The sequence below is a fragment of the Nelumbo lutea genome, chromosome 4 (assembly GCF_056320005.1).
Source record: "Nelumbo lutea isolate HS-2025 chromosome 4, American lotus-T2T, whole genome shotgun sequence".
Lineage (NCBI taxonomy): Eukaryota > Viridiplantae > Streptophyta > Magnoliopsida > Proteales > Nelumbonaceae > Nelumbo > Nelumbo lutea.
This window is the reverse complement of record NC_142687.1, coordinates 37,599,539-37,667,275: the sequence shown is the minus strand read 5'-3', so window position 1 is coordinate 37,667,275 and position 67,737 is coordinate 37,599,539. Positions and strand designations below refer to the sequence as shown.

General features: G+C 39.1%; 2 protein-coding genes and 1 pseudogene across 7 annotated transcripts; 1 reads left to right on the top strand and 2 right to left on the bottom strand.

Annotated features, from left to right (window-relative positions):
- Nucleotides 1–14,273: 14,273 nt before the first annotated feature.
- On the bottom strand, nt 14,274–55,187 carry LOC148855255 (two-component response regulator ORR21-like). 5 transcript variants are annotated; one of them, XR_016113054.1, is made up of 8 exons: nt 53,834–55,187; nt 43,141–43,293; nt 42,657–43,058; nt 42,330–42,406; nt 36,701–37,903; nt 25,112–25,260; nt 14,928–17,193; nt 14,274–14,610 (listed from the first exon to the last, which is right to left on the bottom strand). XR_016113054.1 is itself a non-coding variant. In XM_088985264.1 (6 exons), exons 1-5 carry the CDS (start codon nt 54,015–54,017, stop codon nt 36,701–36,703), a joined length of 2,019 nt encoding a protein of 672 aa, XP_088841390.1. In that variant the 5' UTR covers nt 54,018–55,187; the 3' UTR covers nt 24,830–25,260. The 5 variants fall into 5 exon arrangements, 1 of the variants encoding a protein (XP_088841390.1); XR_016113053.1 differs by lacking the exon at nt 14,928–17,193; XR_016113056.1 differs by lacking the exons at nt 14,274–14,610; nt 14,928–17,193 and adding an exon at nt 23,778–24,504.
- Nucleotides 30,718–31,700, bottom strand: LOC148855256 (uncharacterized). Its single transcript, XM_088984896.1, has 2 exons — nt 31,070–31,700; nt 30,718–30,917 (listed from the first exon to the last, which is right to left on the bottom strand). The coding sequence occupies exons 1-2, from the start codon at nt 31,698–31,700 to the stop codon at nt 30,718–30,720; spliced, it is 831 nt and encodes a 276-aa protein (XP_088841022.1).
- LOC148855254 (putative serine/threonine-protein kinase-like protein CCR3 pseudogene) lies at nt 54,890–56,308 on the top strand (annotated as a pseudogene). Its single transcript, XR_016112983.1, has one exon. The product of XR_016112983.1 is annotated as a putative serine/threonine-protein kinase-like protein CCR3 pseudogene (transcript).
- The last annotated feature ends 11,429 nt before the right edge of the window (nt 56,309–67,737 follow it).

The window sequence follows — 67,737 nt, the reverse complement described above, 5'->3', positions numbered from 1 at the left end:
GGTGTTTTGAACTCATCGGATATCCTAAAGGTTGGGATAAGGGTCGATCAACCAAGAATTCCAAGAATGGATCCAAGAATGGAAAATCAGCCCATGCAGCTTGTGTGAAAGGTGAATCATCTAGATCTCAAGAAGTAGCACCTGTATCCCTCACCATAGACTAGTATAATCAATTGCTAAGGCTACTAATAATGATAGTCAGGGTCCACTTGCTACTTCAACCATGACTGTTAAGGATCCTTTCACTCCTTCAATAAATTCAAGCATTTGGATTTTGGACAGTAGGACTTCAAATCATATGACCCCTGACAGAACCTTGTTCACCCACTGTGAAGCTTTAATAAACCCTTTCTCTGTTAGGTTGCCGAATAATGATCTCTTATGTGCCACTCATATGGGAATGGTCACACTGAGGCCTGACCTTGTAATTCAAAATGTACTATATGTGCCTAAGTTTAAGTATAATCTCTTGTCTATAAGAAGACTCACAACACAGTTAAACTGTGTTGCTCTCTTTTCTTCGGCATCCTGTGTGTTACAGGACCAACACTTGAAGATGATTGGTAAGGGACATCTGTTTGATGGAGTCTACTGCTTAGACCCTGGTGCTCTAGTAGCGGCTTGCACATCACATGCAAACAAAGGTGGATATACCTCATGGCATAATAGGCTCGGGCATGCTCTTACTCGTCAAATATCTCTAATACTAAATAGGCATATCACAGATAACAGTAATGGAGTTTGTGATGCCTGTGAAAGAGCAATAGATACTAGAGTTTCATTACCAATAAGGCCATCATGAGCAAGTTCAGCCTTTGCATTGATACATGTTGACATATGAGGTTCTTATCACGTTCCTTCCCATTCAGGCACTTGACCATTGTAGATGATTACAACAGATGTACTTGGTTGTATCTGATGAAGTTTAAATCATAAACTTTTCATTACTTGTCTCATTTTGTAACATGGTAAGAGCTCAATTCAAATGTAATGCTCAACAAATCAGATATGATAATGGCAAAGAATTCCTTTCTGATCTCATTCGGTTATTATTTGCTCAAATTTGCTCAAAATGGGATTATGCATCAAAGGACCTGTGTCAACTCCTTGCAACAAAATGAGTGAACTAAGAGAAAACATAGGCACTTGTTAGAGGTTGCCCGCGCTTTGTGGTTTCAAGATTCACTACCAATCAGATTTTGGGGTGAGTGTGTGTTCACTACAGCATACATAATTAATCATCAACCAGCCATTCCTCTTCAAGGTAAGTCCCCAGTTGAGTTACTTTTGGAAGGCCTCCCACCTTCAATCACTTGCACACATTTGGATGCTTGTGCTATGACCAAGAGCAACCATTAGACACAGATAAATTTGCATCTCGGGCAACCCGGTGTATATTTGTTGGCTATCTATACAGACAGAAAGGGTACCGAGTATATAGCCTCGAGACTCATTGAATCTTCACCTCAAGGGATGTAACCTTCTATGAAGATACTTTTCCATATGCCAATGATTCGTCTAGCCAAAACCAGAATCAAAACATTGAATTTTCGCTCCCTCAAACTAAACAATAGATGGAACCCACTATGCTTAACCATTCAAACTAGTCCACTAAGTCTGTGACACCCCTAGATAATATCGAGACAGACCTGCATCCACCTTGCCAGCACGTTGAACTGTCTCAGCCTCAACGTGCTAGAAGACCACCTGCCCACCTCAAGGACTTCATTTATAACCTACCACATACCACATTCACCTCAGCCCTAACCTCATCTGAACCCGTTGAGCCCAAATCATATGCTCAGGCAGCCCATGATCTAAATTGGAAACAAGCCATGAATGAAGAAATACAAATGCTTAAGAGAAATCAAACATGGTCCATAGTCGACCTTCCTCTGGGAAAGAAACCCATTGGAGCAAAGTGGGTGTACAAACTAAAATAATGTGTTGATGGCATGATAGAGCGCTACAAAGCCCGCCTAGTAGCAAAGGAAAATAATCAGGTTAAGGGATATGATTATCACAATACATATGCTCTTGTGGATAAGCTAGTCACACTTCGATGGTTATTGGCTATAGCAGCATCAAAGGGTTGGGAACTCCACCAGTTGAATGTGAACAATGCTTTCTTGAATGGGGATTTGGTAGGAGATGTGTACATGAGTATACCTCCTGGCTTTCCCAAGCAACCACAGAATAAATTTTGCAAGTTACACAAGTCCTTATATGGGCTTAAACAGACCTCATGGTGCTGGTATGAGAATTTTGCAAATGCATTGGATTCAATTAGTCCACAACAGATTACTCCATCTTCACATCAAAGAAAAATGAGCCATTCACTATGGTTTTGGTGTATATTGATGACCTGATCATAACCGGAAATGATCCATCCCACATAAATGATCTCAAGAAACATCTCCATGAATGCTTCTCCTTGAAAGACCTAGGCCCACTCAAATACTTCTTGGGCTTAGAAATTATGCGTAGCAGTTCTGGAATTTTCGTATGTCAAAATAAATATGCTTTGGACATCATTTCTGATACAAGGATGGAGGATTGTAAGCCTGCATCACATCCTATGGTGCAACAAAGGCACTTTGTTGATGACAATAGCCCTCTGTAAAATGATCCAAGTAGTATAGGTGCTTAATGGGTTGGCTAGTTTACTTGACAGTCACCAAGCCAGAACCCTATATTCTAGTGCACATACTAACAAAATTCTTAAGCAAGTCGTGCACAAAACATATGGAAGCTGCTAAAAGAGTGGTCAGATTCATCAAAGCCAATCCCAATCATGAAATATTCTTTCTGTCAAACAATGAGATGCTACTCTGAATCTATTGTGATTCTGATTGGGCCTCTTGTCCATTAACTCAGAGGTCCACTACAAGTTATGTTGCATTACTTGGAAACTCTATCATTTCATGGAAAACTAAGAACCAAACAACTGTGTCATGCTCGTATGTGGAAGCTGAATATCAAGCCATGGTTGTTACCACCAACGAGCTATTATGGCTTAAGTGTTTACTCCAAGACTTAAACATTCCCATTTCTGATCCCATAAAACTTTTTTGTGACAATCAATCAGCCATACACATCACTACAAATCCTGTCTTCCACAAACACACAAAATATATCGATATTGATTGCCACTTTGTGTGTGAGCATGTTCAGAACAAGACCATACAACTCCAACATATCTCTACAAAGTCTCAGCCAACCGATCTTTTCATTAACTAACAACTAAAAAATAGCTAGTTTTTTGGGTATTTTGGATAATTAAATTATTTTCAATTCCTATAAATAGCCTTATCCTCCACCATTCTCATCACAGCAATTCTCATGCTCTCTTAGTCTCTTTGCCTCTTACATCATACACTCACATATACTCTCATACACTCTCTACTCTCCAATTCTCAACTTGATTCAAGTTTCAACAAGAACAAGGCTTGCTCAAGTATCTCAAGTTAGCAATTTGGGAGACTTGGAGGCTTCAACCATTGAAATCAAGTTGAAATTCTAAATCGGCAATCTAGGTAAGTGTAATTAAATTAATTTTTATTTTTTATAATTAAAAATGGTTGTCTCCTCCTCTCGCTCTCGACACCAATTCCCCAACATAGTCAATGTCAACGATGTCGATGTTCAGCCACAATGCGATAGTGTTAGTGTTGATACGGATGCTACTACTGTTATTACCGATGTTCCCACCCCTAGTACTGCTACTAGAGGTAGGAGAAAGAAAAGTGTGAACACTAGATTGATTAGCCCGATTTGGACAATATTTAAAATAAAGGAGGTTAAGGGGAAGGGAAAGAGAGTCTTTTGTCAAAAATGTAGCAGTGACTTTAGCTATAGTTGTAGTAGTGGTACTGGCTACTTGGGCAAACATTTGAAACGTCATTTGATGAAAGAATAAGGGAAAGAAACATCAAAAGCACAAATAGGAAGTGAGATTTTTGATACTTTTAAATATTTCCAAGAAAAAATGAGGCAAGAATTAGCAAAATATATTGTGCATGTTGAACATCCATTTTTATTAGCTAAAGATACTAAACTTGAAAATTTTTTATGTAGATCTGTAAATCCACAATTTAAAAAAGTTTTTAGAAATACTATTAGAATAGATGGTTTAAAAATTTTTTATTCATATAAACAAAATTTAATTTCTATGTTATCAAATCTTAATTCTAAAATTGCAATTACTTCTAATATTTGGACATCTAGATTTAACATAAGTTATATTTTTGTTACTAGTCATTTTATTGATGAAAAATGGATTTTACATAAAAGAATTTTAAGTTTTACTAGGCTTGAATGGCCACATACTAGCCCAATTATTATTGCAAGTATTTTAAATACTTTACATATTTACGGAATTGAAAATAAGTTTTTCTATTAGTTTTAATAGTGCTAGTAATAATGATTCAGTAAATATTTTAAAATATCAATTAAAACAATTTTTAGATGGTAAATTATTTCATGTTAGATGTGCATGTCAAATTTTAAATCGATGTATTCAAGATGCTTTAAATATTATTTCTCATCATATTTCTAAAATTAAAAATTGTATAATATATGTTAAAAGTGCTAGAGCAAGAAAACTAGAATTTAAATATTTATGTCAAAATTATGGTTTAAAATATCAACATTTTGTATTAGATGTTCAACATAGATGAAATTCTACCTATTCTATGTTAGAAAATTGTATTGCTTACAAACAAATTCTTAGTGGTTTTTATAATGTAAAAATGCCACACGATCCTATACTTGAGGAAGATTGGAAAATGACAATTTGTATAAAAGATTTTTTATAATTTTTTTATGATGCAACTAATGAATTTTTAGGTGTTCATTACTGAACTAGTTGTCTTTTAGTTAATAAATTATTTATAAATAGTGAATGTTTTGTATAGGAAAAATCCATAACTTCAAAGTACTATTAAAATAATGGAAAATAAATTTAAAAAATATTGAGAGAAAATTTCTCCCCTTTATTGCTTAGTTGTAATATTAGATCCTAAGATTAGAAAAGATGGTTTAGACATTTTACTTGAATCATATTGTGAAAATATGAATATTGAAGTTAAAAATAAAATAGAAGAAGTTAATAATTTATTATTTTTAAGTGTATAGTTTATATGAATCTCAAGTGGGTGGGCATAAGAAATCTTGTATAGGTGCAAGTTCCACTTCTGAAACAGCTAGTTGAGGTAGAAATCTATTACTAGTTTATCAGCAAGTTCATTTATTGAACTTAATTTTTATTTACAAACAAGTGTTTCTACTTTAATTAATTCATGCAACAACAAGATATGGGATAATTTTGATATTTTAGCCTAATGGAATGGACATGAAAATCCAGTCCTTGCCACCATGTCATGTGATCTACTAACCCCTCCGATGTCTATAGTTCCATTGGAGTCTTGTTTTAGTGTAGGTACTAGCCCGCACTTTGCATGGGTCGCATGTAAGCTGTGTTGTTCAAACCTAGCACAACCCAATTTACACCTCTACCAAATGGCTTGGTCCAAAACAACAGTGCTGTAGAGGTGGTTCCCCTGCTGTTACAATATAGCTAACTATATAGCTAGGTTGCTTTAGGGGGTGTTCTGTAACATGGATTAAAAATTGGTGAATGTGGAATGGTCCACACCACATTATTTTTACACATGTTTTGAACTGTGAACAAAACTATGTGAACAGAAACTGTCTATACCCATAGGGGTGTTCTGCAAGTGTAGTGTGAATTTGTCCACACCATACTTATTGATTCCATACATCTCATGTACAACTTATTAGATAATTTACACAATCAATCATCTAGGGATGCAAATGGATCGAATCGTATTCAAATGAAGGTATATATGAATCTAATCCAATCTAGTTTGAAGATCTAATTGGATCTCACAAATGGTGTTTCAAATTCAAATCCGTTGAGGATGTCAAATATTTGAATCTAATCCGCTTCGATTTGAATTATGAAAAAGCTTAACAAATTATTAAAAGAAAAAACAAAAAAGTTTATATAAAAAACAAAAAATATAAGTATTTTTTCAACTATTTTCATCATATATATTAATATATACATGTCTTTGTATATAAAAATTTACAAAATTTCAATATAAACATATTTATAGATAAATATTTTAATATATATATATATTTATTTATTTATTTATTTATTTATTTATTTATAAGTAAATATGTTTTTGTTAAACACTATATGTCCTTAGCTCCAATTAGATTGATATACATTATGTCATTTATAGTAAATGAATAAAGTGCATAATTGATTCATATTATTATGGTGTGTTTCTATGTAATACCCTTAAACTGGACACTTATAAGACTCGTGTTAGTTTAGAATCTTCACAACTATTGGATAGATCTAAGGAGATTTATCTTGCCAAGACTGACACTGATGTGCCGCCAAGTTGGTTGGGGTGGCTAGTCTCAGCTGCTAGGGTGAAACCTGAGGCACATGCAGTGTGGGTTTTTTTGAAACCCTGAACTGGATCAAATTCCAGTATTGCCCTGGACCTTGGAGATAGATGGGCAAAATTGGAATGTTACACCTGACCCCTAGACTCGATTATCGTACTGCACTAGGTGTCGGATTGGGCTGTGTTTGATATGTCAATCAGTGAGATCCTTAGCGGAGGTCAAAATCGGGGTATGTTGAAACAATCCGAGAATTCACTTGAGTGGATGATCACAGTAACAGGATCAGCCCCTTTGTCGGACAAAGTGAATGGTCGGGGAAATTCATTATCTCCGATGGAAACCTAAACTACTAGTAGTGGATTTCAAATGTGTTTGAAATTTGGTTTTGCAAAATATGTTTATATAAAGATATACATACATACATATATAACCTGATGCGCTAAGATGGTTGGATCCAATGACTAGATCCAATGACCATTTAGTGTAAATGTTGGGCCCATTAAGAGCCCATGGTGATGGACTCAGGGTTTCACTGTGTCCTATAGTGAATTCGGCCAAGCCTTGTAACTAAGGCTAGGCTGAATCCATATGGCTGATATGTAAATCAATGATAGGGTCCCACGCCATACAAAGAGAGCCAAACTAGCCAGCATTAAAAGGAAGTGAGCCTGAAATCTTAATGGGCCTAAAGCCCATTTCAAACTAGGTTAATTGGATTAATTAATTAGGGGCAAATCCGGGTATGGATCAGCAAATGAGGATAAGAGGATGCCTCTTATCCACTTAAAGAGTCCAGATCCAAATAGAGATTTGGATCAGGGAACTTCTAATTTGATTAGGATTAGTTGATCTTGATCTGCTAATAAGATAAGGGATTATCCTTGTCACTTAGAGAGTTCAAATCCAAATAAAGATTTTGATCAAGAAACTATTAATCAGATTACGAGATTACCTCTTTAAGGGTTATACATAAAGAGCAAGGTGGACTTGAAAAGGGTTACATAGTTTGACTATTTCTGCCTCCAGTTTTCTCACTCTGCTCTTGCCGCCCTAACCTGTTAGATCTCCATTTCTTGGGACTGATCAAGATTTGATCTTGATATTGTTTTTTACTAGGAGAAACAATTCTAAAACTATGCTTACTACCCTATTCGATTCTTACTAAAGAATTAGAGGTTCTTGGTGAAGAACTAACTACCTGTTGATCCTGTCTCATCCTAAGTTGTGTCATCTTCAATGGAGTGAGGATTTGGTGCTCTCTTTGTGCATGAATACCTGCGTTGGGAGGAGCTTTTTTTGCATGGATTTCATATCAGGTATACATCTCCCTAATCTTGGTTTCAAATTTGGTCCAATTTGGTTATAAGAACGAACATTGAAAACATAGTTTTCTAAATTGGGAATACGATTCATGGATGGGAGTAAAGAAATTTTTGAAATTTCACCCAACTTTCCTACAAGGTTCGACCATATATATATAACACCAATACGTAATTACTAATAAATATATTTATCACTATAACATTATGTTCAATAATAAACAATTTAAAAATAACTTTAATATATATTTAAAAATATTGAAAGATTAAATAGGATAGTTAGACCATTGTTAATGCACCTACATTATACAGAATCCCTCCCACAAATTGTCCACACCATAGTGTGGCCTATCCACAAGAAAATATTGTGGATGATAAATTGGGGTGTGGCCCATCCCTATCCATGTTATTTTGTGGATGGGGATCGTCCACACAAAACAAAGCACCACATTTTATCGTGGATATGATAGAAATAGTTTCCACAATATTTTCACACTACCAAACACCCTCTTAGTAGTTGGGCATCAAATTGGTTAGCTAACATGTTGATCATGACCGTATATGTAGGTGACACCATGCTTGCATATCGCAGCATAGATCGTCGGGGCATTGAATTTAGGGAGACAGATATTGGTCCCACCCATAGCTACCATGCCCCATGGATAGCTCCAGTTGGCGAGGAACATTGGTAAGGTCTACTAGTAGATGGGCTGTTTGGGAAAAGGAGAGAGTGAGAGAGAGAGACTTGAGGTTGGGTTCAAAGAGGAATGTTAGACCAGGGAGGTTTTGGAAATTTTGAACTTGTCTCAAACATCGGAGACCAGAGCTTCAGAGTTAAGAAGAAAATTTACAAGCCACCGTTTGAGTGAGTGTGAGCTGAAGTCGTCTTTCAAATCCATCGTAAACATTTTCATAGCTGGATTCCCTCAAACTCTTCAAAAGCAAAATACTAACTTGAAAAGCCACACGGGTTGCACCCAGACTTGAAAGTGAAATTTTCATCAAATGGGTTTTAGTTTGAAAATTTAAATAATAGAAAGTAAATTTAACTTTTCGTTTTTTTTTTTTTGTGTTTAATGACGATGATACTTAGGGTGGTTTAAGATAATATGTAAACAACAGAAATAGAGTTAGATACTTAAAGAAATTTGCTCTCAAAAGATAAGAAATAGAGGTATTGTTTTGCTTTCGTTCAAGTGGCACAGGGTTTTCTTGAAAAATGCCAAAAAAAAATGAAACGAAATTAAAAAAAAAAGAACAATATGTAGCAAAAGATTGCAACGGACCTTCTTCTAGGTTGCAGCACCTTTAACTACTTTGGGTGTGCATGTTATCTCCTATTACGACCATACAATACTAATAAATTTGCTTATCATTCTCATCGTTGCATTTTTGTGGGTTATAGTTACATGCACAAGAGGTACCGATGCTATGTGTTGTCCACAGGTCATATAATTATCTCTCGTCAAATTTTCAGCTTAGGCCCAACGGTCGATTCAGCCTCTAGCTTCTACTACGGGTGCAACTTGGGCGGGCTTAACCCAATTCCGGTCTGGCCTAATCTGATTTTTTTCACGGGTTGGGTTAGATTTTCTGGGCCTTGGGTTGGGTCGGGATTTGAAAAGGCGGGTTTTTATTTTGAGATTTTAGGTAACCTGAGCCTGGCTCGATGTATTGTACATGTAGTATATAGTTGAATCAATGAATCGTATGTTAATATGTTATTATGTTGGCTTAATGATAGTTGTTTAATTAGTAAATTACTAATTTAATATTAGGCGACATGTGTCAATTGTCAATGCCATTACTAAAAGTCATTAATTAGTTTCTTAAATTTCTTTTTCTAAATACGATTTCCCTCTTTCACTCTTTGTATGTCTATGAGACTGATGTTTCAAATTATTTTAATTCAAATGACAATATGACAACTTAGCAACATTAATTAAGGAAACTCCACGGCCAAACCGCCAAAAGTCCAAAAGTCTAGTGATTTGAATTTTAATCTAGGGCTTTAGCCTTTGGGATAATTAACCAATTCAAGTTTGGCTCGGGTCAGGGCCCAACCCGAGTGCCTAAGGTTTTAGTGCGGCTGAGCTCGAATTAAATAATTCGGACTGACTTCGGGCTTCTACAAGCACTTACATTTCAATACTAGCCCCACCTGGGCCCATTGTATCATTGCCCACGCCTGTTGCTGCTGCACCAGAGCCCAATACGCCACCTCCAATAGTGCATGGGCCCAGCTCACTTGATTCAAGTTCTTCATTAGCTTCTGAATTTGATTCTGATGGACTTCCTTCTCGTGGGCTCGTGGACCCACTGTTGTTGTATCTTCCTCTGATCATGATGTTGATTCTCTTCGCTGCAAGATGCTTTTTTTAAGGCTATGCTTGGTTTGAAGGAAAAAGTAGGAAAATGCTGGGAAACTTATACAAGATAGTGACATGCTTCAGCATGCCCCTGTAGTTTCTACCTCTGTTTCACGTCCCAGATGGTCACGTCATTCTTTGCCACGTGCCCTCCTTGCTAAGTCCACGACTGTTAAACCAACCTCCCACAAGATTTCTCTCCAATCACCTCAATGGCATGCAGCCATGAAATCTGAATATGATGCTCTCTGCTCAACAATGGAACATTATCTCTTGTTTCTCCTCCACCTAATGCCAACGTTGTTGGGTGCAAGTGGGTTTTCAATTTCAAGCACAATGTTGATGGCACACTTGCACAACACAAGGCCAAAATGGTCGCCAAGGATTTCACTCAACAGTATGATTTGGACTATAATCACACTTTCAGCCCCATTGTCAAGCCGGTAACAATTAGCTCTGTGCTCTCCATTGCTTTCTCTAAGAGCTGGCCAATCAATCAACCAATTAGATATGTACGTAACGTCTTCCTCCATTGTACTCTTGATTTGGATATAAGATATTTACATGTTGCAGCCACCTGGGTTTGTGGACCCTCAGCACCCACACATGGGCTGAACTTACTTATGCCAAGCCCTTGTCTACTCCATCACTAGCAGCCAACTATATATACTCTCTCCAGGTCTGATGTTGCACCCCTCCACTTACAGAAGCATCGTTGCGTCATTACAATATCTTACCATCACAAGGCCGGATGTCATATTTGTAGTCAACAAAGTTTGCCAATTCTTGGTTGCAGTTATGACCACCCATTCGAGTGTTGTCAAGCGTCGTATATTAAGATACTTGAAGGGGACGACGATCACCCATGGTCTCTATATTCGTCCCTCTTCTGTGTTTCAGTTACAAATGTTTTCAGATGCCAACTGGGTTGGGTGCCTGGATGACCGGTGTTTTACCAATGGTTTTGCTTTATTTTTGGGTCCCAATCTCATATCCTGGAGTGCGAAGAAACAACAAACCGCTGCCTAGTCCAGCATTGAAGCTGACCTTCGTGCACTTGCCACAGCTGCTATTGAGATAAGTTAGACTCAACATCTTCTCAAGAGCTTCAGTTTCAATCTTCTGTTACTCTTATTGTTTGGTGTGATAACATGGATGCACTCTATCTTGTTGTGAATCTTATGTTCAAAGCACGTACGAAACATGTGGAAGTGGACTTTCACTTTACTCAAAACATGATTTCTTGCAAATCGCTGATGGTTCGATATCTCCCTAGTCACTCTCAACTTACAAGTTGAATGTTTGTTCCTCCATTCACTTTGAGGGGGCATGTAGAGGATAACGTTATCCTCATCAGTTGTCGAGTTATCCTTATCAATTTATTATTGCTATATCACCTTATTCCGTTATCTATTCAGCTTACTCTGTCATCCCCTTACGTATTTCATTGTAACTCAATGTCATTGTATATGATACGGAGCCAAGAAGGATGGATGGAGAAGATAATAGTTTCTATTGATGTATTTCAATTCAATAGACTACATCTCTATTTATAATATAGCTAATTATAATAAGGATACAATAAGGAGACAAAGTCGGCGACCTAAAGAGGATACAATAAGGAAAGAAGTAAGAGATAAGAAGATAAAATATGTACAGCTATCTCCTAGAATGAAGGACATAATGAAACCAATTTTGATAGAATACGCTAACATCCCCCCTCAAACTCAAGATGGTAATGTATCAGTCATCTGGAGTTTGCCAACGAGAGCACGAAAGCGAAGAGGAGAGTGAGCTTTGGTAAATATATCTGCAGACCGATCCTGGGAAGGGATAGGAATAAGGTGAACAATATCCTCGAGCACATGATGATGAATAAAGTGACAATCAGTCTCAATATGCTTAGTGCGCACATGAAATACATCATTGTGGGTAATCTGTATGGTGCTACGATTGTCACAGTGAAGAGGGGTTGCAGATGAATGAGTAATTCCCATGTCATGGAGTAACCATCGTAACCATAACAGCTTGGAGGTAGTGTCAGCAAGAGCTCGAAATTCAGCTTCAATACTAGAATGAGAGACAACTGTTTGCTTCTTACTACGCCAAGATATAAGAGAATCTCCAAGAAAGAAGCAATAACCAATAGTGGAGCGTCTATCAGTAGGATCACCAGCCCAATCAGCATTAGAATATGCGATTAAATGAAGAGAGGAAGAACTGGAGTAGTGAAGTCCATGAAACAATGTGCCCTTGACATAACGGATGATCCGAAGCACAGCAGTATAATGAGCAGTGCAAGGGGTAGACATGAACTGACTCACAATATGGACAGCATACGCAATATCAAGATGAGTAACAGTAAGGTATACAAAACTGTCAACTAGTTGCTGATATAAGGTGCAGTCACTAAGAGGAGTACCATCAGTGGCTGACAAATGGGCATTAGGCTCAATCGGAGTGTTAATAGTCTTAGTATTAGTGAGTCCTACACGAGAAACAAGGTCAGTGGCATACTTGACCTGAGACAGATAATATCCCGATTGGTCGGAGGAAACCTCAATGCCTAAAAAATAAGTTAGTCGACCAAGATCTTTCATTTCAAGTTGTTTGCTAAGAAAGGTCTTAAGAGTGGAAATGCCCTGCAAATCATCGCCAATAATGATCATGTCATCCATATAAAGGAGGAGAAATATACAACCCTGAGAGATCCTTCGAATGAACAAAGCATGATCATAAGTGCTAGATTGTAAACCAAACTGACAAACAGTAGAGCTGAATTTGGAGAACCATGCTCAAGGCGCCTGCTTAAGTCCATATAGAACCTTATGGAGATGACAAACCTGATTAGAGAGATGATCATAACCAGGAGGGGGTTGCATATAAATCTCTTCAGAAAGATCACCATTGAGAAAAGCATTCTTAACATCCATCTGAAATAACTACCAGTGCTTAGCAGCAGCAATGGCAATAAGACTACGAACAGAAGTGAGACGGGCTACTGGGGAAAAAGTCTCCTCAAAATCAATGCCATACTTTTGTGTGAATCCTTTAGCTACCAATCTAGCTTTATACATTTCAACTGAATCATCTGCCCGAGTCTTGATTTTGTAGACCCATTTGCAATCAATCACGGATTTATCTGGAAGCAAGTAAACTAAATCCCAAGTATGAGTGTTGTAAGAGCTTGAATTTCTTCTGTCATTGCTTTCTGCCATAGAGGGTCAATACTAGCATCGCGATAGGTACAAAGCTCATATAAAGATACAATGGTAGAATAACAATCAAAATCACGATGAAGAATGGAAGGTTTAGTGACCCTACCAGAGCGACGGAGGGAAACATTAGAATGAGCAGAGTCGAATTCATCAGGAGGAATCAAGGGCTCAGAAGAAGGCAGAGCTGGAGGATTCATAGCCAAGGTAGATGCATCAGGAGAGGTTGCAAGTTGTGCAGTACTGTTAGACCTATCAGATGAAGAAGTGATCGGACCTGCAGTTAAATCATCAAGAAAAAACGAGATAGTAGGATCACTAAAAAATTTGAAGATGTCATTGTAACTCGAAAGAGGATCCCAACACCGAGATATCCTTTATGTTCAATATCATACCCAAGAAAACAACATAGACGTGCTTTTGGTTCCAATTTGGTATGTTCATGAGGTTGTAATAGAACAAAACAAGCACAACCAAATACACGAAGAGACTAGTAATCAGGGCAATGGTCATACAATCGTTCATAAGGAGAAATATTACCAATAACAGGAGAAGGAATGTGATTGATGGTATAAACAGCAGTGAGGGCTGTTTCCCCCCAAAAGCGTTCAGGACAAGAGGAAGAGATTAAAAGAGCTCGAACAGTATCAAGAATATGCCTATGTTTTCATTCTGCACGCCCATTTTGTTGAGAGGTACCGAGACAAGATCTATGAATGATATTTCTATTTTGTGAAAGAAATTAGGTAAGGATAGAATCTCTATATTCCATGGCATTATCAGTGCGAAAAATTTTGATGATAGAGGAAAACTGAGTTTTGATCATGGTGGCAAATTGAATATAAATTGTAGGTAATTCAGATTTATAACGCATGAGATAAATCCATGTATATCGAAAGAAATCATCAACAAATATCACAAAATGACGCAAACCACCCATGGTATTATGAGGCGAAGGGCCCCAAATATCATAATGAATAAGATCAAAAAGTGCAGAAGAAACATAATCACTTATAATAAAAAGCAAAGCATGATTTTTGAAAGAGGACATGAAACACAATCAAAGTGTGTTGTTTTAACAGGACTCAAACATTCATTAAAAATTAAAGATCCTAATTTAGATGTAGAAATGTGACCAAGGCGAGAATGCCAGATACTAGAGGTGATAGCAGCAGCAAGAGATGGTAATTGAAGAGATGATAGCTCAAACAGTCTCCCAACCTTACAGCCTGTCCCAATGATCTTCCCTGTCCGTGGATTCTGCACAGTACAATCATGACTTGAGAAATGTAGTTCAAAACCAAGTTCACATAATTGTACAATAGATATAAGATTTAGAGATAATTGAGGTACCAAAAAAGTGTTATGAAGTGACAAATGAGATGTTGAATTAGTGCCTACACTTTTGACAGTTAAGGTGGAACTATCGGCAGTATGAACAATTGGTGTAATAGAAGGATGTGACTTGGAAGTAAACAGTGATGAATTGGATGTCATATGATTGCAACAAGAATAATCAAAATACCATGATGATGTAGTACCTGGAGTGACGGACAAGACTGAATTAGAAGGCATACCAGAATCAGGTTGGAGCCGATGAAGAAGAGCTTGGAGTTCTCTAAGAGAAAATTTTGGAGATATGTTATCAGAAGAATTCTCTATGGCAGCAGCTGCAGTAGAACTAGAAGCCTAAGAACCCATGGATGAGGACTTCTATCCAGACACCTTTTTGTCTTGCAAGCAGCAGTACTCAGAAATAGTGTGACCAGTCTTCTTGCAGTAATTGCAGAAAATCCATTTTGAAGATTTAGTTGAAGAAGTAGCAGATGTACACGGAGTAGCAAGAACAGCATCAGTAAATAATAAGGATCGCTCATCTCGAAGTGTTTCTAGACGGGTTTCTTCAGAAAGCAAATATTTGATCACAACTTCAAGAGAAGGCAATGGGCTACGATGAAGTAAAGTACCACTAATAGGTTCGTACTCATCCCTGAGAGTCATCAGAAGATGCCAAACATGTTGGAGATTGCGAAGCTTGGAATAAGTATAGCTGCAGAGGTACTATCCCATTCAGGTTCACACTATGCTAACTGATCTCAAAGAACTTGTAATTCAGAGACATAACTGTGAATGGTCTGTTCAGGTTGCTGCTTCATACGGTGAAGACGCCTATAGAGTTGAAACTAATGCACATCATCAGAAATAGAATAACGAACTTGTAAGAAATCCCATACCTCTTTAGGAGAGTCATATCTGTGAAATTCCAACTTGATGCTTGCAATACAAGTATTGCAAAACCAGGTCAATATTTGATGATTTTTTTCGTCCCATTTTTTTACTTGTTCAGCAAATTTATCTTCTATTTCATCAACAATTTTAGTAGGTTTGGGAATCTCACCCGTCACATATCGCCATAGAAGGCGTCCCTTGAGAAAACTACACATCTCTTGGGACCATAAATCATAATTTGAGCCATCGAAGGTAACAGTGATGGGATGAGAGATATGTTGAGCAACTCTAGATAAATCCATGAGGAGAAACACAAAACTCTAGAGCAACACAAATCACGGGAAAAACATAATACTGACTTTAAGAAACAAGGCAGACTCGAGGCTCTCCCTCAGGTTCAGGCTCAGACCCGTATTCCTTTTCTTGCTTTCTTCAGTCAATTCTGTTTCTGTCTTCCCCCAACTAAGCCTTAGCGACCAGCTCAGACAGCAGCAATGGCGAGTCAAGCGATTGAGAATTACAGAGAGAAGGCGGAGATGCTCTCTGCAAGGAGAAATCGTTGCAGCATCTAGAGGAGATATCACTGCCCAAGAGTCTATTGCCGTTGGACGGCACGGAGGAGGTGGGCTACAACAGGGAAGTTGGGTTCGTCTGGCTTAAGGAGGAAGAATGCAGCACACCTTGAAGTGCACGGGAAGCAGGTCTCGTACGCGAATAAGATTACCACCTTCGTGGAGAACCACCGGATGAAGAAGCTGGTCGGGGTAAAGGAGCTCCTGATTCGGGTTGGGTCACCCTCTCGTACTCGAACATAAATCTTCTACAGTTCGCCTGGTTTTTCCTTCGCTTCTTTTTCGTTCGTGTTATCAAGAAATTCTGATAGTGCCAAAGGCCGAAAAGAATCCCGCGGAGAAGAAGCCTACAGTTGAGAAGCCAACCGAAGAGAAGGAGAAGGTAGCCGAGAAAGCACCGGCTGAGAAAAAGCCAAAGGAAGAAAAGCAGCCGAAGGCCGGAAGTCATGTATAAGAAGAAGCAAATAAGAATTGATCTGCATGCACCGAAAGTCTGTACAAGACGACGATCATGACGGGAGGTTATGCGAGGGTGCTAGCCTTCAACCCGATGTGCTACGATAACTGGTGCAACGACGGCATGCACTCATGAGAGGGCGCCGACGAAGCTCAAGTGGAGGGACGAATCCAATCAGGCTCTGATACCATGATACATAACCAAGAAGGATGGATGGAGAAGATAATAGTTTCTCTTATATATTTCAATTCAATAGGCTACAACTCTATTTATAATAGAGCTAATTATAATAGGGATATAATAGGGAGACAAGGTCGGTGACCTAAAGAGGATACAATAAAGAAAGAAGTAAGAGATGAAAAGATAAGGTATGTACAGCTATCTCCTAGAAGGAAGGAGATAATGAAACCAATTTTGATAGAATACGCTAACAGTATATAAATACATATCAATTACGGGTCTCCATATACATTCGAAACCCTTTCCACTTCTGTGTCTTGTTTTCTGCTATCTTCACTTGTATAAATATTCTATTCCTTTCGCAGATCCAAAAACAGCCAAAGCTTTTATAAAAGAAAAGTTTTGCTGAACCAATGATTAAATGGCAAGGCATATAATTCAAATCATTGTCATTGGAACTGCTACAAGAATCAAGATTATAGAAATTCCAAATTATCAGCAATAAATGATTCTAAAATACTAAACAGATATATTAACCATAAATAATTCCTACCTAAAGATAGATAACCCTGATTTTAGTTTATCCAAACCTTGAAAGCTTTTCAATTTTTTTGGAAAAAAAAACACAACACAATAGAATCGCTGAAAGATAGGGAATATGATTACCAAGAAAACTTGGGGAAGACTACAAGTTTCTTTTTTGGGGTATTTTTGTCATTAACTGATCTGTTCAGCCATTTATCATGATTTTACCAAACATGAGTTTGTGGTAGCAACTTTTGACAAGCTATTCAACGAAAGCATCTTCTTCCTAGTAGCTCAACCAAAGCAGCTCAGAAAAAGCTGAAGCCCTCTCAAACGGAGCCTAAGAACTGTTTGAAGTGCAAGAAAACCAAAAGCTTCCCATTTTCCAACTTTTAAATGACAAACAAAAAGATTGCCAAATTTTGATCTTCTAAACTTTTACCTCCCCCCCCCTCCCCCCACCCAAAAAAAAAAGAAAAAAAAAAACAGAAAGACTTACCAAATGCACTTAAATTAAATCTGTAAGTTGACCTTGCCAGTGGGACCTATGCCTCGGTGACAATCTTAGTTGGTGTTTGATAAATCTGAAAATTCAGATCTGAAAAGTTAAAAAGATATTAAAAGTGTCTAAAATCTGAAAAGAGGCAAAATTGTTTTTCTACTTTTTAGAGGATCTGAATCCATAAGTTTGTTTGTCTTGGATCAACCCTTTACCATCTAAAATTTACTGGTTTTACTATTTTACCCCTAAAACATATTATTTGAGAATGTTGAGTTCAATTTACATTATCTCATAAAAAATAATTTTCAACCTTAAAATAATATTGCAACAATACAAATAAAAAATAATTAATTAATAAATGAAACAATTAAAATTTAAAAATAATTAATGAGTATAAAAATATTAAAATAATTTATAATTTATACAAATAAAAATTAAAATAAATTTTAAAAATTAATAAAATAATTAAAAATTATTAGTTAATAAAAATATTTCATAAATAATAAATAACACAAGTAAATTTAATAATAAACAATTAATGTTTAATAAAAATAATAAAATAATTAATACTTAATAAAAAATTGCGATGGAAGAAAGAGAGAGATGGGGAGGAGAGAGGGAGTGAGAGAGAAGACAGGGGGAGAGAGCCACCGCTACAAGTTGCTTGCAGCGATGGTGGCGGTGGTGGGAAGATGGGAAGGAGGGACAGAGAGAGAGAGAGAGAGAGAGAGAGAGAGAGAGAGAGAGAGGGGGAGAGTGAGAGCGAGAGTGGGAAGACAGGGGGAGAGAGAGAGAGAGAGAGAGAGACCGCTACAAGTTGCAACGGTGGTGACAGAAGACAAGGTAGAGAGAGAGATCGAGAGAGTGAGAGAACTGTCGCGGCGATGGCGAACAATAGGGCGGAGAGAGAGATCGAGAAAGCGAGAGAAGAACCATTGCGACGGTGGCAGAAGACAGGGCGGAGAGAGAGATCGAGAGAGTGAGAGAGCGAAAGAAGAACCACCACCGCTACAACGACGGTGGCGGAAGACAGGGCGGAGAGAGAGCGAGAGCGAGAGAGAAGAACCAGCACCACTGGAGAGAGACAGAGAGAGTGCAACAGCGGTGGTGGCTGTGGAGCTTCGTTCAATTCATAGTGAGTGTTCAATTGGATTTACATGAAAGGATAAAAATATGTAATATTTAAACTTTTTTAAGGGTATTTATGTCTTTTATGCACCTCTAAATTAGGTATGAGCACATTAAGTAGCTTCTCCACCTCTAAGAAATTAAGATCTGAAATTAGATTTCAGATTAGTAACAACAAACAAAGCAAGGTGTCTGAAAAGCAAACTTTTCAGATTCAGACATCTAAAAAGTGCAAATCAAACGGCACCTTAGTTCCAATCAACCTTTAACCCACTATTCAATAAAAACCGTAGGTTCAGTCAATGTATCATTCATCCAATGGTTGAACTGCTTATCCATTCAACCCATTTAAGCGGTTATTAGACTTACTGCATTTTCTTTTACTTGTTTGAATTTCTTTTTTACAACAATAACAAGTTGACCCATAAACTCATATAATTGAATCACTGACCTTTTTACCCATAACGCTTAGTTTGTTAAGAGAAATGCATACTACGAATGCATACAAAATACACTCTACATATTTTTATTTGTATTCCATCCAAATTTAGCCTAAGGCTGTGTTTGATTGCAGTACAAATTTATTTGCACTAGTACAAATGTATGAAAATGCAAATTTTTGTTTAATTTTGTTTTGAATTTTACTTTTTTTTGCTTCATATCTTAATTTACTTTATTTGTATTGCAATTAAACAAAATAAATTAAAATTTAAAACAAAAATAGGTCAGAATTTTCACTCAAATCATTTGCATTGTCATGGTTTTGCATCAATGCGAACTCATTTGCACTGCAACCAAACACAGCAAAGGAAAAAAAGTTCAACCTGAGTCATGTTTTAAAACATTTGCTTAGGCAGTGCCTGTAACCATTACGGTTTTAGGAAACATTTTTTATGAATTTATTTTGGAAATTGGAATAAAATGTTTTTCTAGCTTTATCACAATTAAGCATTATTAGGCACCACATAAGCCAAATAGTGAAAAATGCCTTACAATTGAAGAAACTAATATTTTGACCTTTTTTTCTGACAAACATTTTTTTACAGAACATGAGAACAATTTTTCCACTAAATAGCTCAACCAAACAAAAAATGTGGCACCATTGCATGAAACGCCTTACTTGGAGCTGAGCTGCCCCATTTTCTTGATAAATGGCAATGGTACCAAACACCACCTTAGCGTATGGTGCCTCACCCATATGAGGACCAAAGCAACATTGATACGCCACAAAAAAAATAATAATAATAATAAAAAGCCAACATATGGATGTTTCTTCACACACACATACAAACATCCCGTCAACGAGATGAAAACGTTGTTTGGTTGCCCGTGGATGGGACTAGTCACAAGACCTCGTGAACCAGCCCATCCACAACCTACTTTCTTGTCCACTATTACTTGTCATGGATGGGGACCATCATCCACAATGGTTCAATTCAAGAAAAAAGACTTAGTACTTATTTCATTAATTTTGTTACCACTTTTCTGTAAATTAATTTTGATAAATGACAATTTCTTTAGATGTTTTTTTCATAAATGTTAATAACTTTCTTTCCTTTTTATTAACTTTTAATGGGATTTTTAAAACAATAAACTAAATAAATTATTTTTAATTTCATTTTTTGTTAATAAAAAATTATTTTTGTTATTAAATAAATTCATATTTGGCACATTCTATTCTCTGATGTGTCATATATGACAAATATATTTGTATATTAATTATTAATTACATATTGGTATTTTATTTTTGCCATTGTTATTTTATATTATTTTTTCCTATTTATCTTACTTGTAAAGTATAAAAATTTTTTGTCTAATCGACACTCTATAGATCATCTCAGAAAATTTATGTGAGACGTATAAAATCAATACATGTAGCAAGGTTCAAAATATTGGTATGCCTCTGTGGCAGAGGCATATCAATACTTGGATACATGCAGAAACGTTTTTTAGTTTTTTTTTTTCAAAATTTGGATTTTCGGGAGTTAAGTACAGGTATTTTTTATCAAAAAGTAGTGGGGTCCCAAAGCACCTATAAACAGGCATATCAAGACCCAAAAGATATGATATAATACGCCCAATACGGGGCATATCATATCAAAATTTTGAACCTCCACATGTAGGATAAACTGATTACGCCACTCCCGCAAAATGCCCCTTTCTATGTGGGTCATTTCAATCCACACATTTTGTTCACAATACAAAGCACTTGCAAACAAGGTTCAAAATATCGATACGCCGATAGGGGCATATCGAGCGAATTGATACACATTTTGGGTCATTTCCTCTACCCCCTGAATTGGTCAGATCTCCAATACACCCACTATAGGAGTGTATCGGAGGGGTCCTAGAACGATACGTATCGGCTGATACGGGCCAATACGTGTCTATACTTTAAACCTTGCTTGTAAACAATGATATATTGATCCATGCCAAAGTGATGTACACCCAATTTCTCATCCATCATCTTAGAATACCTCTTTCCCCTGAATAAGTTATTATACACAATATTTTATTATTTAATTATTTTATCTATCAAAAGATAAAATAATAACCCATTCAGTTAAGTCATCCACAATGGTTCAATTCAAGAAAAAGGACTTACCACCTTTTTCATTAAATTTGTTACCACTTTTTCTGAAAATTAATTTTGAAAAATAACAATTTCTTTAGATGTTTTTTCATAAATGTTAATAACTTTCTTTCCTTTTTTATTAACTTTTACTAGGATTTCTATAATTTTCGATATTCCAAGACAATACTACGATGATTTTTTAAAACAATAAACTAATTAAATTATTTTTATTTTCATTTTTTGTTAATAAAATTTTATTTTTGTTATTAAATAAATTCATATTTGGCATATTCTATTCTCTGATATGTGTCATATATGACAAATATATTTGTATATTTATTAGTAATTACATATTGGTATTTTATTTTTGCCATTGTTATTTTGTATTATTTTTTCCTATTTATCTTACTTGTAAAGTATATGAATTTTTTGTGTCTAATCCACTCTATAGATCATCTCAAAAATTGTATGTGAGACACATAAAATCAATACATATAGCAAGGTTCAAAATATTGGTACGCCTCTGTGACAAAGGCATATCAATACTTAGATACATTCAGAAACGTGTTTTTTGAGTTTTTTTTTTTTCAAAATTTGGTTTTTAGGGAGTTAAGTACAGGTATTTTTTATTAAAAGAAGGTGGGTTCCAAAACACCTATAAACAGGCATATCAAGACCCAATAGATACGATATGATACGCCCAATATCAAAATTTTGAACCTCGACATGTAGGATAAACTGATTATGCCACACCTACAAAACGCCCCTTTCAATGTGGGTCATTTCAATCCACACATTTTGTCCACAGTACAAAGTACTTACAAACAGGGTTCAAAATATCAATACGCCTAATACACCGATAGGGGAGTATCAAACGAATTGATACACATTTTGGGCCAGTTTAGGTCTCCTCTACCCCCTAAACCGGTCAGACCTCCAATACACCCACTATAGAGGCGTATCAGAGGGGTCCTAGAACAATACGTATCAATCGATACGGGCCAATACATGTTTATACTTTAAACCTTGCTTGCAAACAATGATATATTGACCCATGCCAAAGTGATGTACACCCAATTTCTCATCCACCATCTTAGAACACATTTTTCCCCTGAATAAATTATTATACATAATATTTTATTATTTAATTATTTTATCTACTAAAAGACAAAATAATAAGCCATTCAGTTAAGTTATTAACAGCCCCTGCATGGAGGGATAAAAACAATAATTACAATAAATGAAACTTAACTCCGGTCTGACACCTACAGTACCATTATCGTGCATCTACATTTCACCCTCCTATCGTTTGATATTTAATAATAAATAATAATAAATGAAACCCAACTCTAGTGCAGCACCTACAGTGAATTAAGTTCTTGGTTTTCTTCCAAGGGTTCGAGATTTTTTATTTTTTTTTTGAATAAGACAAATTCCTTACAACTGCTTCAGCATGCATATGACGGGAATAACTCCACAAATAAATGTGTTAGCCATGGAGTTGTTTATTATTGAAATCTCCACCAGTTGGAACCTCGGGCTCGCTCAATTCATCCCAAGCCCCAGGCTGGAGCCCCCAGCCCGAAGATACCACACCAATTTCAGATAATTAATGAAGATATGCTCATTAAGTGCCAATAAAAGATTATTTTGTAGGAAGAATGACCGTTTAGTCCATAAGGTGGGTGTCATCTCGGAATCACGGGCAGGTTAGTGCAAAGTGTAGATATTTGACATTTTGAATGTCTATAGATATGTAATGAGATTCAGAAATCTACATTTGGCCTGTCCGTACTCCGTACGGACAGATGCCAATTAATTTGTATAATTGAAGGATGGAACAGACTTTCGAGGTTCTCACAAATAGGTCATGGCCACGAGCCAAATTATTCCCTCACAAATTGAGGGACTAATTTGAATTGCGAAAGACCCAGGTAACTCATGTTTGCCATAACCTTTTTGGAATATTTCTGTCAACTCATTCCAATTGAAATCCCCAGAACCGTCCAAACCCTACTTTCCATAGTCCTAAACTTGCAAATAATCTTCTGTTTAACAGAATCCTAATGGCACTATTTAAGGGGTGTTGTCCAATATGTACGAATTCGTTTTTCAGAACAAAAACTACCACACCAGCCAAAACACTATTAATTTGCTTTTTGCTGATGTGATAATTGTTTTTACTTTTGAAAACAATTGATCCCAATTGTGCATGTCACCGTTTTTATCTCGAGGTTGAAACTTGAAACACATTAAGCATAGTTTAAATGATGATCAAACATATTATTGGCTTGATTTTTTTCAAAAGGTATATCTTAGACCTGCATCCAATGAAGATCAGACAAAGCTCGCTGAACATTACGAATTCTAGCTGCTCCCATAAAGTTGGCACAAAATTAAAGCACCTAATTTTTCCTAAGCTAAAAAACCTATTAAAAATGAGCCCAAATTCCATTTGAATTGCTTTTGATTTATCATCTGCCTAGCATCCCTGTCTCTCAATCTCAATCTCAATCAAATCAATTAATTGGGTTATTAATTGGTGGGCTAATTCTTGTTTTGCCACTTGCCATCACCTGAAGGACTGCATTTTTCAGGCATGTTCAGCGTTCACATTTCATACCCGGCAGAACAGTTGGAAGCTTCAGAGATTCTTAACTGATACAGCTCGGAACAAAACCCCCCTCCTGGTTTATCATAATTTTGGACTAGGTACAACCTTCCAAGTTTCAAGTTCTAACACAATGTTTCAGATGCTGTGAATCATATAATTTGCCTGACCAAATGCAGCCAATAAACTGAACCACCCAACTCTACAAGTCTTCATAACATCTATAACGAATATTTATGGACTGTAGATCCCCATGCCGTGACATGGTAATTGATAAATATCACCTAATTTGCATGCACACTTGATCGTTTGATTCTTGTACTGCAATATCATCCATGACTAGCATCATGGGAATGAACACCATGGAGCGGAGGCCTTAAATCATAGAAAAGGCAAAACATAACATTCACCAGAACCCCATCTATTTGCACAGAACCCTTGCCTACAGCTTACACTCAATTTCTGATTTTAAGGGTTTGATTACAGGAACCGTGAAGCTAGAATTACCCAATAAATAATGATGGTACAACTACAAGTTGAAAGTTGAAACTCTTGGAAGAACAAGAAGTTGGCTCATGTTACTACACCGAACTCAACATGTATCATATGAAAAGCGCTTTCAACTAGTAAAATAACCCTAAACTCTGCTATGTCTCTAGCTTCTTGACTTGGAAAATAGAGAGGATGATAATGCGGTTAATTGCAAAAATAATAAAGTGTTTTGTTATCTCTGTTGAACTATATGAGAGATGCAATTTAGAAAAATATGCCCACCCGAATGCCTTCAGACTCTGGTCACAACTTATTTCCCTAATAACCAGTTAAGATGGAGAAGCTGAACACAAATTATTTCCCTAACAACACTTCACGACTGGATATATCGCATGCTCTAAGCACAGTAAGAAACTAAAGTACAAGGAAATTTCTCTCCTATCTTGGTTAAATCAGAACACAAATACAGAGAAATTTTGAGAGTTCTTACCTCCTTGACGTATGTTGAAGCAGAGAAGAGCTTTCTTCAGGGAAACAGGATGTTTAACCCAGAGATTCTATGGAAAGAATAATAAACATTTTATGTAATCTCTTCCCAGAATCCAAGTATTTAAAGATATCAATCAATCCACAGTAGACCTGCTCACCAAGTATCACAAGTTTACTGCAAGTAAGACCATGAAGTATGGAAAAATATCTGTATGCAAACCTAAGCATATAAATGCCATCATAATTTTAGCGGTAGATATGATGCTATAATATGATGCTAATGGTCATTGACATTACAATGTTAGAGGATGAGGAACCAATATAAATAACTTCTATAAGTAAGAATGTACACGTGCATTTCATCATATATGTACAATGATAAGGTTTATTTCACTATTATCCTTTGTTGTGCAATTCAATACCACACATTATCATGCTAAACTTGACCAGACTAGTGTTACATATGATAAATCACATATAAATATCACATAAGCATAACTTTGACTATTCATGTGTGTGCATAGACATTCAAGTATGTGAATATGAAGGGGGTGTTCTTTTTTCATCATTATGTACACAATCATATATCCAACTAGGGATGCAAATTGGGTTGCCCAGTATGTAAATTTCTATTTCGGCTAAAATAGCATGTTTATTTAGCAAAAAACACAAACAGAGCTCAGATTCAGATTTAAACCCATTCAAAATTTTAACAATCCTCATTCAACCTAGACCTAAGTTGTACCCCTGGATCCAACTAAATTCCAAGATTAAAATAGTACCACACAACCATCTTCTGTTATCAAAAATACCAGTGAATTATTATGATGACAAAAATATTACCAATTCCTTGGTCAACAACAGTACCAATTTCCTAATGATAAAAAGGACCACGTAACAAAAGTGACAAGTCTTTGTTCTGTGTACAAAGGAAGGGAGCTAAAATAACTCAACTCCCAGGACTTACACCCAAGATTATAACAGAAATTACAACTGAGCCCAAAAAATAGAATTCTCCTTCACCCCTTGTCTAGCTAGACCATCTGCAAATGAGTTTGCACTTCTCTTACCCAAGTGCATTGAACATCAATATCCTTAGCCAATTGAATTTCCTCTTTTCATTGCTGTAGTTCCAGAGCCTAGAATTGTATCTTTTAACCAACTTACCACGATTTCAGAGTCTCCTTCTATGATCAGTTTGTTGATATTCATTTCTTTAGCCCTTTGTACCCCTTCTAGAGCTGCTAGTATCTCAGCACTCGAGGAATATCCCACTCCAATTGGGCCAGAGAACATGGCTAGTAGGTTCCCTTTTTCATCCCTTAAAACTCCCCCTATTCTGGAGGGTCCTGGGTTGCCCATGCTGCTGCCATCAAAATTCAGTTTAGCAAAACCAGGACATGGAGGGTTCTGGCAATAACTGGAGACCATCTTAACTGGTGCTGACTGTGCAATTTCCCTTCACTTCCTCAGAAAATCATCTACTGGGAAATCTGAAAACATATCCAGAGTTTTTAACCAATGTGTCACCCTTATATGAATTACCTCCAAAGTTACTTCCAAGCTTCTCTCCTTTTCTGAAAAAAAAAAATCCTTGAATTTCTTTCTTCCCAAATAGTCCAGCAAATTGCAGCCCTGACACATCCCCACATAACCTTAGCCCTTTTTGTTGGCCAGATAGAAGGGGTGGAAGTAAACAGGCTTTGCACATTCATTGGGGGAGTCCACCATCAGATGTGGCCACCTATGTTCAATACAATGAATTTTCTCCTCTTACTGGACATTCATAGGAAGTAGTTCTATAGGGAGTCTACAATCATTTATGTAGCTTAATTATTTTACTTTCTACATTACAACCGTGAGGTTCTAGGTTAATCCAGTTATCTTACCCCATTCACCACCTAAAAAGGAGAAGGGAAAAGAAGAGGATACAGCACAGAATGTTGAATGCCATATAAAAAATGCTACACACTTTTTCTATCACATTAGATGTTAGGATTTAGGAAATGAAGTAGAAATCCAAACCAATACTAAAATATGACAATATACTAAACATCCTATGTTTTTTGACTGATGCTGCTTCAAGTTTGTTGTTTCTGTGATGGCAAATAAACAGAAAAATAATTCACACATTGGCCGATGTTTGACCGGCGACACTCTAGCCTCAATCGACCAACAATGTTTGGTCAAACTCACAATCATCATTTGATCAGCTCAAACGGGTCTAGACTAGACCAGTTATCGAAGGGGGTTGATGGTTGGAGACTTCAACAGCGGAAGAAGAATGCAGGATGGTTTGGGGGGGAGGAAAGGTACTTTCAGGCAGAACAAGGGTGGCAGGAGAGGATCAGTTGGAGAAAAGGGCACTAAAAGAAACCAGAGGGGCATTCCCCCAAAGGCTACCAGAGGAAGTAATCAAAAATGGGAGTAGTGGCTTTTAAGGGGCTCCTGTGAAATTAAGGCAAATCTACGCCACTTTTTTCTGGAAGCAGAGAAGGAAGGAGTTTTGGAGAGAAGAAATTTCTTTCAAGGTTGCTTGGTGGGTTGCTTTGATATGGATGGCCTAGATGGAGATGAAATTGGTCGATGGGAAAGCAGGACCTCGTGGTTTTGTGATGGAGTGGGTGATAGGAAAATGAATGACAAGTTTCACCAGTGGAGGCATCCAAGGTCTTGAACATTGGAGCTAGAAACTTTAAAGTGGCTTTGCTTCATCTTGAGCCATGGTCAGAAAGGTGTGAAACCTGGGTGAAAGCAAAGGACGTTCCTAGTTACATATGGATTAGAGTGTATGGCCTTCCCCTACACTTGTGGCATTCTCAAATCGTGCAGAAGATGGGTGATGCCTGTGGAGGTTTCCTGGAGGTAGATGAATCAGATGACTTCCGATTGTCCACTGAATGTGTACATATAAAGGTGAACAGGACAGGTGTTCCACCCCATACGGTGAATATAGTGAATGGGGATGTTTTATATGTGGTTACTCTGTGGCCAGAGATTAAAGTGGAGAAACAAGCAATCCCTGAGGACTTCCGGAAGCAGTAGCTGTGGGAAAGGAAATGATTATTCAAAGGGTGGCAGGGTGGTCAATTGAGGAGGAGGTCAAGAAGAGAATGGAGAAGAGAGATTTTACATCAAACCAAGATGCAGGAAGCTTAGAAAGAAGTGACTGTCCACACAATGGTCATCGGAGAGGAGAACGAATAAGGTTGGTGTACGGTGAGCAAGAAGAAGAAAGGGAGGTGTGGCCATTCCAATAACCTTCAATCAAAAACCCAGATCCAATGGCCATAACATCAAGGTGAACTTTTTTTTGGAAAAGGTAAAGTAATATTTATTGAGAAAGAGATACAAACAGGAGGCTGAGATCAGTCCCTGAAATGGCTGACTGATCAAAAACAGCAAATACATGAACCATCAAGAAACAGAAAATAAAACATCTGATACATTACAATTTCTAAACTCACCAGTCACAGACAGCCATGAAACCAGCTTGCCCACTAACTTCTGAGATAGATCCTCCGGACTAAGAGACTTGTTATTAAAAACCCTCTGTTCCTCTCAGTCCAGATTCACCAGATAACCACAATAGGAAATAGCTTCCAGAGGACCTTCCTTTTCTTGCTCAAACCCTTAATCTGCCAACAGTTTAACAACTCTTTAACCGACCTCGGCATCACCCAGCTAACCTTCACAATGTTGAGGAGATGATTCCACAAATGAGCAGAAAACGGGCAGTGGATGCACAAATGATCAGTGGATTCAACATTGCAACCACATAAACTACAAGACAAGGTTGAAACCTGGATGCCCCTTCTCACTAGGTTTTCCTTGGAAAGGCATTTAATTAGAGCCATAGTCCAAACTAGGAAGCATGTTTTTGTCGGGCTGGTTGGATTCCATATTTGCCGAGCTGGATTTAACAGAAAAGAGACCATCAGAATTCCACCTCCAAAACCACTTGTCCTCCAAATTATAATCCAGAGCTTGATTTTGGAGACATGACAAGAGATTCGCACTCTTCCATCTCCCAATCAAAAAGATTCCTGCGAAAAGAGGGAGTCCGAAGAACTGAACCACTCAAAATGCTATAACAATCTGCAACTGAGACCTCTTGATCTGAAGCACACTGAAATAGGAGCGAGAAGGACTCAGCAAGAGGAACATTAGAACACCAAAGGTCCTTCCAGAATTTGGTCCTATTACCATTATCCACCCTAATTGAGACTCCCCTGGCCAAATCTGAATAAGTCTTCATTATCCCTTTCCATAGGGAGTTACCCCAGTTAGGAGGACGATCTCTAGTTCTCCAGTTTCCCCAACTCACACCATATTTACTGGCAATAAGATATCTCCACCACGCATCAGGCTCTACAGCAAATCTCCATATCCATTTACCAAGCAGAGCAGAGTTAAAATTTTTCAGCTTCCTTATACCTAACCCCCCATCTGATTTGGGGAGGCAAACCTGCTCCCAACTCACCAAGTACACTTTTTTCTCCTCCTCCCAGCCTCTCCAAAGGAAGTTCCTTTGAAGCTTTTCGATCTGATTTGCAACCTTCTTAGGAATATAGAAAAGAGACATGAAGTAGGTATGCAAATTGGAGAGAGTACTCTTAATCAGAGCCACCCTCCTCCCAAAAGAAAGATATTTTGCCTTCCAAGAAGCCAGCTTCCTTTCCAATCTCTCAATAACTGGGTCCCAAATTAAAAAGGAACCACCACTCACCCCTAACAGGAGGCCCAAATAATTAACTGGGAGCGATCCAATCTGACAAGCCAAAATATCAGCACATTCAGCTAAATTAGAAACTTATCCAACTGGGATGATTTGGCTCTTGTTCCAATTTACTTTTAGCCCTGTGATCACTTCAAACCAAGATAGAATTTCAAGGACAAGTTCCACCTGAGAGGGAGGGGCATCCACAAAACATAGAGTATCATCTGCAAATTGAAAAATGTTCACCTTCTCTCCCCCCAGCACAATAGCAAAACCATCCCACTCTCCCAAGCTTGCAACCTTCTTACAAAACAGAGTCAAGATCTCCATTACACATATAAAAAGAAGAGATAAGGGGTCTCCCTGCCTAAGGCCCCTAAAACTGCCAAAGAAACCTGCAGCCAGCCCATTTACCAGGGCTGAGAACTTTGGAGAAGTGATACAGACTTTAATCAAATTTCTCCATTTCTGCCCAAAATTCATCTGATGCAGCACAAGGTCCACACATCTCCAGTTAACATGGTCATAGGCCTCCTCAATGTCAAGTTTACAAATCAAACCTAGGGAACCTTCTCTTTTCCTTGAATGAATGAGCACATAAGCAATAAGCACTGAATCCAGCATCTGCCTCTACCCGAAATGAAAGCACTTTGGTTGTTTGAGATAACACTACCAAGTACTCCTTTTAATCTTTCGGCAAGCACTTTAGCTAGGATTTTATAAAAACTATGCAAAAGGCTAATCGACCTAAAACCCCTTATATTGACTATACCTTCAATCTTTGGAATAAGGGTGATGAAAGTAGAGTTCAGGCTTCTTTGCAAAGAACCCCTCTCAAAAAAGTCCTAGAAAACATTTATGATGTCCTGTCTCACCACATCCCAGCATTAAATGTAAAAGAGATTTGTAAGGCCATCGAGACCAGGAGACTTCTCATCGGCCAACAACTTGATTGCTCCTTTAATTCCCTCCTCAGAGAAGGGACCCTCAATAAGGGAAGATTGCTCCTCACTCAACTGGTTAAAAGGAAAGGATCTAGGGAAAGGTCTAAAAGACCAAAATTCCTTATACAACTTCTTATAAAAATCTGATGCCACAAACTTCATGTCAGTCTCAGTGATACCTACCCTGCCCTCCCCCTCAGTGATACCTACCCTGCCCTCCCCCCTCAAGTTTGGTAATTACAGAAGCTCTAGCTCTAGCATTTGCCATTTTGTGAAAAAAAAAAATGTGTATTACTATCCCCCTCTTTTAGCAAAGCAACTTTAGCTCTTTGCCTCCATTTAATTTCTTCCACCACTGCCAGTTTATCAAACTTCAACTTGGCCTCCTGTCTTTTTAATCTAAGCTCCTTAGCTATGGAACCAACTTCTTCAGTTGTATCTATCTCCTTTATTAAACTCAGGAGAGCCTTCTTTTTTGTGTCTAAATTCAAATTCTTTTCCAACTTCCAAATCTTTAATCTTGCTTTGGTGGCCCCCAATTTCTTTGCCAAAATGAAAGAACGGGTACCCTCTACCTGCAGCTCCTCCCAAACTGACTTCAACAAAGGAACAAGTTTAGCATCCTCAAACCAAGCATTCTCTATTTTAAAAGGAACTTTGGCTCTCATTCTAGCACCACAAACCAGCTGAATTGGACTGTGATCTGACACTGGCCTAGGAAGAGCAATCTGCTTAATCTCCGGAAAGACATCTTCCCAATTAGATGTAACCAAAAACCTGTCCAGCCTCACTAGGGTAGGAAGAAACCTGTTACTATTGGAGATGAAGGTCTTGAAGCTCAAATCTGTCGATAAATTCAGCAAACTGCACCATATCCCTCGATCTTCTCCTACCCGAACTTCTCTCACCCACCAACAATGTGACATTAAAATCCCCGCCTATAATCCACAGACAAGAAAGATTACCCCTAGCCAAAGCCAGTTCCTCCCAAAACTCCTCCCTCCAACTTCGGTCATTAGGGCCATACACATTAGTTATTTGTCAAGCATTATCATCAGCAAGCTTCAAAACAAGGGAAATTGAAAAATTCCCAATCTGAAATGAAATGAGACCACAAACAGTCAGGTCCCACATGCTCAGTAACCTCCCTGCACTTCCAACAGCAGACTTTGACCCCCACCTGACCTCCCCCTCCCCCCAGATACTCCTAATCACTGCTGCCTCCACACTTTCCAATTTAGTTTCTTGTATCAGAACCACCTTTGAACCTGAAGTTTTCAGAGAATCACAAACAACCAACCTTCTTCTCCCCAACCCCAAACCCCCAACTTTCCAAGAAAGAACCTTGAACTCCATAACAAAACCACCCAGTATGACAAAAAGCATTTAAGCCTTTCTCCCCCACCCCCCCCCCCGCCTCCTCAAACTCCCTCACTGCTACCCCCTCTTTCATTAAGGCTCCAGGTCAACCGTAACAGTTCTCTGCTTCATTTAGACTTATTACCCCCTTTCTTTACTGTGGTTTTTCCCCTAGCCAAGCGCATTCTTTGCTCAACCCCTTCCAAGTACTTGATTGTCTCCTCTTCCAAACCTTCTAGTGAGATCCCCAGGAATTTCCCCAGCCCCAATAACTTAGAAGAGACCCAAGAGGAATCAGAACCACTTACCGATTGCTCCCCAACCAGCTTCGGCGGAGCCAATAATTCATTACTACTTTCCTGCAGCTGCCCATTCGATGGAAACTCCCCTAGCTGAGTTCCAGAGCTTATTCCCTTCCCCCTGTAACCCCATGTCCTCTTGTCCACCTCCATCAGCCATAGCTTGAGACTCCGCAAACACCATCACAATCGGGTCCACCTCCAATAGATCCTCTTCCTCACTCTGCACCACTAACTGATTTGGCTTTTGCTGAACCTTACCTTCCAATGCACCCATTTGGGAGGGCAAAGACTTCACAACCGCCGAGCCAAGGTCCACGGCTCCCCCCCCCCCACCCTTCTTCTCTTTACGGGAAACAAGCGCCCAACACTCCTAAGAATTCCAAATGGCCCCTGCCTCCATACCCTGATGACATCCCCTAGCCGAACTAAAAATTGGACTCAAAAGGGCCCCACTATCCAATGGGGGATTAAGTTCTTTTGGAACATTAGGCCCAAGCCCAACTTCCGTATTAGAGCAAATTAAACTCGACTGGGATGGGTGCTGCACACCTAGCCCAAGAATATCAATTGGGCTACCATGGGGCCAACTGAGGCCCAAGAAGAGGGGGCTGGATCACCCCATGTTGATTCGCTAACACACGGCCCACATTAGATTCCATCTGGATCTCAGCGAGACACTCCCTAATTAAACATTTAATGGTTTCAACTCCCAAAACCTGCCCACTGCCCCCCAAATTCAAATTTCAAACCTCCTTAACACCTGATTCCTGGGACTACCCATCTGAGCCCTTCGATGACACCCTAATCGGACGGTTCACAAGAGACCTCATCTTTGCATCGTCTTCTCCAACACCGGCCACCAGAGATGAGACCCGCAATCCATACTTTTTGCTTCACACTACTTCAGAAGAAAAGGGAAGGACACTCTCGCCAGAGTCTTCTAGAACCAACGTTTTGGAATAGCTCGAAGCCCCCTTTTCTTCTATTTGAACATCACACGACCTCTCTTCACCACCTCTCCATCTTCGAACCAATGGCAACATCTCTTGCCAGATCTGAACTGTAAAAGCCACTTCCCCCGCCACCACTTCCACCTTGTGCGGAATATCCTTCCCCCTATGGATTCTCATCCTAACCCACTCACAGTTCGAAATATCCATCGGGGAATCATCTGTTTCTATGAAGCCCCCACATGCATCCCCAATAGCCCTAATGATGCTAGGGCACCAGAGGAGAAGAGGAAGACCAAAAACCCTAATCCAGTTCGACTCCAAGTCCTCCCCAACTGCAAAAGGATCAAGGTAATAGCAACCGACGCTCGCCCCCCACCAGTCCAGCAACAGGGGGTTCCTTCCACACCTGCACACGATTGACAAATGAAGAGGAAGAGCCCATCCGCCATTTTCTTCACTTTCACCCCCCTAGTCTCCTCCCAACAGAACTTCCCCACCAAACAATTCCTCAAGAAATCCCTTCTCGCATTCACCCCCTGAGGATCCGTAACTACCACCCTCTTGCCGTCAAGCCACTTCACCTCCGAAGACCAGTGTTTTAAAAGCGTAAGGCATAAAAAAGGCACAAGGGCCATTTTGCGCTTGAGGTGCAAGGCGCAAGGTGAGGCGTGTGCCTTCTTGAGGCAAGGCGCACAATTTAAAAAAAAAAAAGGCTAAAAAATTCAAAAAAAATGCAAAAGAAAGTGCAAAAAAAACCCAAAAAATTATCAAACATAATATTAATAAAAATATAAACTTAAGTTTTAAAATAAATGTTTTAAAAAACCTATTATCTAAAATTAAAATACATAAATATAATATGTAAAGCATATTCAAATGAGAATTTAAAAATGAAATCAAACAAATAAAACATTTTCAAGCATATAAAACCCACAATCTCTTTTTTTTCTCAATTGCATCAAGTAGCTAATGTGACATATTACATTCCTAATTCTACGAGCCGCCTTTGTGCCACACCCCTCGTGGCAAGCCCAAACAAGTCCATGTTAGGGTCTTAAATTCTTAGTTTTCACACAAAAAATAATAATTGTATAGTTTTAATTGCTTTTAAGAAGATATTTTTTTAGGATGAATGAATAGACAACATTACCAAATAGGGGATCATTGAAGCTCCAGTTCGCTTGCGACCTCAACATGGACTTGTTTGGACTAGCCTTGAGGGGTGTGGCACGGGGTTCGGAGGCGGATCCCCCGGCCTAGCCGCCAGACTCAAAAAAAGGAAAAGGCGGCAAATTTTTAAAAGGCGCACGCCTGGGCTAAGGCACAAGGCGCACCAAGTGTGCACCTTTTGAATGGGTTGCGCCTAGGACCTGGGCAAGGCACCTACCCTAAAATGCGCCTCACCTGTGCGCCTAGGCACGCCTTTTAAATCTCTGCCAAAGACCCAAACACCGGCCAAGCCCCCGCAGCCACCACTTCACTATAAGAAAGGTTGAGAGCCTTGTCCTCCCTTCCTTCCCCATTCTACAATACCAGTTGAGAGCTTCCCACCTTCGATTACCTCCACCTGGCCTCCTGAAAGACACATTTCGCTCCATCTTGACTTCAAACAAAGAAACTTCACCGGAGAAGAGAGCGACCTTACCGGAGAGAGAGACTTCCTTCTCTAATCCACAATTCAAAACATCAACCAACAAATGGCAAAGGGAACTTGCTCTGATACCATGTCAAGAGCAATTTGAAGAAAGAGAACAATTTGAATGGGCATCAACAATAGCACACACCCCAAAGAATGATTAATGATTAAAAACCGTGAGAAAGGATCATTATGTCCTTCTACAAGAATAATTAAGGAGCCATACACATATGAAAAGATGCTTTATAGATGCAATGTGAACTTTGAATGTCAAAATAGAGAGACCACCCATTTAAATGGGTGTGGGGTATGTGCTACTGTTGCAATCAATGTGAATAGAAAGGGAGATGGGGCCCTCCTTGTCTAAGCCCTCTTAAAGCAAGAAAGTGGTCCACAACTGCTCCATTCACCAAAATAGTGTAATGGAATTTCCTAACACACCCTAAAATCCATTTGCACCATTTTTTCCCAAAACTACTATTCTTCATCACCTCCAACAAAAACCCCAATCCACCAAGTCATAGGCCTTTTCCAGATCTAATTCTTCAAGGAACCCAATGAATTATGGAAACAAATAATTGCACAAAAATATGGCCTTCAAATTAATGGTCAGGATGCGGCTGAGTCAAACCTTACTTATGGGTTGGAAAGGGATTTACAAAGCTTATCCTCAATTTTTGAAAGGAATCAAACATAAGGTTGGGAATGGCACCAGGTTGAAATTCTGAAATGGCATTGAAGTTCCAATATCCCACTAAAAGAGGTGTTTCCAGAGTTATTTCCTCCAGCCTCTGATAAAGAAGCTTCTGTAGCTGATTGCTGTGTTTTTTTTGGAGATTCTCTTGTCCGGAAGTCCGGGTTCCCTCCTTCAGAAGAGATTTCAATGAGTTGGAGATTCCTCAAATTTCAGAGCTGTTGTCAAGGCTGCAAAGCATAAGATTAAACCCTTTGGTTCTAGATCAATGCTGCTGGGGTTGGTCCAAATCTGAATCCTTTTCAGTTAAATCTTTTTATAGAGGTTTGGAAATTGCTTATCTATGTTCTTTCCCTAGTCAAATTGTTTCGGGTGGAATAGCTCCCCCAAAAGTGAAGTTTTTTGTTTGGGTAGCTGCTGGAGAAAGTGCATAGTGAAGGATATGTTAATTACAAAAGGTATGGTGCGGCCAGATACCAGTTGTCTTATGTGGCAAGGATAACCACTTGTTTGTCCATTGTGAGTTCTCTTCTAGAATCTTGTCAGACCTTTTCAAGGCTATTCAGTACTCTATCTACATGCCTATTTCTTTAAAGGCCCTTCTTGAAAATTGGAAGGTTGGGGGAATGAGCAAGAGGGGGTGGATTCGGTGGAATGCTATTCCTTTGGAAGTCCTGTGGTCCATTTAGAGGGAAAGAAACAGGAGAATTTTTTATCAAAAGCAGTTCCAGGTAGAAAAGGTGATACCAGTTTTAGATGATATTAGAGGGTGGCTGAGTACTAATTTGCCTTTCAAGGAGGATATCTTGGCTCCTTTTGTGGCAGTAAATTATTTTAAAGGTTCGTAAGGGTGTTTATACATACATAAGTTTGTCAAAGTGGCTATACTTTGCTATCCTTTTTGATTAATACAATTTTACTTTACCTCTTCAAAAAAATAATGATATCAAGCATGCATAGAAGGAAAAGAAAATGCTATTACCTATTTTGAGAGAACACTCATAAGATCATTTGGAGAATATTGTCGGAACACTGGGGCACCTACTTTAGCATGCTCAATGTAATCAAAATTGACTTCTTGCTTCACTACGTCTCCATTAACATCACCAAATGTTTTTGCATGGCTCAAGTTATCAATTGGCGGTTCAAGATCATCCACTGCAAACCGGCTAGGAATGGAAGTCCCTTTACCAACAAAACCAAGATTTTTGCTGGGCCCTGGATCTGGAAGTGCAGCTGTTTTTGTGCCATATGAACCTTGAATTTCACATCTATTTGGAACAAGTCCTGGCAATTGGCTAGAAGCAGTAAAAGGTACAGCTGAATTCTGGACTTGCCAACCTGCACTACTGTCAGCACGGACTGAACAAGATGAAACCATTGGGGATACAGATCCTGCGACAGCATACCCATTAAGCACATTAATATTCTTTATGTCCACATCTGGGACTTGTCCAATACCTAAGGAGACATTATTTGCTTGCCCAGAAAGTAAGCTGTAATCAATGACAGTATTGCTGTTGAAGCTGGAGTTTTGATTGAGGGAAACAGCAGTTGTTCCTGCTGGAAAACTGGTTGATGATTGAGATGGTACAACAACACAAGAAGGCTGCACATTAATTGTATGGCCAGTTTCAGATAGAACGCACTGTTGTTGGTGCTGGTGCTGTTGTTGTTGGTGGTGTTGCTGCTGCTGCTGCTGTTGTAGCATTTGCATCAAAACAGTACTAGTTTGAGTATTTAAACCCCAAAGGTTGCTCACTGGGCCCACTCCACCAACACTATTAGTTGCCCATGATCCAAAGCCTGAAGGAATATCCTCAATGGATATATTGGCATGAGAAAACTGTTTGGATATGTTAGATGGACATTTTATTAAAGGTTGATCAAATGCTACACCACTTTCAACAGGAAGGCACTTGGGCCCGTGAAGTGATGCTTGTAGAAGAACTGGCTGATCTATTGCAGGCAAAACCAGGTTACTTGTTGGTCGACCTAAAAGTTCAGCATGAAGAGCAGCCAGCGTTTGTGGAGGAATTTGACCAGAAGCAGCCAAAGCTTGAATGTCAAGTCTACCTAGTGAACCCATTTTCGCATTTGATTCTACAGGCCCACAAAATGAATTAGGAATCCCACCCTGTTGTTGAGCTACTCCACTTAGTCTTTTCAAATAAAGTCTGAATTTCTGCACATAAATTAAAAACAATTAGATCCAGCGTGTCTGTCTTGTTCAAACCAAGACAATGGAATGCAATAGCTCATGATCTGGCCAGTTCCGGTTGAGGTACGAATGGAATGGAAGATCCTCTCATTTCCCCTCCCCAGTGGCTGAAGGACCTTATTAATTTGGCTGCTGTGCCTTTTTCCATTATCATCAGTCATTATTAATCTTTGTCTTTTTCCACTTCATTATTAGAAGCTTAAGAGATAATAAGAGGGGCAACTGGAAGAAAATGTTAGGGGTTTTAAAAGGGGTAAAATAGGAAAGGAGAAGAAAAGAAAGGAAAAGGGGGTGGCAACTTGAACTGGGTTGGGTAGGGAGAATAGATCAAAGGTCGACTGGGTTTGGGCTATCACAAGGTTTAGGTGTGGATCAAGAGGTCAGAGACAGTGGAGTTCAAAATTCTGTTTCTGGGCCAAGCGAAGACAAGCTTCAACAGCAGGAGGTGGCCATTCCAATCACAGTAGCAGTTCAAGCAGAAGATCCATTGCTGACCTCAGATTGCCTTCAGGTTATTGAGAGTGATCCTATTGATGTTCTAGCAAGGGAGACAGCTGAGAAAGAAGTTGCGGCTTCAGTGAATGCTGGCCATTCAAACATAATAGTGGAGAGGTCATTCTGCATCTCCCTTGGCTGAGGTTAGGCAGGAATCAGTGGGGTGGAAACTAGGGGGAAGTGGTGACAAGGAGGATGGGGCTCGAGAAAAAAAAAAAAAAGGAAGTTTCCAGAGGATAGTGAAGGGACAGTAGGGTGGCCAGGGTCTACAAAAGGGAAAGAAAGATCAATAATTGTAGGTGAAAAAGAAAATAATAAAGGGGGTGTGGAGTTAGGAGGGGGAGAGGTTGGACACCATGAAAGTGAAGGAAGGGTTGGGGAGGAAGCAAATGAAAGGATAGAGCCTACAGAAGGAAGAAATTTAAACAGAAGAAAAAAGTACCAGTGGTAAGACACTTGGGCTGTTTTTCTGGGACAGAGAGGGTTTTGCAAGAAAGGCATTTCAACAATTCAAAAAAAGTAAGAGGACTAAGGAGAAAACAGAACAGAAGAAACTGGTGGAGGGGTGAAGCTTGGGACAAAGGAGGTCCAGGAAGAAGCCTTTGAAGCAGAGGATTCAGAGGGCAGCATGTGAAAGAGAAGGATGTGAAGGGTGCAGGAGTTCCGTTTGCCATTCGTCGGACAATCTAGAAAGAAAGGAATAAATGACTACTTGAAGGCAAGCATTGGATGATAGAAAAGATTGTTGCAGCCTCTGGCAAGTGTGTAGAAGAATGGGTGTTTGTCTCTGTGGATTTGCTTTAGTCTGCCAGTCAGGTTTAGGGGTAAATCTTTGGGATGTTTTTGAATTACGAAATTGTAATTCTGATTGTACCTTTTGTCTTGTCTCTCTTCGGTGTTGTCGTAACACCTGAGCAGCTTGTAATACCTTTTTATTTTAATGAATCTTTTTCTTTTTACTATCAGAAAAAAAAAATGTTTTTGTTTGGACTTATGAGTTGATTTTATCTATAGTTATCTAACAAAATGCAATTATCTTCACCCAAAAAAATTAAAAACAGTTAAAAAAATTTGGCCAATTGAATAAAAAATTATTGAACAGGTAGATCTCCCATCATATGTTCTCTAAGTATAAACAGCTAATACCATATATTATACTGGTGAACCAACAAAAAGTGTTGCTCAACAGCCAACAGCATATTTCATACTAATCAAGGCTGTGATGATTTATGAAGAAATTGAGAAGAGGTTGCCAAAATCTCTAGTGTGAGAATTAAACTGTCAATGGCATGGAAGCCTCCTGAAGAGGGTGTCAATCAAGCTCAACTTTGATGGAAGTAGTTTAGGCAATCTAGGGCCTTCTAGTATTGGGGGAGTGTTTAGAAATGCAGAAGAATTAATAGTTGCATTATATTCTGGTCCTACTGGAGTGGGGGATTCAGTTAATGTGGAAATCCAAGCAGTGTTTCAAGGAGCAAAATTTGACAAAGAATGAATTTTGCTAAACATGGGGTGAATGGGAATCAGATTTTTTGGGCTAAGTTGCAACTCTTTGTATTGATTAGAGGCTGCATCCCGCACCTCAATGTGGAAAGCTTCCTATGTGCATCGTTTATGTTTTCTGGTATTTAATAAAATCACTCATTAATGAAATCCAAAGGAAAGTAGGTTCTGGAACCCAGTAGGGGAAATTTTTGAAAAAAGATTGGTAGCCTAGAAGAGAAACTATATTTCCTTGGGGGGTAGAGTTACTTTGATTAAGGCAACTCTAGCCAACTTGCCAATATACTTCCTATCAGTCTTTAGAATTCCTAAAAGGGAGGCAAAGAGGTTGGAAAAATTGATGGACTTCTTATGAGAACCTAGGAAGACACTTCATTAGGTGGGAGGTGGTGAGTCGAAGTAAAAAAGGAGGTCTAAGATTAGGGAATGTAGTGAGTAAGAATGAAGCTCTTTTAGGTAAGTGGCTTTGGAGGTGGCCCTTGGAGGGAGAGAGAGAGAGAGAGGTTGTGGCATGAAGTAGTGAAGAGTATCCATGGCTATTCAGAATCAGGTTGGAATGCCGGGGTATCCCGAAGGGCTTTGCTCACAACACCCTGGAAGGCAATTTTTGGCATTATCCCCAAATTCCTCAGGTTTGTAAGGTATGATGTTTGTTCTGGAAATTCCGTTCTTTTTTGGGTAAGAACTCAACCCCTAAAAGACCATTTCCCTTCTCTCTATTCCATCTCCCTCTTTAAAAAGAAACCAATTTTGAGGTTCCTTCCCCAGTTCTCCCTTTAGCTTTAAACTGGGATTTTGGGTCCAAAGAGGGTTAAGGGATGACAAATCTTCTTGTGTTTCAGACCTCTTGTTGCTTCTAAACATTGTGTGCTTTGACCCCCCCTAACCCGGATAAAAGGGTTTGGTCTCTAACCCTGGTTGGCTCCTTCACTTGTGCATCTTTCTTTAAATCCCTTTCCTCCACCCCCTCCTCTTAGGTCTTCCCCGTTAAAGAAGTCTGGTCAAGGCTAATACCTCCTAAAATAGTTGTGTTCTGTTGGGAAGCCTATTATGGTAAGATCGATATTGTGGAAAACTTGCAAAAGAAAAAACCATATATGTGTTTGTCCCTAAATCGGTGCTTTATGTGTAAAGTGAAGGGTGAGGACTGTAACCATTTGTTGATATCTTGCTCTTTTGCTGCCAATATTTGGAACTGGGTTGTATCATTATTTGGGTGCAAGTGGAACTTGCCCTCCGAAGTAAAGCTACTGTTCACTCCGTCTGCCTTTGGGAGAATGACAAAAAGAGGGAAGCTAATGTGGAAATGGTTCAGGGCCGCTACCTTGTGGACATTATGGGAGGAGAGAAATGCTAGAATATTTCAAGAAAATGAAAGAAGTTTTGCTGAAGTCAAGGAGTGGATAATGACAAGGACAACCTCGTGGTTGAAATCTTCACACTTGCTAGCGGACTACTCCTTTGATGACCTAAGGAGAAATTGGGCAGCAGTGGCTTCTACAGTCTCCACAAAGAACAAACCACAAGTAGAATGCAAACCAGCACCGGAAGGAATGCTAAAATTGAATTTTGATGGTAGCTGCCAAGGTAACCCAAAGCCATCCGGAATAGGAGGGACTCTAAGAGATAAAGACAGCAATATGATGTCTTTATTTTCAGGACCAGCTGGTGTTGGTGATTCTTTAAGGGCCGAGATACTAGCAGAGGTACAAGGTATACAGCTGGCCAATCAACTTGGAGTTGACAATTTGGTAGTTGAAGGGAATTCCAAGGTAGTAGTGAGCTGGCTGACAAATCCAGAAACAGCTTGCTGGGGTTCCATGGATCTGTTAAAGAAAGTTAAATGGCTGACAAGAAATATGACAGCCAGGGTTCAATGGGTTAGCAGATCAGCAAATGCAATGGCTGATTCTCTGGCCAAGCAAGGGGTATCAAGGGGAAATCTGTTTTGGGCTACCTTGTAATTGTGTTTCAGGCTTGTGTGTTTTAGTGCTTATAGTTCAGTCCTTGGGGGAGGTAACACCCCGTGCCTCCTCCTAGGCTGACTGTACTCTCTTTATTTGATTTAATGAAATCACTCTTATTTATCAAAAAAATAAAATCACTCATTACTCATCAAAAGAATCACAGAGGATAGACTGAAACCTAAAAGAAATAGCATAAAGGCTCTTACTATTATCAACTTTTTTCCTTTTTTTTTAGAAGGTAAGTATTTAATTACTATCAACAAAGGGTGCAAAAGATGGTCCAGCATAGACTAATACTGTGCATGGGACCGTATTATCAACTAAAATATTATTAACTTGTCAGAGAACGGGGAAAAAGAATGAAAAACAATCTTTCTTGTCAGCACATACAAGAAGAGAAATTCGCAAGTAATTTGAAACCAAACCTGCAAATGGCTTGCAACATTTTCTCTAGTTAGACCTGGAACATTCATTAGCTCAAGTATTCTCTTTGGAACAGCTTCTGCAGTGCAAGCAAGAAAACTCAATCACTAATAATTATTAAAAAAAAAAAGCAAAGAGGTATAAACCAACCATCCTTAAGAAATTGTTAGAATCACAAGCCATAATATAGTAGCTTGTATCTTTCATTTTGCAGGAACTTGCAGTGGCAGTTTGTCACTTGGCTGTATTTATCTCTATCATGTAATACAAAATACTTCTGTAATAAGGAAAACACATGTGAAAAAGGGATTTGTTCAAGAGGTCCATACTATCAATGCCAAGCTGGTTGACAGCACTGACAAATTGCTGATGGAGCTCCACTGACCACACTACACGAGGTTTCTTTGATGTTGATGGGTCATCATTTTCCATTTCTCCATCTTCTTCATCTTCTTTAGCATCCCTCCTTTTTTTCTGTGCTTTCCAATTACCATCTGTTCCTTCATTAACAGATGAAGTATACTCAGCATCATCTGCCCCCCGTTTATGGCGATCATTATCTTCCACACTACCTGATTGTTCATGTTCTTTATTCTCATTCCACTTTTTACGAACAACATGCTGCCAAATATTCTTCAGCTCTTCTACACGTACAGGCTTAATCAAATAATCACAAGCCCCATGTTTGATCCCCCTCATCACTGCACTAGTTCTCCCATCAGCAGACATCACTAAAGAAGATAGCATCAAATTATTTCAGAAAACCAAGAACTCTAATTGTCTATGTTAAGAGGAAAAACAAATGTTACTCACTGATAACAGGTAGGTCCATTTCTAGCCCAACATGTTCAAGAAGCTTAAAGCCATCCATATCAGGCATGTGAACATCACTTATTACTACATCAAAACAACCTTTCTTTTCCCGAAGAAGATTTAAAGCAACAGTAGCCCGGCAGCAAGTTGTAACTGTGACCAAATAAAAATTGTGTCAGTTGTTTATTTTGTGGTAATTACATTTTTAAAAGAATAATTACATTAACATCTAGCAAAAATTGATATTTGCAATATAAAGTCAAGAAAAGATGTATGGAGAAGGGACTTTTAAACACATGGAAAAGTTTTCTGTTCTAAAATTTAACCCTGAATAAAGGTCAAAGATGGAATTCATGGGGTCCTTTTGGGCCCCAAAACAAGTTGCCATGTACAATATTCCTGGGTTGTTTAAGGAATCACACTAAAAGAATAGAATAACAGAGTAAACAGACTATATATGTCATCAAAATCATCTAACCTTCTCCAATGTTCCAACTATACGGGGTCAGCTATATTAGTTCCACCATTCCATTCTGTTCAGTGTCATAACCATTGTTAGACTTATATATCTATTACATATATATATATATATATATATGTGTGTGTGTGTGTGTGTGTGTGTGTGTGTGTGTGTGTGAGAGTGTGTGTGTGCTTCTGAAAATGCTTCCTAGTGGGCTCAAACAAAGAGCTTTCCTACAGACCCCCCCCCAAACCTATTCCTTCCACGTGGAGGAATCCTGTGCCCAATCCAGATTACCCATCAGATAAGGGATGCATTGCATTAACTACATGTTCAACCCCACAGCGGTCCATATCATCCCTACACACATCCTTGAGAGTTTTTGACAATTGATAATAGCCATTTATACATGTCATTTTTAACGAAAAAAGTTGCCCATAAGGGTTCATTATGAACAAATGGCAAGGTATTTTGGACCGAAATTTGTGCCATCAGTAAATGATGGGGAGTGGAATATGGGTACTCCTTTTAAGCTCAAAACTAAGCAATCATTTTGTTTTTCATAGGAAACGGTAACTTTCATTAAAATTTTAAAAACATAGCATAACATCTCAAACATTCCAAAGCTGGAATACTGAACCCAAATTCATAACTATTGTTACAAAACAGCCCAGAAAAGTTCACTCCTGTTTGATATTTGCTGGGCTAGAGCATCAGCCAGGCCATTTGCTGTTCTTCTAACCCATTGGAAGTTTGCTTCAACTTCCCTTGTAAGACACCAAACTTCTCTCATAGCTTGCCTGTGGATTCCAGATTCCCAAATTTCCAGTTTTCATCCAGTCTATAATCTTGAATCCCCTTCCACTTCAATCTGGTGTAGTCCCATCTGTTTAGCCAGTCTCAGACCTTGCAGAATGTTAACACCTCAGCTCTTAACGAATCGCCAACTCCTATAGACCCCAATAAAAGAGCCAAATTTTTCCTTCCCTGTCTCTAACGACTCCTACACCTGAAGGCCCCAGATTACCAAAAGAACTGCCATCAAAATTGAACTTGAATTTTTGTTGAGTAGAGGCTTCCCAACTCTCTTGAATTGCTGGACTAGATATTGAAGAGTTTGCTACTCAATTCCAGTGCCTGATTATATCAACCACTTTGAATTCCTTAACCAACTCAGCTGGTTTTACACAACGCACTACCTTGATAGTGATGCAATCAATCAAAGCCTCCCTCGATTTTCTTTTTCCTTCAAAGATTCTATTATTTCTTTCCACCCAAACTGTCCATAAGACCGTGGATCTTGTGGCGCTCCATAACAGGTGCACAGAAGCCTCACCACAAGCAAAGAAAAAGGAGCAGATATGAAGGGAAAAGCACTGATTTGGCCTTCTTTTTTGTAGAAGCCCTCAATTTTGGAGGCACTGGGGTGACCACACTTCTTTGGCTGGGAGCGACACAAAACTAAGTTATCATTGTATGGAATGTTCCTAGATTATTTATGGAAACTCACTAAACAACCTGCTTGGCAACCCTATTCTGCAAATTTGTAACCCCTTAGGGCTATGCCAAATAACCACAGAAAACACAACAACGAGACAATATTAACAAAAAACAAAAAACAAAAAACAAAAATAAAAAATAAAAAACAAAATTAACCATCACAACCCCTCTCCTAACAGGATCATTAAGTTAGATAACCTAGGAATCCACTTGAACAAGGTCATCATTCTGGAAATCAAAGTCCCACCTCTCTCATTGAGTTAATAAATAGATTCACAAATCCTCGGTGGAATCTCACCATCAAAAGTGAGCATGAATTCAGACCACAGAACAAAATATAATCTTACCAACCCTAGGAAAAGTCTCAATGAAATCTAAACATAAAACTTGAGAAGTAATTACACCACACAAACAAGCATAAACATGGAGAAAAAATTAATAATTATTCAATATAAGAATATAATAAGAAGAGTTCTCCCTGCCCCAAAGTTTATGAAGAAATAAACTTAGTAAGTTGTCTCCTTTGGCTACAATTAATCACTGTAAAAGAAAGAAAATACCTAGGCTTCAATTTTCACTCAGCAGGTAAAAACTCTATAACTTTAATTATTTTCCTACTATGTAAAAGATCCCAATAAGTTCAGGATTATAAAACATAAAGCTGAGTTACAGGAAAAGTTACCTGATAAAAAACAATTATCAAATTCCCTCCCTCAATAATTAAATAATTTTAGCCATCTGATTTAAAAATGACAAGAACAATTAAATAATTCAAAAATTCAACCACTAAACAAATATTTGTGGCCATCAAAATGCATCATAAAAAATTGCATAGTTTTGACCATCTAGGTGGTGTTTGGATCTGGCGTTGCATTGTGGTGCATTCCCCTTTAAAGTCCAGGCTTCCAACAAGCCACCATGTAGGGATTTTGACTTTACCTTCCAAAAACTATTTGCATAGGGTTATGTGAATGTGCTTTAGGTGGTTGTCATTGCATTCCCCTATCTGCATATCAATAACTTGAAGAGATATAGGGATCTATACTTTTTTTACTTCAGTAATAAACTCATTACCATATTTTTAAGGTGCCAAGGCGAGGCTAGGTGACAGGGGGCACCTAGTTGCCTAGGCGTCACCTAGGCAATGAATTTTTTTCAAGTAAAAACATGTATCCTAGGGTAGTTCCCTAGGTTCCATAATCGTTTCTCCTTAATAAATATCCATAATTTTCATAACAAAAGTATAAACTTCATGTTAAAGTATAGAAAATCAACATATTCATGAGAAGAAAAAGAAGAAAGAAAAAAAAAATTCAAAAAATATAGGGGCTGAACCCCTATTTCTGTTATAGGAAAAGAAGAAAAAAATTTGTTCATTGGACAACATTTTATGTTCTTTCTTACTTATTGGTTCAGGTTTTGAAGTCTTTGAGGGTTCTGTAGTTGATCAAGACTTCTATCAGTCTTGATCACTAAAAAACTTCAGGTTCGAAGAGGAGAGAAAGTGAAGAAGAAGGAGGAGAAAGAGTGATGAGAGAACAATAGAACACAGGTTTTGAGAAGAATAGAATCTCAATATTCTGCCGCCGCCACTTTAAGTTAATATTTATATGTTATGCTAGTTACATGAAAGGACACATCTGCCCTTGGTGTTTACATCATAACACATAACAATATAAAACTGAAAAGTAAATAACAACTAGAATAACAGAATAATAAATTGACCACAGCTGCGAATAGATACATTATACCCTATGGATAGATCCGCAGCTGTGGGGCCCACATCAATGTTCTCTACACTCCCCCTCAAGTTGGGAGTAAATGTTCATCATTCCCAACTTGAATAGATCCGCTTCCAGCTTCTTTCTTGATACGGATTTAGTGAGGATGTTTGCTAGTTGCATACTGGATGTGATGTAAGGGAGGCATACTTCTTGAGATGAGACCCTCTCTCGTACAAAATGGCGGTCAACTTCAATGTGGTTGGTTCTGTCATGCTGTACTGGATTATGTGCTATATTAATGGCTGCTTGATTATCACAATACAGCATCAGGGGCTTCTCATACTCAATACCCAACTTCTCAAGTAGAGATCTTAGCCATAGGATTTCAGCCACTCCGTTGGCCATGGACCTGTATTCTGCTTCAACACTTGACCGAGAGACAACACTTTGTTTCTTATTTCTCCAGGAGACAAGGTTTCCTCCCACAAGGGCACAATATCCTGAGGCAGACCTTCTGTCACCAACACTCCCAGCCCAATCAGCATCTTTATAGACCCCCACCTTCATGTGGTTGTTGTTCTTGAACAATATACCCCTACCCGGGCATCTCTTCAAGTAGGCTAAGATTCTTTCTACCACAAGAAGATGTGTGGTTCTAGGAGAATGCATGTACTGGCTGACAACACTAACAGTATAAGTAATATTTGGCCGAGTGAGGCAGAGATATAGGAGCTTTCCTACCAACTGCTGGAACATAACTTTGTCTTCAAGAAGTTCCCCACTCTCGGCACTAATCCTGTGGTTCTGTTCAATTGGTGTATCTGCATGCTTGACACCTAACTTTCTAGTTTCTGCCAACAGGTCTAGGACATATTTCCTCTGAGAGATAAAGATCCCCTATTTGAATCTAGCAACCTCAATACCCAAAAAATACCGGAGTGCACCAAGGTTTTTCACCTCAAATTCTTGATGAAGGAGCTATTTAAGGGACTCAATCTCATGGCTATCATTCCATGTGACCACAATATCATCAACATATACTGCCAATAGCGTCAAGGACTCCACCCTCTTGATGAATGGGGTATGATCTGACTGGGCCTGTACATAACCAAACTTCACAAGGGCTAGTCTGAATCTATCAAACCAAGCCCTAGGTGACTGTTTCAAACCATACAAAGCCTTGTTGAGTCGGCAGACCTTCTTACCTATCTCTACATCATAGAATCCAGGAGGCAAACGCATGTAAACTTCTTCGTGCAGATCTCCATTCAGAAAGGCATTTTTCACGTCCATTTGGTATAAAGGCCAAGTGTGACTTGCTGCAAGGGATAATAGGACTCGAATAGTGGTCATCTTGGCTATCGGTGCAAAGGTCTCCAAGTAATCTATGCCATAAGTCTGTGTAAACCCTCTTGCAACTAGTCGAGCTTTATACCTCTCAATAGATCCATCTACATTACGCTTCACCGTAAATATCCATCTGCATCCAACTGGTTTCTTTCCTTTGGGCAGATCAACTACCTCCCAGGTGTTGTTTTTCAACAGGACATCCATCTCAGCTTGCATTGCATCTTTCCATTCCGGGACGGATAGGGCTTCTTGCACTGTTCTTGGAATAGGGACATTGGAAATGGAACTAAGGTAGGACCTGTAGGTAGGAGATAGGCGATCATAGGATAAAAAATGGGAAATACAATGGGTTGTAGATGTGGTACAATGTTGTTTCCCTTTACGGACTGCAATCGAAAGGTCAAGATCAACTGTAGAAGGTGAAATGGCTGGGACTGTAGTACTTGGACCTAGAGTTGTAGATGAGATTGGAGCTGGCTTGGACTACTGATGATCAGAATCAACCTGCCTGCACCGCCTGTGATAGACCCTCAACTCCTGATCCCTCTGACCACCCTCACCATCGCAACTCTCCCTCAACTCCTGATCCCTCTGAACACCCTCACCATTGCAGCCCTCATCACCCAATGGAATAGGTAAAGGAACTACTCCACTTTCACTGCTCTCCCCCTGAAGACGATGACTCAAACCATTGCAACCCTCATCACCCAATGGAATAGGTAAAGGAACTGCCCCACTCTCACTGCTCTCCCCCTGAAGACAAGGACTCAAACCCCCACTCTCACTGCTCTCCCCCTTAGGGGAAACCCGAGGATAATAGGGTGTCCCCTCAAAGAAAGTGACATCCATGGAGACAAACTTCCTCCCTGAGACAGGATCATAGCAGCAATAACCCTTTTGAGTTTGTGCATAACCAAGGAAGATGCATTTGGAGGCTTTGGGTTCGAACTTGGAGTGATGGGGTCCGAGAAGCTGAACAAAACAGGTACAACCGAATGTCTTAAGGGGAATAGAAAACAAGTCCTCATGTGGGTGTAGGAGGGAAAAAGGAGATCTCATATCAAGGACCCTGGAAGAAACCTAATTAATAAGGTATACTGCCGTGAGGATAGCATCACCCCAGAAGTGGATAGGAACATTCGAAGTAAACATGAGACTTCTAGCTACTTCCAAAATGTGCATATTCTTCCTTTCGGCAACTCCATTCTGCTGAGGTGTATGAGGGCAAGAGCTCTAGTGGATAACTCCATGATGAAGAAGATAAGATGTCAATGATTTAGCAAAGTATTCCTTTGCGTTATCAGATCTGAGAACTTTGATCTTGGCATCAAACTGGGTTATGATCATTAGGTGAAAATTTTGGGTCAGGGAAGGTACCTCATCTTGTGAACGCAAGAGATAAACCCAAGAAAAACAAGTATGGTCATCAACAAATAACAAGAAATATCTGTACCCACCCATGGAAGGGATATGATAAGGCCCCCAAACATCAATATGCACAATATCAAAAAAATTATCACTCATTTTATTACTCAATAAATAAGGCTTTCTACAATGCTTAGCAAACTCACAACTTTCACACTGTAACTGAGACAACTCAATAGACTCAAATAAAGCAAGAAACAGACTCTGTAAAGACCGAAAAGACAAATGATCTAATCGGTTATGCCAAAGCATAACCGGACTCACACTCTGAGAAACAAAAGACATCTTCTCAACTGACTCTCCCTGACGGAACCTCTCCCCGAGCAGATAGATCCCATTCGTCTCACGGCCAATCCCAATCACCTTCTTCATCTCCAAGTCCTGAAAAACACATCGGTCAGGAAAGAAGGTTACTGAGCAGTTCATATGCTTGGTAATACTACTGATCGAAAGAAGGTTAGTATCAAGCTTAGGAACATGCAAGACAGATGACAGGGAGATAGTATCTAATAACTTGATGTCACCCTTTCCAGAAATAGGAACCAGGGAGCCATCAGCAATAGATACTTTATCCCTACCAGAAGACAAGTGGTAAGTAGTAAACAGTGAAGGCAAGCTAGTCATGTAATCAGATGCACCTGAGTCTATTACCCAACAAGGTTCAGTAGTACCTGGAGCTGAGGCATGATAGGCTGAAGCTCAAGTACCTAAATGTGCGAAGGCAAATGTGGCAGGGGCTGATGAGGACTGCGGTGGCTGAACTGAATTTCCAACTTCCTTTTCTAATAGCATTAGGCCAGCCCGAACTGCAACTAAGGTCTCTAAAGATGTTCCTTTTGTGCCAGATGAGGATGCTAACTCAGTGTTCACTACTACATGAGCAGTGCCCTTCTTGCTTCTCAACTTCGCAAGAACCAAGTGAGGGTGCAGTTTCCAACATGTTTCTTTTGTATGTTTGGGCTTCTTACAATGTTCGCACACCACATCCTTCTTGTCTTCCTTCCTCCTATCCTTCTCTGAATCACCCCCTGATTTGGGTGTGACCGCTACAAAGGCTGGTGTGGGGGGCTGACGTTGCATCATAACCTTCCTTCTGGTCTCTTCACTTTGTACAAATGAATATGCCTGAGAGAGAGTCACACTGTCTCTAGTCAAAATCTGTTGCCGTACAATATCATACTCTGAATTTAGGTCTGCCAGAAACTCAAATACTTGGTTTCTCTCAACCTGCTTTCTATATATCTATGCATCTCTGGGACTCTCCCACTCAAGAGTCTCTAAGTGATCAATCTCACGCCACAGGGACTGCAAGATAGAAAAATATACTGAAACCGGTCTCTCTCCTTGTTTAAGATTTTTCACTTCACATTTCAATTCATATGCTCTGGCAACATTAAGGGGTTGGGAATAAGTTTCTTTCATAACATCCCATATCTCCTTAACTGTCTTTGCCCACAAATAATTTCAGCTAATATGAGGTTGCATGGAATTACACAACCATGTCATAACCAAGTAGTTTTCTTGAATCCACTTGGTATATGTCGAGTCTCCCTTGGGAGGTTCTTTCATATCTCCCAAGAGGTACCCTAATTTACCTCTTCCACCAATAGCCATCATGGCTGATTGGGCCCATTCCAAATAATTTGATCCATCAAACTTTACGGTCGTAATCTGACCACCCATCTCAGAAACACTACCATAACTGATGTTCCCGAGGCTGCCCTCTGCCTGATTTTTAAACTCCATTTCTGTCAAGTCTCAAAACAGCACTTAGACTACCAATCACAATCAAAAAACAGTATGGGCCTGATTTGTCTTCACAGTGTATGTGCACAAATTGAGATAAATCTGAACTGAAACCAACTAGCCAACACAACAGTAGCTGACCGTAGAGCTCTAACCCCTTAGGACTCTAAAACATAGCTTAAAATAGGTCTGATATGCTTGGGAGAGTTAGGGTTTTAATCAGTCCTTAAGGTGAACAATTTAGTTGCACAATCTAATCAGTACTGTGTATATAAACTTGCAGTAGGGTTAATAAGAAACCCTAGAAATTGTATATATAAACCACAAGGTTCAGTCAAACACTAGGGCTTGCCGCAAGATCACTTTCAAACCCTAGAGTAGAGAGAAACACAGTTGAGACAGTTCGGCCTAGAGTTTGTTGTAAAACCCTAGTGAATCGAATAGAGAAAACCCTAGAGTGGTTCGGCCTTCCCCTCCAGATAGGTCCAACCTATCTTCTCTTATATAACTTCTTAGAAAGTAAATAACTTACAAGGAAAAGTTGTTTGCTGCCTTCTAGGATTCCCCAAACCCTACTCTTCTCTAATCCTTCCTGACCACCAACACTCTGCAACCCTAACAAGTTTCCAATAGCTGCTAGCACTTCTAGCGATCTCCAAGAATCAGTCTGCGAACTCCTCCTTTTCAGCTCCTAGTCCTAGGAGATTTTCATGTGGTCGACTAGTATTAGGCTCACATGAGAAACCCTAATTTGGCTCTGATACCATGTAATTGATCAAGACTGCTATCAGTCTTGATCATTAAAAAACTTCAAGTTCGAAGAGAAGAGAAAGTGAAGAAGAAGGAGGAGAAAGAGTGAAGAGAGAACAGTAGAACACAGGTTTTGAGGAGAAGAACAGAATCTCAATATTCTGTCGCCGCCGCTTTAAGTTAATATTTATATGTTATGCTAGTTACATGAAAGGACACATCTACCCTTGGTGTCTACATCATAACACATAGCAATATAAAACTGAAAAGTAAATAACAACTAGAATAACAGAATAATAAATTGACCACAGATGTGACTAGATACATTCTACCCTACGAATAGAGTGGGACCACAGCTGTGACTAGATACAATCTACCCTACGGACAGAGTGGCATGCCCATTCTTGGATGAAACTCCTCTCCTATAAATAGGTGAGCCCCTTATTTGTTTAAGGACACACACAAGACACAAACCAAACACCTCGGCACACCTCACTTCATATCATATCTTATCAATCTCTTCAGTTCATTTTCTCTACTTTTGGTGTTACTAATTTGACCATCCCCGAGATATCACCTCGAGGCCTCTAACGTTCCTCCTCTATGATTACAGGTGACACTCCATGTATGAGGTGACACTTCGAGGCTGAGGTGACACACTATCATGTTAACCAAGATTAAACCCAGCAAATATTGAAAGATATAACTAAGTAAGAAACATGCTCTAAGATCACTTACCATTTATCCACTTTTCCTCTACCCCACCCCATGCTGGGTAAAAAAGGAAAGAAGCATCCAACCCCAAGAAGTTGAACTGGAGAAATTTACAACAAACAACCTAAGGCCCAAATTGACCAATCCAACCAACATCCCAATTGATCAAGTAGTTCTAAATCAACAAAATCTCAATAAGTGGCAAAGTCAATACACTAAGCCATGTGGTCTATGTGTAGTATCACCAAACTATATCAAAGACTTATGAGTTGGCACATGTCTATTATCACCAAACTATATCAAAGATTTATGAGTTGGCACATGTCTATTATCACCAAACCATATCAAAGGTTTGTGAGTTGGCCCATGTATATTATCACCAAACTATATCAAAGATTTATCTATACACTTTCATGTTTATACGGTAGTCATCTTGAAGCAAGTACAGGAAGCCTGTAATGCCATTCCATCAGTTCCTGACTCACCTTCTATCGCTCAGAAGCTTCAGAGAGAGAGAGAGAGAGAGAAGTGGAGGAGATGCATACTGTATGATCAAGGCCGCGGCATTGAAATGGACCACAGGCCCACAAGAAACAGTGGATACTTTAACTGCATACATATTGTAGTTCAAACCCTATCGAAGTGTCAAATACCCTGACATCTACCATGACATGTCGAAGTAACTACCTTGTACAATTGTCATCATAATCTAAACACATTGAGTGGGAATCAAGCAAACAGCAAAAAAGCAAATACGAAGAAAAGTTGCCCACTTCAAAGTACTAAACTAACAACGCATAATATAGTAATTAACAACTGAAGCTTTTCGTTCTTACAAATGGAATTCAAACAACATTTATCCTCAATTATTAAATTCTAACACAAATTTTCTACATTCATTTATCCAAATAACAAAGAACAAACGCCAAAAAAAAACTAGTAAATCTCAGAATCAATTTGAATCACCAACTCAACGAAATAAATGAAATACAAGCGCATGCAAAAGAAGAGACGACAGATTCACCATGATACAAGCATTTCCGAAGCATCTGCTCCAAAATCTTCAAGCAAGTGGTATCGTCATCAACAACAAGAACTCTCAGCCCAGCCGGGAACTGATCCGAGACAACTGCATCAGTCTTGCACGAACCATGACTGTTCCCGCTCGTGCTTACACTCGATACAGACAATTTCTGTACAGTAGTCATCACCAAAACCCACGAAAACAAACAACTCTTGCACCAAACCACTCAAACCTCCCACTTCTCCACTCCAACAATCTCAAACCCACCAGATCCTCGCCCATGGCGGATCCTTCCTTCGAACTCGATACCCAAACCGAGAGATCCGCATCATTTCCATTTCCCAACAGATCATCAACACCAGAACCTCAAAGTCACTCGCTCAAAAAATCCTCCTCCAAACCTTCCAGATTCTTCTCAATTCCAACCCCGACCGGATCTGCAACCAATCACTGTTCCGCCTGCTTTGACCTTCGAACGAGTAAAAGAGAATTTCTCGAGGGATTTTGGCTTATTTCATGTCAGACTCTCGATCCAGAAAATCGAGAATGGCTTCAGCACAGCACAGAGATAAGGAAAGAAGACGAAAATTAATAATTAATGAATAAACACACAAAAGAAAGAACGAGGCGTAGGAGGAGCAAAGGAGGGCGTAACGCTATATTAACAAATTGATAAAAAATTGGGAAAAGTACGGAGATACGATGCGAATTCTGAATTCCAGCCCCTCTACAACTAGCCCTGTACCTTTATAAATCACATCCTATCCGTGAATTTAACATCAATTTACGGTCAGGATGCATTCTCCTGTATTCTAAACCTAGTAAATTCTGAACTGCGCTGATTTATAAAGACTCTCCGTACTAGTCTGTGACAAAGACCTCTGTATTTGTTTTGCGACAAAAACCTCTTCGACTGTGAGACAAAGACCCTTTCGTTAACTTCCCGTTGAAATTCGCCGTTATAATATTTTTTAATCCCTTGACAGAAAAACACTGTTCATCTTCTCCGATTTCACGAACGCGGTGGTAATCTCTTCTTTGTTAGTGTTTTAACTATATGGTGATTCGCAGGGTCTTTGCTATGGTTCCAGGAATATCTGTAAGCCATGCAATGGCCTACTGCCACCACCAGCTCCGCTGCTGTCGCCGCCGCCGCCAGCACAACAGTCGCAATCGAAAAAGACGAGCAAGGGTTTATTGGCTTTTGTTGTTATAGGATTTGTTGGGATCTTTTTGGGAGCATGTACTCTTATCTACACCTTGTGGGCTGGAATATGTTGTTGCCAACAGAAGAAAGTCAATAATTCCGTTCAACCCACCATAACCGGAGGCAATGCTAATGCTGGCACGCCAGCAAGCAGTGGTCCATTGAACACTCTCTCGAGATCATCCACCATTAGGCGGCAGGGCTCTCGAGCAATTATGCGGCAAAGCTCCCAAGTGATTATGTGGCAGAGTGGGACCTCTTCGAAGCACGTGGATTGGGCCGAGAAGTTCACCTTATCAGAGCTTGTAGCAGCCATTGACGGCTTCTCGTCGGAGAATAAGATTGGAAAGGGTAGCTTCGGGATTGTGTACAGGGGGAAGCTGGTGGATGGACGAGAGGTGGCAATTATAAGGGGAGAGACATCCCACAAGTTGAAGAAATTGCAGGAGAAGGAAACCGCATTCGATTCGGAACTAGCCTTCTTGTCCCATCTTCACCCCAAGCATCTAGTTGGTCTAGTGGGCTTCTGCGAAGAAAGAAACGAGAGGCTTTTGGTGTATGAGTATATGAAGAATGGCGCACTCTATGATCATCTACATTCCAAGAGCAACAGTATTTTGAACTCATGGAAGATGAGGATCAAAATCGCACTAGACGCCATGAGGGGAATCGAGTATCTTCACGACTACTCCGTGCCACCGATAATTCACAAAGACATAAAGTCATCAAACATTTTGTTGGACGGAAATTGGATGGCCAGGGTTTCGGATTTTAGGTTATTGTTAATGGGGCCAAAGACGAATGGGGAATACACGCAGATGAAAGCAGCAGGAACGGTTGGGTACATTGACCCCGAGTATTACAATCTGAATGTTCTGACGCCGAGGAGCGAGGGGAAGACAGAACTATTCAAGGAGGACGAGGAGGGAGGACTGATTAGTGTGGTGGACTATGCGGTACCCATGATTAACGGGGGAAAGTTGCAGAGGGTGTTAGATAGGAGGGTGTGGTGTGTGAGCTTAGAGGGAAGGGATCAGCCCGCGATGGCAGACATTGTGACTAATTTGGAGAGTGCATTGAGTCTGATGGATCATTACGGTGATGGTGCAAGCGCAACTTTCTCAATTGTTCCCGAATCAGATTAAATGTTATTGATTTTCGACCGTGGTTGCAAATTTTTTTCTCTTTTTTATGATTTGTTGGATTAAATTTCATTTTCTTTTTGTTTATGTGTATATAAATATTGATTATTGGATTGTAAACAAGAAGAGAATGAATGGAAAGATGAACAGTGTATCGTGAGGTCAGGGAATTTTCTCCCAATTGATTATAAGGGTAGTATAATATTATAACAGTGGATTTCAAGGAAAAACTAACGAAGGGGGTTAGGTCTTTGTCACTGTAGGGGGGCTTTTGTAATTGACCCAAAAATTTAAAAGGGAAATTTTCATTTTAGTATCTAGACTTCGGGGTAGTGTCAAGCCAATGCCCAAACTTTTAAAAACTATCAATTTAGTCTAAAACTGTTAATAGACGTTAAGTGGCATGTAAAATGACACAAATGACCTTTGGATGTCATCTAATTTTTTTTACAAGGAAGAAGACAATGAATTGTACATAAAAAAATATCTCACTCGGTTTCTCTATAAACTAAAGGAAAATTATCCAAAACTCACCATGGCTTTTCACTATTTCTCTTTAATTCACCATAACTTTTCAAAATGTCTAAAACTCACCATGTCATTGAGTTTTTATTTTCTAAAACTCACCTTCCACTAAAGTACCATTAATATTCACTAACAGAAGTTGTCCACATCAGCATAAATATAATTCACTTGACCAAATTTCCCCTAACAAGCGAATTAGAGAAAAAAAGAGGTTCATTTAGGTTTCTCTCTCCCATTTTGCCAACCTTTGCCCTTCCTCCGTCACTCAAAATTTCCAGCCCTCAACTGTCTCTCTCTCTCTTCACTCTTAACCCAAAAAAGGGTTTCGTTTCTTTTGGGTTCTCTTTGCTTTGCTTCACAAATCAGTAGAACATAATAGAAAGGAAGGATTTTTCTTCTTTCTTCTTATATATATATATATATATATATATATATATATATATATATATATATATATATATATATATATATATATATGTATTGTTTCTTTTGGAATTGTAATCTATTGAGGTGATTTAGATCTTTATTTTGGAGGAGATTAGATTGCTTTCTTCGGCCTTCGGGTCATGAATAAAAAAATTATTCACTGTTCTGTTTTGACTTCTGAGTGGCTTGGCCTGGTTGAAGTGAGGTCTTAAAGAGACAACAGAACCCCAATCCCCAAGAAATCCAATCCAATCCAAAACCCTTCTCAAAAATCAGAATAAAACAAAGAGCAAATCAACCTAATGAACAAAAGAAATCAAGCTTCGGTGGCAAAAAACTCTGAAGGAGAAAAGAAGGAAGAGCAACAAGGGCCAAGTAACTCCTTAGATTAAGAGACCTGGGTTTTGTTAAGGAGATTGATAAGCAAGAGAAGAACATGGGCATGCCTATTGGTGTTGGTGTACACTCTTCTTCTGTCTTCGTCATGGAACCTCCTTCGTTCCATTCTATCTTTGGTATAATTCCAATGTCTCTTCCACTTCTTCTAATAGAGCTGGAGTTGCTGGGTGGCCAGCTCTTTACGCCTAGGTGCTCTTTAGCGCTGTGTTTGGTTTGCTTTCTATGGTGGCAGTGTTGGCTCTTCTCACTTTCTGTAGTAAGCCTTGTCGGTCTCTGGTGCAAGAAGGGAGGAAGATCACGACAGATATTATGGGGTTTGCCATCAAAGTTGTGATCAGGAAAGGGAATATTTGGCTACTGTGTTTATAGAATCAAGAGAAGTCTTTTTCTTAGAATACTTAATGCTTTCATTTCTTAATATAATTGGCCATTACTTATGATTTTGCTTGTTTGAAATCAAAAACAATTATGTGATATTTGTTTTTTTTTTTTTTTTGTTCCGTTTTGAAAAACAAAATCATACACTCCATGTGTATATATTTTATATTTTTCTATGAAGGGTAAAATGGTAATATATTAACAACCGTTAGTCTGTTTAATATCAAGTTAGTAACAAGTGAGTTTTAGACATTATGAAAAGTTATGGTGAGTTTAAGAGAGAAATGTTGAAAAGTCATGGTGAGTTATGGACAATTTCTCTAAACTAAATAAATACTTTTGCTATCCCTAAAGGCATCCGAGAATCATGTTACATACCTAAATGAAGTCAAAACACGAGTCAGATCTTCTTGTTTGACTTGGAGCGTATCTCGCTCAATCTCTCTATAAAAATGGTTCTCGTGGGACCAAAATTTCTCTAAAGTCGTAGGACTCAATACCTCAATCTTCTCGTGTTTCTCTCTTTCTCTCTAGACGTCCAACCATGGCATCTCTGACCTGTGTGGCATCCAATCTTGTCCCTCTCTTAAATGGCACCACTAACGCCACTACCGCTGCTGATTACATTTGCAACCAGTTTAGTGCCGTGCAAAATAGTTTCATGGACAAATCTCATGCCATCAACAACGCTTACCTACTCTTCTCGTTCTACCTCACCTTCGCTCTGTTCATGCCAAGATTACCATGAACATAATGCTCACTAACGTGCTCGACGGTGATTTGTTTTACTATCTCTTTGGGTTTGCCTTTGCCTTCAATTCTCCTTCCAATGACTTCATCGGCCGTCACTTCTTCGGCATGAAGGCATTCCCATCAAAGTTGTTTGATTATAGTAACTTCCTATATCAGTGGGCTTTTTCCATCGTTGTTGCTAGGATCACTAGCAGCTCTATAGCGAAGAGAATCTAATTCGTCGCTTACCTCATTTACTCGGCCTTCTTGACGGGTTTCATGCACCTGGTTGTGTTTCATTGGTTCTGATCAGCTGACGATTGAGCCAATACCTACCATAACGATAACTTGTTGATTGGATAAAGAGTCATCGGCTTCACTAGATCAAATCTAGTTTATTTAGTTGGGGGGTATGGCTAGACTTTGGGGGCTCTCATCAAAGGGCCTAGAATTGGCCGGTTTGATCACGTCGATCGATCTTTAGCTTTGTGTGGTCATCCAAGGTCCACCATTACCATATCTTAATCTATCATGCCTAAGAGAAATTATGAGTTCTGATCCCACTTCTAATGCATCGTATGTATGGGGATGCCCACCTTGGCTCTACCTCTAGTTCACGTTTGTAAGGGCCGCTGGAATGCACCCAAGAAGGTCCTTCATGCTCAAGAATGTCGAGAAGTAATGTTTCTCTGGGTAGCAAATCTAGGGACTTATGCAAGGAAGTTTGAACTTGGTCTAGAGCCACTCATCCTACACCACCAACCTTGCATGTTGACGCATCAGGATGAAGAATTGAGACCCAACAGAGAAGCTCTAAAAATGTGCTTAAGGCATCAACACATCAGCCCCATGTGCCATGTACCAATCATAGATGTTGGACTCATCTTTGGGAATCTCAATGAAGCTCTGGTTTGATTGTTGGAGGGCATTATAGGTGAAAGCAAAGGAGTGGAGAAGGATGCAGGTGGAGGAAATGAGAGAAAACATGGAGTTAATGGAGTTATGAAGGAGTGCATTGGTGAGGAGGTGACGAGTTGAGGAGATGAGAGTTGGAGAGCCATGTTGGGTGGGTTTAGAGTGGATGACTCAACCAAAGAAGACACTATGAAAGGTTGGGTCATAAGCGTAAAAGGTATCTGCATGGATGTAGATATTGAAGAGGGCCTCTAGTTTCTGCTTGTTAGGTTGTTGGTGGAAGTAGAGTTCCCAAAGTGGGGCTAAGGGGAGAGGGGTGGTGGTCAAGAAGAGCACTTGATCATTCCATTATTGTTCATTGTCTCTCTGGATTAGTTTCAGTTTCAAGGAAGAAGACGATGAACAGTGTCTTCTTTAAAAGGGTAATTTTGGAATTTCAAAATGTTATAAATCACATGTGACATCATGTGTGTTAGTTAACTGACAGACTACTAATGACAAGTACTAATTTGACAGCTTTTGAAAGTTTGGGTACTATAGTGGCACATTCTGAAGTTCGAATACTAACTTGACACAATCCCCCAAAGTGAAACTTTTCCAATTTAAAATTGGGTTAAAGAATTAAAGTACCATTTTACAAATAGATAATAAGGCCATGTTTGGCATCCATCTAGAGAATCATTTCTGGCAATTTTTCTGATTCTCTGGATGAGAAACATGTTTAGGTTTAACCAATTTATAGAATCGTTTCAATTCTGGATGGAATCCCTTCCAAAATCGAGTGACTCTGTGAAGTGATTTTTTTTTTCATTTCTTAGCATGAGAATTTCTCATTCCATTGTTTCTCGCTACGTCCTTTATGGTACGTTTGGTTGTTGTAACTAAGATGGGAAAATGGGAATATTCTTATTAGATTCCCATTTTCAAGCATTTGGTTGATGAGATGGGATGCAAAATAGTGATGTGCAGTTTCCTAAAACTTAGGATGCGGGGTCACACTGACCCCAGTGAGAAAGAGAAAACACTGAGAAAAAAATATCAAGTTGTCTCAACTATGACTAGAGTCATCCTCTCACTGCCTCAACACCTCAACAACGATTGAATCTCCGACAATGTTTCAGACAACATCCAGCCAAGTTAAGACCATATCTATAACTCCTAAACCTTGGTGATTCTTTTCTTCCCATTTTTGGATTTCTAGCTCTCTTCCCACAGGTTGTAACACACGGTCATTCGCCGACTAAAATCCATTGTTTCCGGTGATATCAAGTTATGGTTATTTATAGATCTATGTGTGTATATTGAAGATCTAACATTTTTATCCATTGTTTTTTGTCTATAAGGTTTAAATGTTTCCATTCAACTACAAAAAGGTAATATAGCTCTCTCTCCATTACTTTCCTTGCTTTCACTTGTGTATTTTTGTTTTATTTTAGGAGGAGGAAATGCTTTGAAAACCCAACTTACTCTCAATTAACTATGAGGTCTCTGAAGTCTCAAGTTAAGAAAGATTTGAAGCGATTCTCTGCCCCTTGGTCTCTTCGGTTTAATTCTAACTGTCTTTTGAACTGTGGAGTCTAAACTTCTCTGATCATCCATAGCTTCCAAAGGCCAGTTGATGGCATGGGAATAGGGGTAAGTCACCTCTCATTCTCTTAGCTCTGAATCAAATAACCCAAGTTAAGCTTCATAGTTTCATTTTTCTGTATTTGGTTTGTATATGATTTTGTTTCTTTGAAGTAATTCATGAAGCTCTCTCTATTTATGCTTAATTATGATGTATCTATATTCTATGGTATTGTTTAACTTTGTTCAGTTACTTTCAATTTATTCCACGCCTTTTGGATATTGATGAAGGAAGATTTGGCCCGACCTCCCTATTACGTGACACGTGGCAGAAACAACAGCTCGGCAAAAGGGGCCAAGCCTAGGTGGGAACAAGGGGACACGAGCGGACTGAACTCCCTACCGGGGGCCCGAACTGACCCACCTTGTAACGGCTCGGGATACACTTCGCCGAACTGACCTTGTAACAGCTCGGGTTATACTTGCCAAACTAACCTTGTAACAGCTCGGGTTATACTTCGCCGAACTGACCCACCTTGTAAGAGCTCGGGATACACTTCGCCGAACTGACCCACCTTGTAACAGCTCGGGTTATACTTGCCAAACTAACCTTGTAACAGCTCGGGAAACACTTCGTCGAACTGACCCACCTTGTAACAGCTCGGGATACACTTCGCCGAACTGACCCACCTTGTAACAACTCGGGATACACTTCGCCGAACTGACATGCCCTATAGATACCTCCGAGCTCAAACACCGCCATCGGGATACACTAAGGAAGTTCGTGCCCAAGGGCGCCGCGCCTGACTGACTTGGGATCTGACGTTTGGCAGTAGCACCCTAAACGGCCACCTGCCACCGCCACTGACACCGCCATCTCCAGTTAGATGACGGTTAGGCAGTGACGGTTCTCTCTCAGCAGAAAGGACAATGGCCGAATTGACAAGCACAAGGGTAATCATACTTGACCTGACAAGGGCCCCGGGACGAGTGCACGAAGTGACTATAAGAGCCCCCTGCCCCCCGACAACAGAGGTATGCAAACTTTGCGCTATCTGGTATTACCTTGCTTTTGAAGGATTCTAACTTGAGCTTCGGAGCCTCTACACCGGGTTCCCCCCGGAGCTTCCCCATCTCCTCCGTTTCAGGTTCCCTGCTACCCCGTTCAGAAGCAAGGCCGCGAGTAGCTAAGACCGGCCGGATCGCGCTCCATCAAATATCTTGCTTTATAGCTGATGGGAGTTCTTTTTAATTCAGATTTTAGCAAAGCCTAGGTGAAAATTTTATTTTAATTTCACATTCTTTAGCGTTCTTAGGGATATTCAACTCTTGGTTGTTTGTTAGTTGGGTTTATTCTTCCAAACTCTTTAGTTGTGGTCTTTCCTAGTTGGAATTATACAAGGGATCCGATTTGGGTTTAGTTCTTTGGTTAATAAGTGATGAGTGGTGAAAATTTTGAGTCTATTGGTTGTCATTAATGTGCCATGAATACCTTGCTTGAAAACTTGTGGGAGATCATAAATTAGATGTGAATGAAAAAAATTTGATGTGAATGAAATTAGATGCTCTATATATATGATGTGAATGAAAAAAAAAAACCATCAGAAATTAGATGTTCTATATATTTGATGAAAATCAAGGCAAGACCATAGTAGCAATTTAGCTAGTAAGGTCTGACCAGAAGTGCCAGAATGAATTGGTAGCCTCTTTAATATCAACACAAATCAATATCCGCTTGGGAAGTATGGCTACAAAATTTTCCCATCAACCAAACACTGAGAACCAAATTCTGTAGGATAATATGTCTCAATAAACAAACACGGAATGCCAAAATGAGAAAATAGATTTTCCTTTCTCATCCCATCCCTTCTCATCCTATTGTTTCTCGGCAACCAAATGGACCATTAAGTAAAACGAACACATGATCCAATCATACGTGAGAGAAAGGGTAGACTAGTAATTTCTCACAAAAAACATAACCAGACTCAAAGAAACCCCAGCACCCCTTCATTCTTTCGTCATTCTTCATTGTTTCTCTACTTGACATATCTCCTCTACAACGGTAGAAAGAATCTTCTCAGTTGGTGATCGATCTCTCCTGTACCACAATTGTCCTTCATTTTTAATATAAAAAAAAAGCTTTTTGTTGCTACAAAGTCTACAAACCATTCATCCAAAACAGAAAGATCCATCTTCTTCTTTTTTTGTAGTAATATATACCCACACCCAACTCACCTCGCCGATTAATAGGTAAGTTCATATGGTTTGTAAACTAAGATAGCAATTGAGATTTCAAAAGCCTTAAACCTCTTATTTTCTAGCAGTATATACCCACCTCTGTTGATTTCTGATACTGATGAAGGTTCTCTAATGGGGCCCTATTCGAATCCAATAACAACTGAGATAGTGATTGTAATACATGGCCGAGGAATGGATCACATAGTTTGCTCGAGCCCTACAAGCGAGTTGGACTGCAAAAATAAGTGGTTTAAGGTCATAGAGGGAAATGTCTTTTCCATTCCACCTTTCCATCTTACAACCCAAATTTTGTTCAATAACGATTTGTTTGTTATCATGGGATTCAAGACAATGGCAAAGAAAAACCACCTTGAGTTCCTAGGTGGGAAAAGCTAAGTTTCGGAGACTTGATATCAGATTGCACACCGTGCGTAGAGGAGAAAGAAGTTGCAATGTAGGAGGACATTCAAAAGGAAAGACAAGAATAGGAGGTGGAACAAAGGAAAAGAGAGGAGCAAAAGCAAGAGGGAGAGACAAAGGAGGAAGAGGAGGGACAATGGAGGCAGGGAGAGGAGGAACAAAGAAAGCGAGAGAAGCAAGAGGCAAAGATAGAGGAGGAAGCAAAGAGAAGACAAAAGCAAAGATGGAGAAGGTAGGGAGAGGGGGAAGAGAGAAAAAATGAGGAGGAAGAGGGTGGGGAACAAGATCAACAAGAGCAAGAGGTAGATTCAGAGTTCTCAAAAGAAAAAGATTAGAGAGTCAAGCACTAGCCACCTGAACTATTACCATATTACCATCTATCTAGTGAGTGTTAAATAAAATAAAAGGCATTTGAACACTCTTAGAAGGTAGAGTGTTTGGGTCAAGTTTTGAATTTTTCTTGCATTAACTGGGTCATTGGCAAAAAGTCCAATGGGGATGATGTAGTGGGTAAGAAGAAATGCCTAGTTGAGACACATTCCATCATGTTGTCTGCTATTATCTCTTTAAGAAATGAATATTTGAGCTTGAGAAGGCTCAAAATATGGATCTGCATTAAAAATATGTTATATTCTCTATGTGATTTAACAAGTTGTTCAATATTTCATTGTGCAAAATTGTGTATTATCTAGTGGAAGGTGAGGTGATTCTAAGAAATTGGGCTATGTTTGTTTGAAGGAAAAGGTAGGGAAAGGAAGGGAAAGATAGGGAAACCAATACAAGGTTTGTAAAGGTTTCCCAACCTTTCCCTTCCTTTCCCTACATTTTCCTTCAAACCAAACATAGCCTTGGGGTATTGATTTGTTGTATTCTTCATGGACTTTGAATTCTCGACTCCTAGTTTAAGTTAATATGGTTTGAATTACCCTGTGTAGTTCTGAAATTTGGTTGCAATTTATCTTATTTTTAGAATAAGTAATGCCTTTAATAAATACCTATATTATTCATCAAACTTGAATGGTAAATTCGATTTTGTAGATATCTGTCCATGTAAGCCCACAAAGATATATGTAGCCTATAGAAATCCTATATTATTCATAAAATTTGATTATTTAGTTCTGAAATGTGATTTTATAGAATTGATTCCAAGAAATTGGTTGTTGCCAAATGTGATTTTATTTTTAAGAAATAGTAATATGATGACTGAGCCAAATACATCTGGCATTTCTCTAGATGAAAATTCCCAAAGTTCATCTTTTCTGAAAGGATTCTGAGAATGAGAATCCCCAAAATTGATGCCAAATAGGGTCTAACTTACCTATTGTTTGAAGAATCACTTAAAGTATCATTGAGTTTTTTTTTAATGGACAAAATCCTCCCCTAATGTTAGTGTGCCATTATAGTTCATTTCATTCGTATGTGATGTTACGTAATTTATATAATTTTTCTTAATTCCAAAACTACTCTTTTATAATTGATTTTGTTCATTATTGTTCTTCAATTTTTCAAAACAAAACCCAATGGCATTGTGGTAACATAGACTATTTAGGTTGAAAATGTTGCTCTTTCAAAATATATTTGATGGAGGCCAAACCTGATACTGAAATGGTTACAAGCATTTGTCGTTAATCATAACCCCTCTCTTTGTTTTTCTACTATATATATAAGAAGAATTGAACATACTAATTGGTCAAACTTGATCTTTTTTTTTTTTTTGCAAAAAGCCCTATAAATAATATAATAATATAATATATAATGCATATATTTATATATAATATACATATAATACATAATATATATGAAAATTATAGGGAAAACTTCACTTACCCCCACCTAACAAATTCTAATTTCATTGTATAGGGGGGATTGATGCCAATACAAAGGGGGTAATGGTGTTTAGGTGGGGTGTTAATCAAAAATTTCAATTGATTGTTTTTTCGATTTTTGACGAGAACTTGTAGACATGTGAATTTTTAAGTCAAATAAATGGGCTTAATTTACATGACAACCTCTAAATAATATGGGCCTCCATGGGCCCAAGCCCAAGTCTACATAAGTATGTCTTGGTGGCCTAAGGATCAAAGTGTATAAAGTCCAATTTGGTCCATCTCTTATTGTAATAGGGTGGTCCCATTGGTAAGATCACTGACTCCTACATAATGGTCCATATATAGGAGTTAATGCTAATCTAACACCCTACTCACATTGGATTGGTTAGCTAAGTGGGCTGAGGTGGCAGCCTTAACCCTTGGCTATAAATAACGTTGCCTAGGAAGAAAGATGGTTCCTCTTCCTTTTGGAGAATCACATTGCAAGAAGCACTCACACACCAAGACTTGAGGATTGCAAGCAACTACAAGCTCATACAAATTTCAACAACTTCAAGATCAAGAGAGAAGAAAGAAGGGAAAAGCTTCTTAATTCTCTACAATTCACTTGGATTCAAGCTTTCCAAAGAAGATCAAACCACCACAAAAGGGCTCTTCTTAGAGAAGCATCTTTCACAGCCGATCAAGCGCGAAACCCAAGAGAAGAAATCTACATCAAATCTTCCAAAGCACCAAAATCAAGGAAATTTACATAAACACTTCAAGAAGTACAAGAAACACACCAACAACCCTTGTCTTCATCAAATTCGACCGTTAATTAGAGGTTGCTCACATCATCGAGTAAAAATCAAAGAGAGCTCATTCCCTTGTATTACAAATTTATTTTTGTAGGTTGTCTACATATTTTGTGTTAATTGAAATACACGAAATTTGTGTTGACAATTTTCTGGTACGCCCGATGGAACGCTCTCTTCCATTCATATTTTGAGTCAACAACTACAACAGTCATCCAATGGCTGCCAAGAAGGTTGCAACTTCCTTCAATAAGCCCTCTGGTGCTTTTGGTTCTTCCTACAACTGTTCTGTCACACGTGCCATGGCAAAATCCTACAAAGTGTAGCTACTGTCTCCAGTGGGGCTTCCTTCATGAAAAATTACCAAGGCAACTACTCTACAGAAGGAAAGCCTCTTCAACTCTCCAAACATTGATGTGAAAGGAAAAATGCACATTCTCTCAGATGACCAATCCAGCAGTGCGTTGAGGACAGAGTCATACTCCTCTCCATCATACAACTCCTACTCTACTTCTAGTGGTGTCGTACTTGTGATGATGACAAAAGCCGTGACGATGGAAGAACGACTCCAGAAGATGGCCGAAGCCATTGACAACCTCAAGAGCTCCAATGCTAAGAAGGATCTCTAGATTGCCTTCTTGATGAACAAACTTGAGATACAAAACCACCAATCAGAATCCAGTCAAGGACTTTCTCAACCTCCAGAATTCACTCCGCCAATGACTCCCAACCTCCAAGAGCAATTGAAGTAGCAACAAGAGGAGCATGATCGTGTCATAGTGCAGAACATGATACAAGACACCACCCAAGTCTCTGTTGCTTCTCTAATAGTGCAACAACTTCAGTACATGATCAGTGACACCATAAGGGCTCAATATGGAGGAATTCCACATACCTCTCTAATGTATGCCAAACCATACACTTGTTGCATTGATGAGATGCGCATGCTAGTCGGCTACCAACCTCCTAAATTTCAATAGTTCGATGGGATGGAGAAATCTGAAGTAGCACATATCCCACTTCATCGAAACTTGCAGCAATGCGAGAACTTTCAACGACCAAATGGTGAAGCAGCTTGTTCGCTCCCTCAAGTCTACAACATTTGATTAGTACACCGACATCCAACCAGTCTTCATTGATAGTTGGGTTCAACTTAAGAGGGAATTCCTCACTTGCTTCTACTATACACATCAAACTGTTAGACTTCATGAACTCTCCAATACAAGGAAAAGAAAGGATGAGTCCATCATCAACTACATCGCGTGGTGGAGAAACCTCACCTTTCAATGCAATGAACAAATCAATCAATCCTCTGCCATAGATGTATGCGTTC

Coding starts and splice junctions, on each gene's coding strand:
- LOC148855255 (XM_088985264.1), bottom strand. CDS start 54,017: ATGACTACTGTACAGAAATTGTCTGTATCGAGTGTAAGCACGAGCGGG. Junction 43,294..53,833: donor TCGGAAATGCTTGTATCATG/GTGAATCTGTCG, acceptor ATTTGGTCACAG/TTACAACTTGCTGCCGGGCT. Junction 42,407..42,656: donor CAACCAGCTTGGCATTGATA/GTATGGACCTCT, acceptor CTTGCACTGCAG/AAGCTGTTCCAAAGAGAATA.
- LOC148855256 (XM_088984896.1), bottom strand. CDS start 31,700: ATGTCACATTGTTGGTGGGTGAGAGAAGTTCGGGTAGGAGAAGATCGA. Junction 30,918..31,069: donor TTTGCTAAAAGAGGGGGATA/GTAATACACATT, acceptor TTGTGGCATCAG/ATTTTTATAAGAAGTTGTAT.